This window comes from Cibotium barometz, chromosome 21 (assembly GCF_041138505.1).
Source record: "Cibotium barometz isolate CiBa-2024 chromosome 21, ASM4113850v1, whole genome shotgun sequence".
NCBI classification, from domain to species: domain Eukaryota; kingdom Viridiplantae; phylum Streptophyta; class Polypodiopsida; order Cyatheales; family Cibotiaceae; genus Cibotium; species Cibotium barometz.
Window position 1 is genome coordinate 37,433,085 of NC_141066.1, and position 72,089 is coordinate 37,505,173.

The 72,089-nt window shown below is 39.2% G+C and overlaps 2 protein-coding genes across 2 annotated transcripts; both read left to right on the forward strand.

Annotated features, from left to right (window-relative positions):
• The first annotated feature begins 15,113 nt into the window (after positions 1 to 15,113).
• LOC147627149 (protein LYK5-like) lies at positions 15,114 to 17,516 on the forward strand. The gene has a single exon (XM_086816164.1). The coding sequence runs from the start codon at positions 15,397 to 15,399 to the stop codon at positions 17,365 to 17,367; it is 1,971 nt and encodes a 656-aa protein (XP_086672290.1). The 5' UTR covers positions 15,114 to 15,396; the 3' UTR covers positions 17,368 to 17,516.
• Positions 17,517 to 67,582: 50,066 nt separating this feature from the next.
• LOC147627150 (uncharacterized) lies at positions 67,583 to 69,665 on the forward strand. Its single transcript, XM_086816063.1, has one exon. The coding sequence runs from the start codon at positions 68,967 to 68,969 to the stop codon at positions 69,663 to 69,665; it is 699 nt and encodes a 232-aa protein (XP_086672189.1). The 5' UTR covers positions 67,583 to 68,966.
• Positions 69,666 to 72,089: the final 2,424 nt, after the last annotated feature.

The window sequence follows — 72,089 nt, forward strand, 5'->3', positions numbered from 1 at the left end:
ATCCAACAGCGGTATCGAATGAATCCAAATTTCGCCAAGCAGGTCAAGGAGGAGCTGGATAAGCGATTACGGGTAGGGTTATCAAGCAGGTCAATGAGGTGACTTGGCTGTCTCCCATTGTGGTCGTGCCAAAGAAGAATGGCAAGATCAGGGTGTGTGTGGATTACAGGAAGTTGAATGCTGCCACAATTACTGACCCGTTTTCGTTACCGTTCTGTGATACCCTCCTTGATGCTGGCTGGTCATGAGATGTATAGTTTTTTGGATGGTTTCTCAGGGTATAATCAGATAAGGATGGCACCGGAGGATGTGGATAAGACGGCCTTTATCACTGAGTGGGGAGCATTTGCTTACACGGTGATGAGCTTTGGATTAAAGAATGGCCCACCATCATTTTCATTTGTGGCTCAGAAGGCATTTGAGCCATATCTGTTGGATTTTATGCGAGCCTTTCTTGATGATTTTAGTGTCTTTGGTAAAATGGCTTTGCACTTACAGCACCTGAGGCTCTGTTTGGAGCGCTGTCGGATGTTCCGCATAGCTCTTAATCCCTTCAAATGTGCTATTGCAGTAAGGCGTGGGATTCTCTTGGGCCATGTGGTGTCCCAAGAAGGCATCTTGATTGATGCTAAGAAGATTGAGGCCATTCAGAAGGCTTCCGCACCACGTAATCTTAAGGAGACAAGCAGGTTTTTGGGGCAGGTTAAGTGGCATAGTAGGTTTTTGCGATATCTTTCAGATGTGTGTGCACCCCTTACTCATTTGACCAAGAAGGGAGTGGATTTTGTGTGGTCTCCAGTTCAAGAAAAGGCATTTCAAATTCTGAAGAAGATGTTGGTGGTGGCACCGATAGTGCAACCTCCTGATTGGGGGTTACCGTTTCATGTTTTTGTAGATGCTTCGGACATTGCCATAGGGGCTGTCCTCATGCAGGAGAAGATTAAGGGCTGGTTTCGACCAGTGTACTATGCTAGCAAGATGTTGACAAGTGCTGAAAGGAATTATGCCGTCACGGAGAGGGAAGCTTTGGGGATGGTGTATTCTCTTCACAAGTTTCGGCACTATCTGTTGAGCAATAAGGTGGTTTTCCATGTAGATCATCAGGCCTTATTGTATCTGGTAAAGAAACCACACTTGACGGGTAGGTTAGCTAGGTGGATGCTTCTACTCCAGGAGTTTGACTTTCTGATCATACATACCCCGGGAAAGGAGCATGCTGTAGCGGATTATTTGAGTAGGTTGGAGATTGGGGAAGTAGCTGTAGGGGTGGATGATCACTTACCTGATTCGTTTTTGTTTTCAGCTACTGTGGCGATATTGGATTCTTGGTATGATCAGATGTTGAGTTTCTTGACAGATGGCACCATGCCAGTGGAATTTTCCACTGATCAACGGAGAAAGCTGGTACTCAGGAGTAAACCTTTTTTGGTAGCAGGTGCTCTGTACAAGAGAGGGATAGATCAGATTATCCGTCGCTGTGTCCCAGAATTTGAGCAATCAGCAGTTCTGCAAGAGGCTCATGGTGGAATTGCAGGTGGGCATTTTTCTGGAGACATTACAGGTAAGAAGATTCTTCAATCTGGGCTTTGGTGGCCTACCGTGCTGAAGGATGCACACAATCATGCTAGGAGTTGCTTGGTTTGTCAACAGTTGGGGCAGCCTGGAGCTTCAGACCGCATGGCGGACAATCCGATTCTGCCCTTAGATCCTTTTCAGAAGTGGGGTTTGGATTTTGTTGGGCCCATCAAGCCTAAGTCCAAGCGGACAGGTTGTCGTTATATCTTGGTGGCTACTGATTATTGTACGAAGTGGGTGGAAGCTGTTGCTTTGAAAGATAATACCGCCAACAGTGTGGCTAGGTTTCTCTATCACAACATTATGACTAGGTTTGGGTGCCCAGTAGAATTGGTTAGTGATCGGGGTAGTCATTTTCTCAATGCTGTCATTGCGGAGTTGACCAAGACTCATTTGATTATGCATAAGAAATCTACTGCCTATCATCCTCAAGCCAATGGTCAAGCAGAGAGTTCCAACAAGATCTTGGTGAAGATTTTGAAGAAGATAGTAGCAGAGAATAGGGATGACTGGGATGTGAAGCTTGATTCTGCTCTATGGTCATTCCGTACAGCTTTTAAAGTCACTACAGGTCTGACACCCTTCAAGCTGGTGTATGGCTTGGAGGCGGTGGTTCCAATGGAATATGTAGTTCCTAGTTTGCGGGTGGCTATTGCTGATCGGTTATCACCGGAAGAATCTGTTCAGTTCCGACAGCGGATGCTGTATCAGCTCGAAGAGGATCGGATTGTTAGTGGGTATATCACAGAGGTGATTCAGCAAAGGCGGAAGGCTTGGGTAAGTAGACAGATCAAATTCAAAGTTTTTCAGGTTGGGGATTGGGTTTTGCTGTATAATTCGAAGCTTGGTCCTCATCCGGGTAAATTAAAGTTGCGGTACATAGGGCCGTACAAAATCATGGAGGATTGTGGTCAGGGTACTTTCCGACTTGCTGATATGTTTGGGACTCTGGTCGAGAAACCGATTAATGGTTTCCGACTGAAGAAGTTTGTGGGTCAACCACCAGTGGTGGTCGGGGTATCCGCAGAGGTCGGAGTTTTAGCAGACGGAGGAATATCCGCACCAGTGGGCAAATTAGGTGAAGGTGTAAGTGGGGATGTATTAGAAAATTTGGGAATGTCCGCTAGTGTACAAGTGGAGGATATTGTGGCAAGTCGGGCATGTGTGGTAGATTTGGCCGACTGGGTGACGTTGTGTTTTATATCACCACGTGTGGGGGTTTTTTCATGCACATTTCAATTTTGGCATGCTTTGAGGAGACTTTTTTCATGAATAACGCAGAGTGCTTAGCAAAGCTGAACTCCCTGCGTCAAGGCGCTGGGGCTGAGATGGGGCGTTCGATGCCGCTTAAGGTGGTTCCTGTGGAGCGCTCTTCTCCCCGGCGAGACTGCGTCAGCAACCCGCCGCCAGTAAGGAGCTTTCTGTTCGTGCGTCTGTAGAGGCTGATGAAGATTTCGAGCCTGAGGATGCGCTGTCTGTGCTGAGGTAGGGGGGTTGGAAGCTACTACTTTGCAGGCTTTAATGGATCCTTTCTTGGATTTTTCTGTTCATCTGGATCTGTTAGAGGCGGTGACTACTCAGTGTGGTTGCAGACCATTGGGTTATGGGAGTTTGCATCTTTGCCGTGGGACAGATGGCGGGAGAATGTTTATGCCAAAATGCAGTTGGAGGTGATTCGTAAGAGGAATGGTTACCTCTCTGCGCGACGACTGTGGGTTTGACACCTCAATTGATAGCAGAAGTGTTTCATCTCCATTATGAAGAAACTGTGGCTGTGGCAAAGTGTTTGGATGTGGCCATGAGGAAGGAATTTGGGCTTCCACAGGGGTCTCGAGCCTATTACATGGTGAAGAATGTCGCTGAACCCCGTCGTCAACACTTAAGATGGTACCTTGAGCGAATTTGTCAGGTTATTAAATTGGAATACATGTCAAAAGACAATTTTGCACCTTTGCTGTATGCTGAGAAAGGGGGGAAAGTTAGTTGGGCTTCTTTGGTGCACATTAGAATTCTGCAGGAGGTGGAAATCACTGATAAGAGGAAGTCTCAAGTCACTTCTCGGCTGTCGGCGTTCTTAGCAGCTTTGTTTGAGAAGGTTCCTATGATTTCTGCCAGCAAATTGCCTCTTTGCCGCCTCAACCAGTGCATGGTGGTCCTGAAGAACCGGGTCAGGTTGACGTTGTCCCGGAGGGGGCAGTGGATTCTCCATTGGGGTTTGAGCATCAGCCTGACAAGATGAATGTGTTTCAGGATTTGATGGAAGCAGGCTATACTCGCTCCGAAGCCAAGGAGGTGTTGGTCTCACCAGATGTTCCGAAAGGGTTAGATTTGTTGCATCAGGCCACAGAGTCTGTTGGTACTGATCCATCATTAGTTTCAGTGGGTAAGAAATTCACTTTTAGCAAGAAAAGAAAATTGGATGTGGATTCATCTGCGATCCAAGCTGTGGTAAAGACGATGGACTTTACTCCTGTTAAGTCAAATCAGTGGGATTCTGTTTTAGTCGTAGCCAAGGAAGCAGAACAGAGTGTTCAGAGTGGAGAGTTGCAGGATGTGCTCTGGTCTTTGACTAAGGTCCAAGAGTATGTTCGGAAGCAGGAGAGTCGTATTGCAGATTGGAAACACCAGGTTCGGGTAATCCAGGAGCAGTCGCGATCGGAAGCTACTTATCAGCTTAAAGTCAAGCATCAAGAGGAGGAGTTAGTGAAAACTAAGATGTTGTTAGTTCAGGCTCAGGAGGCAGTGGTTAAAGAGAAAGACCAGGTAGCAGAGTGTCAGAGAAATTTGGTACAGACAAAGATGTCGTTGGGATTGTTTAAAGAATGGACAACTCAATTACAGGAGAAGATGCATATGGAGTTGGCTGTATTGTCTGAGCAAAATGTGGGTTTGCAGGTGGAGAATCAGATGTTAGCCCAACGTATTCAACCATTGTTGGCTATTGAAAGACAGATGTTATCTCAGAGTAATGAAGATGTGGAGGAAGTGTTAGTTTCAGAGTCTGATTTAGCAGTGATTAGGCGGAGCTTAACTGAGGTGGGAGTCAAGCTGTGGCAAGGTATCCGAGATCGGATTGAAGCTTGGGTGATGAAGCCATTTCATACATTAAGTGGAGCTTTCATTTCTGAATCTGAGCAGATATTGTTAGATCAGGTAGCAGGTTTACAGTCTGAAAAGCATGCTTTGATGTTGAAATTGTTGGAGTTTGAGAAGCAAGTTCAAGCCATGTGTTTTATGGAGTTGCCTAATGAGGGACAGTTGGATACAGAGCAGGCTACTGTGGGGGATCATGGACAAACTGTGGAGATTATGTCGGAGGTTGAAAAGGAAGCAGTTGGCCAGGCTGAAGTCATTCAGATGGTGTCACAGGATATAATGCTTGCAGATCAGATTGCTGTTCCAGTCGATCTGGAGCCGGTGGAAGATTCAAAGACTAAAGATGATCCGCCGAAGCTGTTGGAGCCGGTGGTGTTACCTTAGTAATTTATGTGCTTTTTAGTGTTTTAGGATTTCTAGTTTAGTAGGATTTTGCTTTCAGTTTGCAGTTGTGTTTTCTTTTTGAAGCAATGTAAAGACAATGGATGGTTTGATCAGGGATTTATGGGTCCGAGTCGGGTTTTCTTGAAAACCCAACCACCGGGCTGTGCCATGTGTTAGGGGTTAACTTTACCTAAGTTGGAATATCCGAATTCTATGTATGTGAATGATCCTTTTGGGTAGTTGCTTAGGAATTCGTGAGAAGGGAGAGATATGATCCTTTTGGGTAGTTGCTTAGGAATTCGTGAGAAGGGAGAGATATGAAGAGATGTAGTTAGTTGATCATGAAAAAGGCGCATAACGGAGATTCAGAATTGTAGAAAATGAAGAAGCGGAAATGTAATCCCTTACATGATTATGACATGAATGAATTCTGATCATCTGTTCAGGGTTATTGTGTGTAGCGGATTTTCTGTATGATGTTTCGTATTCCGTTTTACTGTTATGATTTTCTGCTAAAGGGAATGTCTTTGTGCTAGTGTTTGTTCTTTTATGAGATTTTCATTACCAAGTATCAGGCATTTAGTGCCCAGATACAGGGACCATTCACATATGGTGCCTTTCTAATAATAAACTATACCTAATCTCATGCATGCGAGGTTAACTCGCCCGACATGGCTCTCATTTCTGCTGAGCCAACTCTGGCCGCCTGACATGGCTTTCATTTCTGATGAGCCAGCTTTAGCTGGCTCATCTGCTGCTGCACATGATCTGGTGGTTTTGCAAATGCACCAGCAAGGAGGTGGCGATTTAGAAGCTTCCTTCGACTCTACCTATATAAATGGAGCAAGGTGAGTGCTTATACACTCACTTAGCCCGTGTCTTGTGGTTGTTTGCTATGTCTCTTGTGCTAGCATCAGCCGTGAGTTCCTCCTCTCAAGTAACTCTTGTGGGTTTACCTCGCATATCCTAGTTATGATTATTGAATCCCTTGATAACTATCGATGGAAACTCTGTGCTTAGTATAGATTTATGGGTTATTGACTGTATGGAAACCCGTATTGTGCTATGTCCATATTACATACGCCTGAGACCGTGTGTTGGAAATTTTTGACTTATATAACGTGATTTGATGATGACCTTTGGGGAATCCTACACATGATGAACATTCGATTTTGGATAATATACATGCTAGTTTTTTGGAAATGGTTTCTCAGTTTAGATGATGACCTTTGGGGAATCATACACATGATGAACATCCGATTTTGGATAATATACATGCTAGTTTTTTGGAAATGGTTTCTCAATTTTTATGCCACAGGTGAGTCTGAGTTATTTTTTTGGAAAAGTTTCTCAGTCTTTATGCAAGGTTGTGCATATCTTTTCCTATGAATATAAGGTCACGATGCTATGTTGGTCTTGTTAAGCATTCTGGTTTTTTTCAAAATTTTTAACTAGGGATCAACACGGATCATAATACGGATTCAATATAACTTATGATATATTTTTGGTTTTTTTGTGTGTGATGATCCTGTAAATCTTTTATGATTAATACCAAATGTTTAAGCAGTAGATGTAGATTAATCTAGGCATATGGAGATATATCTTTAGGCTAATTCGGCCCCAAATCTCATTCACATGGATTGATAGAATACCAAATATGGATGCACATTACTTTTTCCTTAATTTACGATGCCCAATATATTGTTAATAGGCTTGTGTCCGGTCACGCATGGCTAATGGTACTCAATGCTGATTCAATAAACTGATACATTAGCACTATGTGGACTTTGAAAATTTTATTACCTCTTAATATAGGGCAAAGAATTTGCCAATATAACTCACAATTTGAGAACTTAAGCCTCGGTTTAGTTAGATAAGGGGAAGTCATGTGCATATGAGAATGTATATAGCTTCTCTTGTCACAAAACAAGGTCATCGGGAAGCCGCCATTAGAACGTATTTCATAATACTACTAATATGTAGTGATAATGATGATTTTTTTACATATAGGTGGCTTTCTAAATTCATGCAAAAAGGTCTCCTAAGACAAGCTTAACATGACTGCCAATCCTCTGAACAATATGTGGATTGTTGTGATCTTTAGAGATACTCGAGTGCTTATACCTTGATAGGCTGTAATAGAGAAATTTAATTTGTTGTGCTAATATGATTGGAAATATCTACTGGTTCTTTTGGGATTTCTGAGAAGCTAATTGTTTTTTCATATAATAGGAAACAATAGTGGATCTCTTCATCACTAGGTATCCAATTATCTTCCAATTTTTGAATTATCCCTTTACTTGGGATGATACTATATTCCAGACATATCAAGGGAAATGATCCCATCACTACATAAACCACACGCTATTTTGGGTGACATCTATAACACGTGATAAGTCTTTTAACACCTGCAAAGACACACACGAGCTAACTCTTTGTTTGTCTGTTTGGATGGATGTAGGTAACAGGATCTATTCTCTAAAAATATTTTTGTGGTTTATGCTCTATAACAAAAAATTCTTTTTCACTTAATGGAGTCACTAGCTCCACGTACTTGTAACATGATTATTGTACACAAATATACTGTTATATAATCATGTTCAAGGTTTTTACTGGTCAAGTTAGATAAGGTTCTTGGAGTTTTTCTGACTGCTGATGTAGAAGACTGAAAACACACACTATAACTGGAGTATAAAACTGGAGATATATGGAGCCTCTAGTTTCATATTCTTGACCTTAGAAGTCTAGCTCTCCTCACTATCATTATGCTCAATGAGCTGATAGGTTTCAAGTAGGTGGCTTTACTTTTAGGGTGAGATCAGGGCTCACAACAATTTTGCTATGCATGCTGGTTGAAGGTAGTCCCTATCTCATACTTATCTCAAACTCTGAGACCTTCTTTTGATTTTAGATCCTACCACTTCTAAGGGCTATCGAGATTCTGATGGAACATACCCTGTCAAAAGCTTGCCAGCATGTCTTGAAGGATGAAGAGGCTTAGAACAAGATTTTGTCATCTATCAATCCTAAGATGTTCCTTCTTGTTGAAATTTGAGCCGAATGATGAGCTATGGTGGATCAAACACTAGAATCAACATGATTAAGAAAGTGATTAGCAAATGATTAACACGTAATTAGTGAATAATTAGCAGATAGATTAATGTAGGCATGGATACTCAAAAACCAGCAAATTCTCATTAGGGCTATGCCTCAATTTATAGAGTTTACATCAAGCATCAAATCCCATTGATTTCTCCATGATTTACTCCCTGAATATCTCCACCTTTTGCCTGATTCTCTCCACCTCTTCTCTTTTCCCTGAATATCTCCCAGAATATCTCCACACTCCTAAATTCCCTCATGCTACCCATTATTCTCTCCCAGTAGATTCTTCTAACCTTTTCACAGGTTCTTTCACAATTACATCTCCTCTTTTACAGCCTCTATCCAAGAGCTTGTTCCCACACACACCTTTTTCACTTGTATATTTCAACACCTCCCCTCAAGTGAATAATCCTAACACACCTGGACCCTGTATCAAGTTTCCCTCTTACTTGATAGCCCGCGACCAGTGCCTCAAGTCCCTAAACTCCATAGTCCTTGACACTCTCTCTCTCAATGTGTCCAAGGCTACTATAAGTGCCCGCGACCTTGACTAAAGTGCTCACACATACATCTACCACCTGGCCTACATCATCGGTGGCTCAGAGGTGGTTTTACTTTATTGGGGCAGGTTACATTGGGTTGTGGGTTCTCTCTCTCTCTCTCTCAGAAAAGATGATCCGACTCCACTTCTCTTGGAGCCTCCATGAAGTTTGCCGATGTCGTTCCTTCTTCACTGGGTTTGCTGTAGCAGTCTCTCGCCATGTGTCCTGGCTTTCCACATTTGTGGCAAGTGAAGGTCCTCCCTCCTACTCTGCCTCTTCCTCGTCCTCGTCCTCGAGAGAATCCTCCTCGGGTGAAGAATGCTTTTTCCTCTCCTGCTGTTGAGTCGAGCTCTTTCTTCTCTTTGCCTCTGCTCTCTTGCTCCAGTAGAGCTGCTTCTATCTCGTGTATCTTCAGTTCAGGTACATTCTTTAGTGTTGCTACAATGTTTTCATAATCTCCTTTATCCACACTCTTCAAAAGTACAGCTAATGCTTCATCATCTTCTACCTTTTTGCCAATAGCTGCCAGCTGTTGCTTAATGCTTTTATATTTGTTCAAGTGTGTGATTAAGGGTTCACTTTCCTTCATGTCCAATTTGTAAAATTGCATTAATAGATTTATCTTGGAATTTTTTGCTTGTGTACCAAATAATTTATTGAGTTCATCCCATGCATCTTTTGCCCACTGTATCCCTGTGATATGGTGAATGATCTCATCATTTAAACTGAGTGCAATAAGCCCCAATGCTTTTTCATTCCTACTCTTCCACTCATTTTCCCCTCTCTCTGGGCATTCATCTCTCCCTTCAACTAATCCCCACAGATTTTTCCTCATCAGCAAATACATGGTTTTTGTTTGCCATGTATAGAACTGTTCTCCATTAAATTTGGCTATTTCCTGTGCTGAATTCATGGTGAAGTGAAGGGGGTCTTACCTCTTGATCCAAAATCAAGATTCAAGGGCAGTGTCTACCCTTTTACAACTCAATCTGGTGTTTAATAGATGATTACAACAATTTTATCAGCATAAAATCACCAGAAATTACATTAAATTGAGAGTAACCAATTTGTACGGGATGGTTGGAGTATCAAACCAACTCCGATTTGAAATCTGAAGTTATAGGGATCTGTATCAGATACCTAATGGTTAATTTGAACCCTCAATTGCACCAAAGTACAGTGATTAGCACTGATTAATCACTGATTAGCAAATTAATGCTCTGTTTTGTGTGCAGAAAACAGAGTATGCGGGGAGTCCAGATCTGGTGCCTTCCACTTCAAATGAGCTCAAATGCTTTGAAAGGCATCAATAGCAATGAGTCTAGTAGAGGATTAAGCCAAGAAACACAAGATTTGAGCAAATAATGAAAGCTTAATCTCTGTTTTACCAAAGTCACCTGCAGATTTGATGAAGAGCTTTGATCTCTCTGTAGACTTGATGAAATTGATTTCTGTCTTCACCAGCTTGTAGAGCATGCTTGATTACCCTTTGTGCTAAGAGGAATTAGAGAGTTTTGACCTGAGCAAAGAGCAATCTTCATTCTACTTCAGAAAAACGGCGCCTGGAAATCTGTGAAAATCTGATGCTTCCGCCGGCGGTTTGCTGCGTGGATTAGATAGGCTTGAAGCTAAAGACCTTAGCTAGGTTGTGTAAGAATCTTATGCCCTAATTTTGAGTGTGCTAGATGCTAGAGACCCTCCACTGGCTGGGGGTGAAGGGGAAGAGTGAAAACTCACTAAAAACTGATTTTTTTGCTAATTATCTTACTAATCCTGATTAATTCACTAATGGGCTCATAAATCTAGTTGATTCTAGGCATGGCTTTGATACCATGTTGAAATTTGAGCTGAATGATGAGCTATGGTGGATCAAACACTAGAATCAACATAATTAACAAAGTGATTAGCAAGTGATTAAGACGTAATTAGTGAAAAATTAGCACATAGATTAATGTAGGCATGGATACTCAAAAACCAGCAAATTCTCATTAGGGCCATGCCTCAATTTATAGAGTTTACATCAAGCATCAAATCCCATTGATTTCTCCATGATTTACTCCCTGAATATCTCCACCTTTTGCCTGATTCTCTCCACCTCTTCTCTTTTCCCTGAATATCTCCCAGAATATCTCCACACTCCTAAATTCCCTCATGCTACCCATTATTCTCTCCCAGTAGATTCTTCTAACCTTTTCACAGGTTCTTTCACAATTACATCTCCTCTTTTACAGCCTCTATCCAAGAGCTTGTTCCCACACACACCTTTTTCACTTGTATATTTCAACACTTCTTGAATCCATCTTGCAGTTCCTCTCATTCAATGATTGGGTTCGAGTACTTGCAACTCTTGATAAGAATAAGGATGATGGTAACCAAACCATCTTTGACTTATTATCACAAATTCCTATGCTTACTAAAACTTACCATTATGATCTTACCTCATTTGCTGTGGTGGGAGAAGATATCTCAAATTTCTTAAGAAAGTAATGTGATTTGGAACCTTCTTTCTTTTGGCTTCTCCATCTAATCCCAATGTTCCACTAATAGGAAATATATTTAATAGGGATTCAATAGCTCTAGAAGCTATTAAGTCTTTCCAAACAGACATGTGTACTATGACTGATTCTCACCTTTTAGAATAGGAAATATATTTAATAGGGATCCAATAGCTCTAGAAGCTATTAAGTCTTTCCAAAAAGACATGTGTACTATGACTGATTCTCACCTTTTAGAATTGGTGCCAAAGGTGTCCAAAGTTTATCCTTTTTTACCTATTCGGCAGGTGGAGGTAGAATCAATGGGGGTTTCACATCGTCTATGTGCCCTTGCAAATACAGGGTTTCTGGCACCCATCCAAGTAGAAACTTGGATATATATGGCCAATCTACTAGTTCAATGCTTGACGAATGCAAGAACCATGCTATCAAAGGTGTTCAATATCTAGAACGAGGAGAACTACTGGAATCACCTTTTTCTATGAGCTTTTTAGACCCATCTAAGTGCTCATCACCTGTGGTGGGCGTTTATGGGAGAACAAAAGGGACCATGACTTTTTCCAAGGTCAATGCTGACTATTATTATGAAACAATTAAGCATTCTAGTTTTTTTCAGAAATTTTAACTAGGGATGAGCATAGCTCATAATACAGATTCAATATCATTTATGATATATTTCTAGTTTTTTTTTGTGTGTGATGATCCTGTAAATCTTTTATGATTAATACCAACTGTTTAAGCAGTAGATGCGGATTGATCTAGGCATATGGAGATATATCCTTAAGCTAATTCGGCCCCAAATCTCATTCACATGGATTGATAGAACACCAAATATGGATGTGCATTACTTTTTCCTTATTCTACGGTGGCCAGCATATTGTTAATAGGCTCATGTCCGGTCATGCATGGCTGAGATGGTACTCAATGCTGATTCAATAAATTGATACATTAGCACTACACGGACTTTGGAAATTTTATTAGGCCTCAATATAGGCCAAAGAATTTGTCAATATAACTCACAATTTGAGAGCTTAACCCTCCTTTTAGTTAGATAAGGGGAGTTCATGTGCACATGAGAATGTATATAGCTTCTCTTGTCAAAACAGGGTCGCCGAGAAGCCGCCATTAGAACGTATTTCATAATACTACTAATATGTAGTGATAATGATGATTTTTTTAAACATATAGGTAGCTTTCTAAATTCATGCAAAAAGATATCCTAAGACAAGCTTAACATGACTACCAATCCTTTGAACAATATGTGGATTGTTGTGATATTTCGAGGGATTATCTTTAGAGATACCCGAGTGCTTATACCCTGATAGGCTGTAACAGAGAAATTTAATTTGTTGTGCTGATATGATTGGAAATATCTACTGGTTCTTTTGGGATTTCTAAGAAGGTAGTTGTTTTTTCATATAATAGGAAACAATAGTGGATCTCTTCACTAGGTAGCCAATTATCTTCAAATTTTTGAATTATTCCTTTACTTGGGATGATACTATATTCTAGACATATCAAGGGGAATGATCCCATCACTGCATAAACCATAGGCTATTTTGGGTGACATCTATAACACATGATAGGTCCTTTAACACTTGCAAGACACACATGGGCTAACTTCTTTTTCACTTAATGGAGTCACTGGCTCCACGTATTTGTAACATGATTATTGTACACAAATCTATTGTTATATAATCATTTTTAACGTTTTTACTGGTCAAGTTGGATAAGGTTCTTGGAGTTTTTCTGATTGCTGATGTAGAAGATTAAACACACACACACACACACACACACACACACACACACACACACACACACACACACACACACACACACACACACACACACACACACAAAACGCAAGCTTGCATGGTGTTGTTCATCTCTCCTTATTGTCGTGATCAAAATTTTTTTAACAATTTGATTAGAGACATGCTTGTTAGTTGCCTACTTCTGCATTTGTCTTGCTCACACACACATGAATCTGAGGTACTATATTAGAATTTTGTGCCTAGAGAAAGGTATTTCTTGCACATCTAAACATGCCCATCTTTTTGTGGCTAGTTCAAAATTACATGGTAATTCAATGTTCACTAATTACATACCATTCAAAGTTATGTAGCACTTTGCTTGAAAAGCTAGAATCTCCCAAGATGTGTCAACTTGGTATTAATCACGGTTGCAATTTCTCTCAATGATGATGTGCACATTGCTTAACTTACTACCCTTAAAATATAAGCTAAACCTTTAGATTGGAGAAAATGATTTTCTTACTATCAATGTCTGTGAAATGTTAAAAAATGACCTATAGGACCAATTTAAAGAAAAGATAATGAAAGGTACCATCAGGAGATGAATAAACTAAGGTCTATGTGGTGGAGAGAGAGAGAGAGAGAGAGAGAGAGAGAGAGAGAGAGAGAGAGAGAGAGAGAGAGAGAGAGAGAGAGAGCATCGATAAATGTTAATGCAGTTCGCTTCCTTAGTTCATTGAAGGTACTCAAAGTTGACTTTAATTACATGGCTCATTTTATTCTAGTTGTAAATATCACACATAACTCATTTTATTTTAGTTGTAAATATCACATATTCTAGTTGTAAATATTACATACTAGGTAGGGTACATTTCACATTTCAAGTTGTAAATATTACATACTAGGTAGGGTACATTTCACATTTCAAGTGATTGACTCTAGTAAACAAGATTCAATTAAAACAGGATGCGAGCCACTAGATAATAGGGAGAAGAATTCAATGAAATTGATAGAGAGTCCATACAGGGCAATTTCTACCCTCAAGGAGCTATGCTTGAGATAGACTTGGAAGGACACACATGTTTTTGAATGTCGCATTGATTTCTCCACCAACAAAACTTTGCTTGTGCAAGAAATATCGAAATGTTAGATGGAATTGATCACGTACATTGGATTTTTCTACCCAAAAGCAATTATGTTTGACGTAGGCTCATAAAGTACATGCATGTTTGGATGCCCTCCCTATTGATTTCTCTACCAACAAAACCATGCCCTGCTGTGCAAGAAGTACGTACTCTAAGGTCATTGTTATCAAGTGAAGTGGAGCATGTTCGGTACATGATGGAAAGGTCTTAAGAATATTTATAAGATCTTTTTTTGGGAACAATAATTATATATATTAATATTAACAACCCTTTACAAAAGGTCTACATCAGAGACTTAGAAGAGACACCTATTCTCCATACCAGACTCACATCAAAGACTTAGTCCCATTTTCTATTCAGTAGATTACATACTAGGCTCCACATTTTATCCTCCCATACAAAAGAAGAATTTTCCGATGAGAAGTGGTATCCCAATTGCATATAAGCAATAAGAAGCACATTAGAGGTGTATCCCTTGGGGGATTGTTGCTCAAACTCCTTTCCTTTAATCACTTTTGCAAGGTTTCCTTCATGGTTGATCCTTCACATAGGATAACATACTGAGCTTAAAAGAATTCGAAATAAATGTTTTGTTATATTGAAATCTGGAAAAAAATAATTTAGCACATAGTTCTAAAAAGTTCCAAAACAAAAGTTAGCGGAAGAGGATCTTTCAAATCGGCCTAAGGAATATGAGTGTGACCTTTGAAGAAGAAAAAAAAGGTGGCAAGACAAGGTCCACTTTAGAATACAACGATGCCACGTAGATGGTATCACCTCGTGTTGATCGAAATGCTGCCAACTGGTTGTCCCTTTTTGGAGCCATGTAGATGCCCCCAAGGCGCACGGCCGTGCAAGTTGGAGCCACGTCGGTGCCACGCTGCCACACGGCCTTGGGCACCACTCGGTCAAAATGAGCTGTTCACGCAAAGACGTAGGAAAGCATATTTTAGCTTTCTCGTCGTCTTCCTGCGATGGAGAAGACAAAGCTACCGCCATAGCCATCGGCATCAACATGAATAGCATTGTAGTCTCTCTTACTCTCTCTGTCTCTCTCTCTCTCTCTCACACACAGATAGATACAGACTGCTTTTAAATCTCATCAAACTTCATCGCCATAGCTTTTCCATTGACGAATGTTTTGCTCATAAATCTTCATCACCATAGCCATAACTACACAGAGAGGAGCTAATTACACCACAGTCGTAGCCATAGCTTTTCCATAGAGGGAGGTTGTCGCTCATCACCATAGCCATAGCCATATAGCTTTAAAGCGTGCCTGCAGTGTAGAGCTTTCTCTATGTTTTTCGCCACCATGCCGGCCACCTTCTTCTGTCTCCTCCTCTTTCTCTTCTTCTTCCCCCATCTTCTTGCTGCCCAACAATCTTACCCTTCTAGCGAACACACCATGGACTGCAAGAAGTATCACGCAGACAACGCAGGCTATCTCTGTGAGCCCTCCACTCCAAGCTGTGAAACGCTAGCTTATTTCCGTGTTCAGGCCGGTCCTTTTTCTACTTTAAACGCCATAGCCACAATGCTTTTCAACACAACACCATCCTCCATAGCTGAAGCAAGCAGCCTCTCTTCTTCCAACCCAGACCTAAACCCGGATGAGGGCCTCTACATCCCCTTCACATGCACCTGCAATGGAAACTTCTCTTCACATAACGTCACCTACTCAATCAGGCCAGGAGATACCCTTGTACAAGCGGCAAATTCTACCTATGAGGGCTTGACCACATGCCAAGCTATGCAGGATGCAAACCCTAATCACAGTGTCACAAACTTGAATGTGGGAGACCAGCTTGTTTTCCCTATCAGATGTGCTTGCCCTTCTCAAGAGCAGAAGCTCAGAGGCATCCAGTTACTTGTTACATATCCAGTAGGAAGCTTTGCTGAGACAATCTCCTCAGTGATTAACATGTTTGGACTTCTGCAGCAAGAGTTTTTAGCGGCGAACAACCTCTCCAACCCCTCAATAAAGCTCTTCCCTGCCACCACTGTCCTCCTTCCTTTCCTAATGAAACCTACAATGCCTCCTAATGTAAGCTCCATGCATTCTTCTCCCTCTACAAATACATCCACTAGAAGAGCCATAAAAAGAACCCACATTTCCATAGCCATAGCTATTCCAGTTGGTGTTTTACTAATCCTAATCAGCATTGGAGCTTTTTGCTTTGCAAAAAGGATGAAAAAAAGAAGCCCATTTGAAAAGAAACTCTCACACCCCATTGACCCATCTCCATCTAAGCCTGTAATCCCCTTCAAAAACCACAAGCTTGAACAGGATCTCTTTGAAGGTATGAATGACTTTGCAGCCTATGAGAAGCTTGCCACATATGCCCTAGCTGAGATCAAGCAGGCAACACAGGATTTCAACCCCTCTATGAGGATCAAAGGCGCTGTGTACCGAGGAACGATCAAAGGGCGAGCTGTTGCCGTGAAGAGCATGACAAGGAATGTGGCCAAAGAGCTCCAAATCTTGCAGAAGGTCAACCATGCAAATCTTGTCTCTCTCTTGGGGGTTTGCATAGCCTCGCCAGAACAATCATATCTTGTTTATGAGTATGCAGAGAATGGGTCATTGCATGATTGGCTTCATGGGCATGGGTATAGCATGGGCTCAGCAGGAAGCTCATCCAGATTGACATGGAGCAATAGGCTACAAGTAGCATTGGATGTGGCAACAGCTATGGAGTACATACATGATCATACATATCCAAGCTTTGTGCATAAAGATATTAATAGCAACAACATTCTTCTAGACTCAAAATTGAGGGGCAAGATAGCAAATTTCGCGTTGGCGAAACTGATCGAGGATATGGAGCCGGACACAAGGCACATAGTGGGCACCCAAGGGTACATGGCACCTGAGTATGTGACACAAGGGAGGGTATCACCAAAGATGGATGTGTATTCGTTTGGGGTGGTGCTGCTGGAGGTGTTGTCAGGAGAGGAAGCCATGATGAGGGGTAAAGTGGGCAAGGAGATGTTCTTGTCAGAGGCCATTGGGGTTTTGTTAAGTGGCCCTGATGCAAGGGAGAGATTAAAAGCATGGATGGACCCTTCCTTTCATAATGGTTTTCCTATGGACTGTGCTTACAGTTTGGCCATCCTGGCTAGGTCTTGTGTTGCTGATGATCCCTCTGCTCGCCCCAATGCTAGAGAGGTGGCCTTCACCCTCGCCAAATTGCTTGAGATTTGCCTAGAATGGGAACCTGATGGTGTCTTCGAGAACTTTACAGTGAACCCCCTTGAGGCCAGGTGATCAAAAACCCGGCAATATCAATTGTACACAGAAGAAAAAGATCCACCACATAGTCATAAAAAAGTGATTTAATCGTCAGCTAATTGAGGCAGAAAAGCTGGTCAGTTTTGTAACAATATAAGCAAAAAAAACCATCTCATAATTTTATAATTACGTGATTTATTCTTTTTATACCTAGAATGAAAAGTCCACGTGGTAATTCTCTCGTCATAGATTCATAAAAATAGGTTCTCGGAAATTATAGTAGACTCCTTTCTTGGTGTGCATTTAATGCTTTAATTAAGAGAACATTCTTGTGCATGTAAGAAAACCCTCTCTGCATCAGGGGGTCTCCAGCAGTTGAGGAAATAGATCGTTGAGGGGATGATGAAATGGTTAAGTACCATAATTCTCCGTGCAAGTGATAGTTGCTTTCTTTTCCATCTCAGTAGCTTGCTTTCTATTTTCTCCATTACCCATTGCCATCTTTGTTTCAGAGACACCTTGAAGCCCATGGGTATACCGAGAAGCCTGAATATCTCACCATCCTGAATGCTATGACAACCTGTGTCCATGAGCCAAGAGGGAGGGGGTTCAATGAGGGTTTTGATACCTGTTTTGCTGTGATTGATTTTGGATCCTGAGGCATCACAGTAAGTTTGGAGACAGCTCCAGAGTACCTTGATGTTCTCTTCTTCGTTTTCTATAAGACTGTTAGTGTCGTCCGCAAACATCTGAGTGCACATTTGGTCTCCGTTGGGTAGTTTGATACCGACTAGTTCTCCTTTGCTTATCTTGTCCTTTATTAGCCAGTTAAGACCATCTGCAGCTATAGCATATAGCAGGGGAGCTAGAGGGCATCCTTGTCTAATACTTTTTTCCAGAGGGAATGGGTCTGACAGATCACCATTGAAGATAATTTTAGCTTTGGCGTTTCCAAATAGTGTTTTAACCATATGGGAGAACTGGGGTCCCAAGCCCATGTCTTTGAGGGATTGGAGGATGTAGTCCCACTGAATTCTGTCGTATGCTTTCTCAAAGTCAATCTTGATAAACAAGAAGTCCTGGCTGGTTTTTTTTGCGTACTCAAAACCTTCCCATAGGGCGATTATGGAGTCCAAGATGTACCTGCCTTTGATGAACTCTTTTTGTTCCTTTGTTATCCATTGTTTCATGTGTTTATTCAGCTTGTTGGCTAAAGCTTTGGCAAAGATTTTGTAGACACTGTTGAGCATGGTGAGGGGTCTCCAGTTTTCCATGATGTCCTTGGGGTCTTTTTTATGGATCAGCTTGATAAGGCCTTCATTGATTTGTGCTGGCAGTGCTCTATATTTCAGTGATTCTTGCCATACTTTGAGGATGGGACCTGATAGCACATCGCAAAAGGATTGGAAAAACTCAGCAGGCAGTCCATCCTCACCTGGACTCTTATTGGGTTTGAGGGAGAAGATGATCTCTTTGATTTCTTCGTGAGAGATTTCCTGCTCCAGAGTAGCGGCTATGTTGGCTGGGATTGTTCTAGGTCTGACTAGTTTGATTGCATCCATTGCGGCTGCCTTAGATGGGGAGGGGGGCCCTTCTTCCTGGAAAATGCTGCTGAAGTAGTCAGTGATCAGCTTTTTGTTCTCAGCTTGGTTCATAGCTTGGTTTCCCTCCTTGTTTTAAAGCAAGGGGATATGTTCTTACCTTTGTTTGACCTTGAGCATTTTAAACATTTCCTGACATGGCCTGTCTGTTTTTCCTGTCTACCATTCCCTGGTAAAAAGCTTAGTATGTTGTAGAGCTATTTCTTCTTCTCTTTTGATTTTGGCTCTGATCTGATTGGTATTAGTTGGGTAAGAAGAGGACTCTTGTTCTTGCAGTTGCTCTTGGAGTTTTTTGAGTCTGCTGGATCTGTGGGCTGAAACCTCCTTTCTAACCTGCCTGAGTAGGTTTTGGGTAGACTTGACTGCCAGGCTCCAGGCTTTGGCCGGGGAGAGGTTGTTGTTGAAGAAGGATTCCCAGATGTGTTTGACTTCTTCTTGAACTGTGGGCAGTTTAAATAGAGCTGGATCTGTGTGAAACCAGCTTGATTTGTGTCTGAAGTCTTGATGATGGGATAGTGATCTGAGATGCATGTGGTATTGTCTATAGCACATTCACACCTATTGAATTTAGAGTAGATTTCACCACTTGCATATGCTCTATCTAGCCTGGCTTTTCTGGATAGATCTCCTGAAGAGTAGTTTTGCCAAGAGAAGCTTCCTTCGTGACCCAGATCTTGTAGATTGAACTTGTGTTTTATCTTTTCCCATGCTTGTTTCTCTGAACCGTTTGACCCTTGGATTTGAATCTGTCTTTGAGGGTTTCCACCATGTTAAAGTCCCCCATAATCAGCAGAGGTGCTCTTAGCCTTAGCAGGGAGTTCCAAGTTCTAGTCCTCTGTTTCTGAGGACCTCACCAAGCTCTGCAGAAACTACCTTTGGGGAGGTGACCCATGGCACAGAAGCAGACCCAAAGTAAAATGGGACACCTGCACGGTGCCCAAAATCAAGGGAGGGCTCGGGATTAAAGACATTCGCCTGTATGCTGACAGAATGGCCGCTAAATGGATCATCAGAGCTATGGAGAACCCTACAGACATCCCTCAAGTGGCTCAATCTTCCCATCATCACCATAATAGCCTCCAAGCATCCCATAACCCCTAAAGGGAGCCAGCTAGTTACTTCAATATGGAAGGCCTGGTTCAGAATTAAAAGTTTTCTGTCCATCAATCCCAAGGGCAACAAATCAGAAGGAATATTAGCCACGGACTGGTGGTCTATTCTCCCTCATACCCTCCTTGAACCAGAAGAAGAGAAAATAGCCCTTAATCTACACAAGAAAGGTCTAGTAACCTGGTCAGATATGTTCAACCCTCACCATGGTACCTGGCTCACAAGAGCAGAGCTGGTAGCCAAATTCGACTGCAGAACCCCTGAACTAGATCTAATCCAAAGCAGAGCAATCCAATGGAACACTCAAGAAATCTGGAAAATCAGCAGATCCCCCACCTTCAATATCCAAGCCTTTCACTGGTTAAAGAATAAACCACTCCTCCCCATCCCTAATCTTGAAAGATCCCCCCCAATTCATGTCACTCTTAACCGCAGATGGAATATCACCCGGGACGGGAAAAGATGGCACAACAGTCTCAAGGAACTGTGGAGCACACACATTGAACCCAAGAAATCTTGCCTCGCCTGGCTGGTTGCCTACAGAGCCATTTGGTCACAGAGTAAGGCTGCTAAGCTTAGCATTGCCTCAGATCAATGTGCAAGATGCGGCCTACCTGAGGACGATCTCCACATTTTTATACATTGCAAACACATCTCAAATACTTTCAAAGAGCTGCATGCAGCTATTCATAGTTGGGGGAAAGATGTAAATTGGAAGAATACAATGATAGGAGAAAACATAGGATGCTCAACAACTCTATGGAATGTAATAAGATGCGAGTATCTATGGCATGCCTGGCTACAGAGGATTATAGTCACTTTTGACAACCCTGAAATTAAGGGTCCTCCTCTCTCTCTTTGTTTAATTACAACATGCATCAGGTATTGGAACAAACAAACACAAGTCCTATTCAACCTGGAGAAGAGGTTACTGATTAAGTTACAAAAGAGAGCCTCAGATTACACCAGGGAAAAACTGGAAAAAACCAGAGATAAGATTATCCTAATCCTCTCTAAGGACAGAGCATTAATAGAAGCAATATGCAGACTTCAGTAAGCAAACCTATCTCTTCCCCATATAGGAGTAGAAGAGGAACAACATGCATACAGGTACCAGGATCCATTCCAGAGAAGCAGAAAAAGCAGCTAAGGCAAAGTGACCTGTTGTGCTCCATAACTCCAGAATGGTTCCTATCGCCAGACCGACACTGAATCGTGGGAGCTTCCTGCAAGGTCGACAGAGCAGTTCAGTTCTGACCAACGAAAATCATACATACCATCATCCACAGCCCTCTCCAAACTCGATTGCAGGTGCACAACAACAAGAAGATTCCGATAACCTCCACCCGCGTCAGCATCGGATCCTCCTGCAAGGCCGGTGGGAAAGTATCAGAACAGAGAAGCCCTGATTATGGTCAACCTGTACCTCAGAGGTAGCTGATGCTGATCCTCCTCCCGCTGTTTTGGTGGATCAAGAAAGAAGAAGGCTCCTCACCGTTGGAGAGTCCTCCAGCGTCCTTTACGGGGGATCTGCAGAAGGGATGAACTCTTTTAAGCAGGAAAAGACCCACAACTAGGTTAAGATGGAAACTACAGGTACCTTAGAGATTGCCTCCACCACCTGATCGGGCAAGACGCCATGAAGCGGCAGGAAGGCCGAGACGAACGCTGGTCACCGCCGAAAGAGAGTCAAGATGAAGAGAATCAACCATCAGCAATAAGGTACTCCTCACCAAGCCTCCCTCCAACGCTCAGGGCGACGAGCAAGAAGGTGCAGAGATAACCACAAGGTCGGATGATCACAAGAGATGGAAACATGTAGAGAGGACTAGCCGCATGCGTGGAGAAGACCTATAGCCAATAGGAAATTGCTGACACGTGTAGTCACATGAGACTACACATGTAGTCACGTGTAGTCACATGAGACTACACGTTTTCTGTTAATTGCTCTTGCCACATGTCCACTGCATGTGGCACACGTGGCCATTGTATCTAGGATTCTCTCCTTTTTCTCAATTCACCTGCCCTTTTTTGAAACCCCTCTCTCTCTCTCTTTCACTTTCTTCGAAGCTTGATTTAATGAATGGAACCAACAAGTACCAATGCTCCTCAAGTTATAATAAATCTTTGAGAAAGGAGTCCTTTGTAAAGAGTTCGTAAAGAGCATAGTTCGGTTAATGCAAAGGGGATGATTTAAACATGTAAATATAATAATGTAATATTACACACACACACACACACACACACACACACACACACACACATATGTATGTATGTATAAATATGTGTGTGTATGTATATATGTATACATGTACGTATGCGTGTGTGTGTGTATGTGTGTATATATGTGTGTATGTGTATACATGTGTGTATATATGTGTGTGTATGTATGTGTGTGTGTGTATACGTGTGTATATGTATGTGTGTGTGTATATATATACACATATATATACATACATATATGTCTATATTATTAGCACACTACCCTTCATGACCATTGAGAGAGTGTGTAGCTTGATCTACATGATCATTACTTGAGCTATGTTGTTGGACTTGTGAGTCAGTTTATGTAGGCCCCCAAGAGGCTACACTTGGATGTGGCTAGATAGATTCTCAAATACATAAAGTCCACATTTGATTAGGACTTTTCTATGAGTATAGCATATAGATAGAGCTATATTGGTAAATACAGATGCTGATTGGGCTAGTAATACTACAAATAGGAGATCTATCAAAGGCTTTATGTTTTTTAAAAAAGAAGTGTTACTATGAGTTGGAGTAGAAACAAGAAGAAACAACCGGTGGTTGCCTTGTTGAGTATAGAGGTAGAGTGCTACTATGGTAGCCCCTCTATCCGGTAGCTTGGTTTCATGCTACTTGGTGATATGGGTGAGCCCGTGGATAGGGTTGTTGTCATTTATTATATGAGTAGCATATAGTTGTCTAGTTTATCAGCAAGGAAGAAGCACATTGAGATCTATTATCACTTTGTAAGGGCGAAGGCTCTAGTAGGTGATGTGGATTTAGTATTATCAGCATAGAGAATCAGGTGACGTCTTTAAGAAGGCATTGGTATAGAGAAGCTCTATAGATTTACGAGCTTACTTCGAGTGCAGTGTGTAGAGTTGAGCTCAAGGGGGAGTGTTGAGATATTGAGCTCAACTAGCGCTACGGACATCGATGACCTGCCTTGGTGATAGCTTTTGCACTCATGCCACTAGCAGGGTTTGGTGAGATTATGGTTGATATGCTGCCAATGGATGATAGGCTATGTGACAGTCACAGTTGGATTATTAGAGTATGGCATAGTTATAGCACCAACGAGTATAGTTGGATTCACAGTATGGACCAACCTTGTATGTTTTAGTAGGATAGTGCTTTCCCTTATATCACTCGCATGGTTGGTTAGATTATGGTTTGGGCTTGAATCCACATCACAATAAAAGGTTAAAATTACATTAACGAGTACAAAGTACAATCACAAAAGAGGTTAAAGACCTAGGTATCAGTATGCAATGAATGCTACGAGGACAACCAAGATTTCCTTGTAGCACCTTAGGGAGTAGATGTAATCTTAGGTATGCCTTGGCATCAGCGGTATAATCCACAAATAGATTATGATCCTCATGAGATGTGGATTCAAAAAGATGGTTAGTCCATATGTCTTAGAAGCCAAAAGGAAAGATAATTATTTCCTTTACTTAGCCACACGCAAGCAAAGAGAGCTTTGAGAAGTCAAGAAAAGGCCTATTTGATGCTTTACTGCTTTAGAGGCATCACCAACTAACCCTTCTCACCATCCATTTATTTCCAAGTTTTCAGATTATTTCTTAGATGAACCACCACCTAGACTACCTAACTCTAGACCTAATGATCTCCCACAAATCAAAGGTCATGTGAGACTGTGTTCACACCATGTGCAAAGTTGAGCTTGTATCATTTTGATTACCATGTACACTTCAATTTTAACCTCTATTATAGAAACATTTAGATAATCTTGTATCATTTTGATTACCTCTTCACTTCTAACCTCTACTATAGGAACATTTAGATACGCTCGCATCATATTGATACTTCACTTCTAGCCTCTATTCTAGGAAGATTTAGACGAGGGTCAAGTTTAGGCACTGAGGTTTTTAATTATTTCAAGGGCTAATAGCTTCTATGTATACTTCACTTCTAACCTCTATTATTATAGGAACATTTAGATAAGCTTGTATCATATTTATCACACCATGTACACTTCACTTCTAACATCTATTATAAGAACATTTAGATAAGCTTGTAGCATATTGATTACCATGTACACTTCACTTCTAACCTCTATTATAAGAACATTTAGATAAGCTTGCATCATATTAATTACCATGTACACTTCACTTCTAACCATGTACACTTCACTTCTAACCATGTATACTTCACTTCTAACCTCCATTCTAACTTTTGGTCCAAAAGTGGAAGAGGTTTTAAAGATTGTGTTTGATTAAGCGCATCCTCTTACTGGGGCTTCTTCCTAAAGTTTTAAAGAAAGGTGGTTTAGAATAATTCAAGAGATAAATTATTCTTTAGATCTTGCCTCCATTAGTTTAGATGAGAAATATTTTATTTCACAATTATCCTCATTGATTGCTTCTTTGCAACATTGATCAAAAGAATCTAGATTTGAGAGTATGATCAGGTTGTGCAAAGTGTTAATCTTAAATCCCATGAGGAAACATCTTTTCATGTGTGTCATTGATTTTATTCCAGTGCTCATATCATAAGTTCACGATTTTCTTACATAAATGTGATCTCTTACAGTTTCTTCCTTTGGTTTTCACTCTATGTAGAGTTATGTTGGGCCTTGTCTAGAAAATCCATAGATGAAGGCTATCTTTAGAGTTCTAAAATTTACCTTAATTTTAGGTTTCAAAGTGTTGAACCACTGATTAGCCTTTTCTAATTAAGCAAATATTGAATTAATATAACTTGGTGGGGTAATTTGGATTTCTAACAGCTTCACATTGTTGCTTAAACAATAACATGAATTAAATGGGACCGATAGATCCATCATATTTGTCCACCATGAGCTTGGAGATATTTGTGGCCATAGTTCTTGATGACTTGCTTGTGCCATGTACAACTCCTCTTGATTTTAGAGCATCGTCCATTCCTTGTGAATCTCCCCTTCCTAGATTGATGATTAGTGCTAATGTTTGAGTATCTAGGGGATAAAAATGTTGTTAAGTGTTGAGTCTAAGTAACTACGAGAGAATGGGACCTGTTATGGTTGGTATATTTATTAGGAAAATCATAGTCACCAAGGGTGTGAAAACTAGATGATGATGGGTCCATTGCATAAGATGTAAGGTAGGGACCTCAAAGGTTGGTAGATTTCGGATTTTGGATTGAGATCCATCAAGGGTATTTAATCCCCCTAAGTTGGCCATGGATTTCACATTGAGATATTGAGCTCAATTAGTTCTATGTACTACCTCGGAGATACCTTCCGCACTTACAACATTGGCTAGGTTGGTGAGATTGTGGGCAATATGCCACCAGTGGTTGTGTGACACCAACTTTGGTATACTAGTTATGGCATAGTTATAGTACGAGCTCATGCAGTCGGCACACTATGGATCAAATTTTGCAAGTTTTAGAAAATTTAGCCATCCATCTCTCTTGTGTGCTTGTATACTCGTGTGTGTGTGTTTGCTTGCAAGGGGCTCAAGGTCATCCTCTATTATTGGAACATTTAGATAAGCTTGTATCATTTGTGTTACCACTTCACTTTTAACCTCTACTGTAGGAACATTTAGATAAGCTTGTATCATATTTATACTTCACTTCTAGCCTCTATTCTAGGAAGATTTAAATGAGGGTAAAGTTTAGGCACTGAGGTTTTTAAATATTTCAAGGGCTTATAACCTCTATGTGTCCTTCACTTCTAACCTCTATTATTATAGGAACATTTAGATAAGCTTGTATCATATTGATCAGACCATGTACACTTCACTTCTAACCTCTATTAGAGGAACATTTAGATAATCTTGTAGCATATGTATTACCATGCACACTTCACTTCTAACCTCTATTAGAAGAACATTTAGATAAGCTTGCATCATATTAATTACCATGTACACTTCACTTCTAACCTCTAGTCTAACTTATGGTCTAGAAGTGGAAGAGGTTTTAAAGATTGTGTTTGATTGTTGAGCGCATCCTCTTATTGGGGATTCTTCTAAAAATTTTCAAGCAAGGTGGTTTAGAATCATTGGAGAGATCAATTTCTCTTTAGAGCTTGCCTTCATTAGTTTAGACGAGAAATATTTTACTTCACGATTATCATCACTGATTGCTTCTTTGCAACATTGATCAAAAGAATCTAGATTTGAGAGTATGACCAGGTTGTGTAAAGTGTTACTCTTAAATACCATGAGGAAACATCTTTTCATGTGTGTCATTGAATTTATCCTAGTGCTCACATCATAAGTTCACAATTTTCTTACACAAATGTAATCTCTTACAGTTTCCTCCTTTGGTTTTCACTCTATGTAGAGTTGTGTTGGGCCTTGTCTAGAAAATCCATAGATGAAGGCTATATTTAGAGTTCTAAAATTTACCTTAATTGTAGGTTTCAAAGTGCTAAATCACTAATTGACCTTAATTGTAGGTTTCAAAGTGCTAAATCACTAATTGACCTTTTCTAATTAAGAAAAGATTGAATGCATATAACGTGGTGAGGTAATTTGGATTTCCAAAAGCTTCACATCATTGCTTAAACAATTACATGAATTAAACGGGATCCTTAGATCCATCATATTTACCCATGAGCTTGGGGATATTTTTGGCCATAGTTCTTGATGACTTGCTTGTGCCATGTACAACTCCTCTTGAGTTTAGAGCATTGTCCATTCCTTGTGAAAATCCCCTTCCTAGATTGATAAGTGGTGCTAAAGTTTGAGTATCTAGGGGATAAAAATGTTGTTGTGTTGAGTCCAAGCAACTACTGGAGATTGGGACCTATTATGTTTGGTACAGTCATTGGGGAAATCATATTTACCAAGGGTGTGAAAACTAGATGATGATGGGTCCAATGCATAGAAGATGTAAGGCATGGACCTCAAGAGTTGGTAGATTTTGGATGTTGGATTCAGCTCCATCAAGGGTAGATTTTGGATGTTGTATTCAGCTCCATCAAGGGTACATTTAATCCCCCTAAGTTGGCCATGGTTTGCACCTTGAGATATTGAGCTCAATTATTTCTTTGTACTACCTGGGTGATAGCTTTCACACTTACAACACTGGCAGGGCTGGTGAGATTGTGGGCGATATGCCACCAGTGGTTGTGTGACACCAACTTTGGTATACTAGTTATGGCATAGTTATAGCACGAGCTCATGTAGTCGGCACACTTTGGATCAAATTTTACAAATTTTAGTAGGAGAGAACTTTCCCATAAATTATGTACTCTTATTTCTTTATGTAATGGTAGTAGAGAAGAGAATAGAAGAAAATTCAGCCATCCATCTCTCTTGTGTGTCTGTGTGTGTTTTCTTGCAAGGAGCTCAAGGTCATCCTTTCCACCAAAGTCTTCTCATGGTATTAGAGTGCCAGTTCATGTGAAGAACTCAAGAGGTAAGCAAAGGAAGTAATACACCCTTAAGGGTAATTCTAGATTCTCTTTCCCTCTTGATTTTTGAGCAACACTTCTGGGTAGCTATGAGAGCTACACGTAAACAGAGAAGCACTGTCTCAGATTGAGGCATCCTCCTAGGTCAAGGAAGAAGACCTTGTTGTGTGCAGCAGTTCACTTTATCAACTTCAAAGTCTTATGCATTTCAGGATGATTAGGGTGTATTTGGAGGCCTGGTTTTATTTTTTGCAAATAGGCAATCTATAAAAGTGTTGATTTTGCCTTTGTATGTTTAATTTTTAGTTTAGTGCAAAGTTATGGAAAAAATTTGGTTGTATTTCAGAGAATCTATTATTTGTAGGTTGGTGGATATATGTGTGTGTGACTATTCCATGTACAGTTCAGTGTAACAAGTGTATGGTACCACTGTGTTAAGGATTGCAGGTTTCCTATAGGTATAAAACTTTTTTGCAAGCACTATTTGGTAAGTTTTTGTAGATAAAGATGTCTAATAGCTTGTTATAAATTGTGAGCGAGAAGCTAGACAAGAATAATTACCAGGCTTAGAAATTGAAGTTGTTATAAATTATGAGCGAGAAGCTAGAGAAGAATAATTTCCAGTCTTAGAAATTCAAGATAAGCAATTTTCTCATGGGAAGAGGATATTAGGAGTTTATCTCATAGGCGATGAACTCCTTTTCATGATAGATAATGAATTCCTTTAATTTCATCATGTGATGAAAAGGAGTTAGAAACTATTGAAGAAAATCCCACCCCACCATAGGTGCAACCATATAAAGCATACATTGAAAGAGCAAAAAAGGTTCTTATTACTGGTTGTTTGTTAGTGTGACGACTCCATGATTTTGCATATACATGATGCACAAATGCCTAAAGAGGCTGAGACACCTTCGTGAAGATGTACAGTACAAACACTCAAGCTCGAAAGATGCATCTAAAAAGTATAGGCACAAAGTTGGAATTTAAGACAATTTGTCTCTCTTTGTTTCTACCTATGAAGAGGGATCCTAGGTGCACATGTGTGTGCTATGAATTAGGCTTGTGTGGCTAAATAGCTCAGTTTTCCTTAACAACTCCAAATTTTGCATATAGCCAAAATGTATAAAACTATGTGGAGACAAAAGATCTCAAGAGGTCCGGCCATCCTAGTTATGTTCTTGAACAAGCACCCTTAATCTTGGAGTTTCTAAAAATGGTGTAACTTCAAAATGTAGAGGTTTTCTTGTGAATACTTAAAAAAAAAGAAGATACATCCTTCCACTTTTTTGAGAAGAAATATTTTTGCATGAAAGTCTATGGTTATGTTTCCTATACAATGATACCCAATTCACATAACATACAACTTAGTTTTCATCTCTTGACTCTACTAAGCATGAAAATCAATGGATTAGTGGAAATTATCTTAAATCAAATGTTTCTTTTGATTTTTAATGCTTTTTTTTTTGTTTGAATGGTCTTTCCTAATACCCTGCTAACCTACTATCTACTCTATTACAAGAAAAATAAAAAAAATCAAACAAAAAAATAGATCTAAGCTCTAGGCTTATCCTAAATCCTTTCTGTAAAAATATAAAAATCACTTTAAAGCTATTGCATGCCAAGTATAAATTTTAAATGTATCTAGCTAGTTCCTAGCATACCCTAAGAACAAAAAATAGCTAAATAAATAAATTCACAATAGATCTAAGATAAAAAATAAAAAAATAAGAAATATTATTTATTTATTTATTTTCTTCTTTACTCACCTTTTCAACTGTATATGTGGGAAGTGAACATATCACTCACCATGGAGAACAAATCAAGAAGCAAGACTATAGAAGTACAATGCCCTTGACAAAGGTGCCAAAAATGTTATTGCCCACTCCAGCTCTCTAGAACTCTCTACACTCTCTCATTCACAAAGAAAACAAGAACGAGACTCAACATGTCATCATGGAAAAGTTACCAATGTGCTACAATGAATACAACCCTCTCTTCTTTTAGAGATCTCTATATTGTTGTACTCCTCTTGATCTGTTGTCACATTGACTCCAGTATTGTCCACTAGGAGTACCCACACACTCCTCTTTCACACACCTATGGGGTAGATACACATGCATAAGGATCGAGTAGAGAAGCAAGAGAAATACTCAATTATACAATGGGAGAGTGTGTATAAGAATAAAGTAGAGAAGTAAGAACAAGACTCAATTGCACAATGGGAGAGTGTGTTGTATCATGAGAGAAAATGACTTATATATAAGGCCATAATTGTGTTGTATCATGAAACCACTAGGATCATAGGGAGACACACCATCCAACCAAATACCACCTGGTTCATCACTTCAATCATATTACCATAATCAAAAAAATAATAAATAATCATAAAAGCATAGCATAGCATGAAAACACAAAAGAGAATCATTGGGTGCAATCTATCCCCCCTCAAGAAGTGTCAGCTTCCTTCCCTTCTTGAGTATTTATGCTTTATTAATAAAAATAGCCTATAAGCTAAAAATAGATACACGCTTATGCATGGGCTTGCCCTTTACAAAAATGGGGGTTGCTTTTAACACAAGCTATCCACGACAACACATAAGTAATAAATCCAACACTTAGTTCCAGCTATCCCTAATTTCATATGTCCTACACATGGAATATTCAAAATCACCCAAGTGCCATGCTACAAACATAGTGGTAATTAGGCGTTCCCAATTAACCACAGAAGGATGGATGGACAAACCGTGACATCCCTGCTGCCCGCCGGGATAGAAATTATTCTCAGTTGCATCATATCAATCGGCGCATGTTTGAAAGTAAGATTGGATGATGTCGGGATAGGCGTGGAAAAACTGCTCAGGCATCCATTTAGCATTTTTGCGAGGATGATTTTTGAAGATCAAAAGATATCTATTATATATAGTACATGTGCGAGTAGTAGTGGTCTCATGGTCAATAATATTCTCAGGTTGAAGTTCTTCTACTTGGTCAACAAGACTAGGTGCTTCCTCATACAGAGGGATGTGTAGGAACTGGTCCCCTATAAGGTCTCAAAACACTAATATGAAAAGAATTATGAATTCTCCAATGAGAAGGAAGTGAAAGCCTATATGGTAGGTCATTAATCTTATGAGTAATTTTAAAAGGACCATAAAAAATAGGAGCTAACTTAACATGGTTAGTCTCAACACTTTTAAGACATCTCTTTTTAATACGAAGCAAAACATATTGACCTTCTTGAAAAACCATGTGCTTTCTTTTCTTATTAGCTTGTTTAGTGTATTTCTCCCTGTCCATTAGAAATAGCTTTACGAACATGATCATGAATGGAAGTGAAATCAATGGTGAATTGATTTGCAGCTTTAATAGCGTGTGACAAACGAGTGATAGGAGTAGGTAAAACGTTTCCATACACAATTGCAAAAGGTGCTTTTCTAGTGATGAATGCGGTGTGTTGTTATATGCAAATTGCAAAATATGGATATACTTATCCCATTATTTAGGTTGTGATGAAACATATGCACGAAGTAAATCCAATATTGTGCTATTTGTCACTTCTGTTTGACTATTATTTTCAAGATGAAATGCAGTGGAAAAATCCAATTTAGTGCCTAGATTATCAAACAATGTAGTCCAAAAATCACTGCAAAACTTAGAATCTCTATCAGAAACAATCACTTGTGGTGGTAAACCATGATGTGTGAAAATGTGTTTAACAAACAAATGTGCAGCTTGATGTGTAGTAAGAATCTTTTTACAAGGAAGGAAATATGCTTGTTTGTTAAATTCAAGTTTTCATTTTATTAAAATCAAGATTGTTAGAATTGCTAGTCATTCATATTTATATTTATATTTAAACTTTTAATGTATTGAAAAGCCATTTATATCTATTGTTTATTTATAATCTCACACCCTCTCAAATAACTTTTCAACAATCAAGGTTAGTATCTATTATCTTGTATCCATAATTAATTTATCTTTCATTGTTTATGATGTTAAGTTTCTCACGAATTATGTTCAAGAACTTTATATTGCTTATTCATAGAAACCATAACGATTCACGTCTCCTTGGAGTGTTAAATTGTTTTGATAGATAATTTCAATCATACCAAATGATGGAGGTATGTATTGACTTAATTTAACCAACCATTCACATTTTCACCAAAGTCATTTAAATTTTCTTTCATTTTAAGATAAGCATTCTCTTCAAAAACATTTATACTCTATTTGTTAATTCTTGAATGGATACTTGAGCGGTTTTTCCGCACCTATCCCAACCTCACCCAATCTTACTCAAACATGGGCTAGTTAATATGATGCAACTGAGTAGAGTTGCTATCCCAGGCAGGAGGGATGTCATGGTTTGTCCGTCCATCCTTCTGTGGTTAATTGGGGACACTTAATTATCACTATGTTCAAAGCATGGCACTTGGGTGATTCCAAATATTCCATGTGTAGGACATATGAAATTAGGGATGGTTGGAACTAAGTGTTAGATTTAATTCTTATGTGCTTTCATGTAACTTTAGCATGTGTTGCTAATGTGAATGTGTTTGAATGGACAACCTTATGTAGGTTGGTGAGATTGATAGGCTTTGTGCTCATAAGCCGGAATGGCTGGGATGTGATGGTGGTGATATGGAGAAGGGTTTTCTCAGGATGACAGTTGTTTTCTTGGAAAAGAGGCACTGATTTGGTGTGTTTGATTACCCTCTGGGGTCATTGGGGATGCCCATGGCTTAGAGAAAATTGGACTTGAGTGTATGGGTTAGTACTCATGATTGTTGTCGGTGTTAGTAGTTGTGAGCTGCTAACATTGTATGATGGTGGACAACTTGTATAGTTGGAGAGAGTGTGAGCATGTGTTGTTCATTATCCAGGGTGAATATGGCATGAATATAAGACAATGGATCGAGATGGTTAATATCTTAAAACAACAATATCGGGCTTTGGTATGATGGGTATGCTTCTTACCAATGTTATTATTTTTTTGAAGCATATATTTTGATAGGACTTGCCAAGCATACCTTATTGGTAATGTATGATCTAATGTACCATGTGCATAACCCTGCTGGTTTGTTGGACTTTCTTTTGTCAAATTTCTAGACCAGGTTTTGCAAGCTATGCAATTGAGGACAGTTGCTTTCTTAACCGAGAAGAGGACTATTATGTTGTGAGTGAACTTTCTTGAGAATTTAATTATATTTATTCAATAAAAATTATAGTACTTAGATATGAGAGTATATGAATATCTCTAAACAATTAGAGAAATATAAAGAAAATAAATTTATGATAAAGATCTCCAAAAAGTAGGTCGATTTTTGCATACGGTTGAATTTTGCAAAACGGTCCACGCTGAGTTGTAGACTAGCCTATTCCCATAATTTTAAGTATCAACTCAACTATATTCTGACAAAAAACTAGAGAGATACAGTGGCTGCAAGTTGCAGGCCTGTACTTGTATACATGGAGCCAAGACAAGCTGAGACAGGCAAATGTCTACAGGGAGTATTAGTTCTCTTATTGTTTTCCTTATATGGTTTAAGTATTTCATGAGTGAGAGAGAGATTAAACATGGTTTGTAAGTAGGTTCCTTAGATGAATCTCTCTTTTCTTTCTATCTTCTCTTTTCTCCTCTGATGATGAGAAGATGTATGATTGTATCAAATTACCTCATACCTTAATAAATAATTGAAATACTCATATGTGAGACGACCGTGGGTCTTACATATGGGGGGGCAGATTGGACCCAATACTTTTGTCTTGTGTTCGTAAATATTTTTTCATTTAAGTTTTTTGTTTAATTCTTCTTCTAAGGTTGATGTATTAACTTGTAGTTAACTTATTTAAAGTAATTTGTAAAATTTGTTAAAATCTTGTACTTGGAGAAAAGGTCCTATAATATATCATGAGAGAAATTTACTTGTATAGAAGGCCATAATTGTTTACACACACTTAAACTGTGGGTTGGCCGTTGTGATCGATTGGGCACCCAAGGCTCTTAAGTGTTCTATTGCTGATATAATGCTTAATCTCATAATACATGCATGAAGTATATTCACATGAAATTCATCGTAGCTTGCTATGACACACTCTCTTGGAGTGAGAATCGATAAGTATTCTATCTACATACCATTATTGGCGCTTGTCCAAGTTATAGATTTTGGACACAGTTGCTTCATAACTTGATTGTACATCCTTTTAGTGTGCCCATGTTTGCTCTTTGATGTAGAATATTAGTGGTGGCAGGTGTTAATCCTAGAATGGGTCAAGACTAGTCTTTTTGCTAGCTTTATGTATATACGCAATAATGCTCTTGTATTAAATTCATTTTGCTAGCTTTACCTATACTAAAATAATGCTTTTGTATCAAGTAAGGGACTCCAAAGCTTGCCTCTTTTTTCTTTTTTGGGTTGATTACAATCATTTCCATCGTCATTCAATTGTTCTTTCTTGAGCTAAGAACTTCAATGATGTATAGACAAATACAATAGAGACATTACAAACATAGTTAACATAGTTTGGTGTGATTGTGATGAAAATTAAATTCACACAAATGTAGATTGAAGCATACCTAACATAGCATAAGAAGAAAAAACCAAGTTCTCTTTGATTTTAAGTTGATTTACAGATGTTTTCATCCTCATTCGCTTGAGACGAGAACTTGAATATCATAAAGAATAAAAAAAGGAATATACGACCTTCATATAGAGCCTTGAGTGGCCTAGTCGGTACATGAGCTAAGCTCCAAAAAGGTAGGGTGAATCCATATAAGTAGCTTTAACCATTGATATTCCTAATAGACTATCTTTGATGCTGGCTATTTTGACCCTATCTGGAATTCCAAAATGGCCTTAAAAACACATAAATAAGATGTCTAAGATTGCATTCCTTCAGTATTTCCCGTGCTAGGTTTTTTCAGATGACCCTCATGGAGAGGATTGGGTGTTGGGCTCATTTTGATCTCATCATGATCCTATATAATGTAGGATTATTTCAACTAACTTTTTTTAAATGCATTGGAAATGTGGATTCATTTTGGTTATTGAGGTAATTATTATGATTTTTTAAATAAAGATAAACTAATAAAGTGGTCATCATGTTTTTTTTTCAAATGTAAGGGAAACTAATAAATATGATTTCAATCTATATAGTTAGTTACTATGAAGATTTGTAGTGACATATTTGAAGTAAATAGAAGTGTTTAGGATAGGTGATTGAATATTAAGAAGTATTAAAATTTGGTGAGATTGTTATGGGTGATGCTTGTGATGTTCGGTTGGACTAGACTAAACACTTAGCTAGTTGACCCTACCACCATCTAGGTGGTAGGGAAAATATGTAAATTTGCATTGCTAATCAAAATAGTGAAGGAAACTCAATAGAGCTATACAACTTTTTAACATTGTTTGCTCAAAGCTAGCCTCGCTCAGAAAAGTCATACTCGAAAAACGTCCTTGCTTACCATGGAGATGCTAAGTTCAAAGTTTGAAACGATAGACCTTGGGATTATGAATTTTTGTTTATTAAGGTATCGCTGGTGGATTGCATCTTCAATCCTCACTAGAAGTATGTAGGAAAAAGGCATTTGGTAAGGTCGAGTTGGCACCCCTATGGAGGTTGATGTGAAGTTGTCTACAAAAAATATACTTCTCCACTAGTGGATATGAAGGAGTACAGGAAGTTGGTTGGGTGTTTTATCTTCTTATGTAATACATGGTTAAACATCAGCATGGTGTACTAAGGAGATGCTCAAATCAGCCCTAAGAGAACCATTGGAAGGCACCAATGCGAGTGTTGAAATATATCCGAGATACTTGAGTATAGCATCATCTATACATACCTAAACTGATATTGTGACTTAGACTGGGTTTCCATGGATCTATCTAGATCAGTAAGAAATAGCCTTCAGAGGCCCTTTCTTCTACTACAAAGCAAGACATTATAGCTAAGGAGAATTTTCGGGGACATGGGAGCTACTCATGAGAGTAGCTCACTCAATTGTGCAACAATCAAAGTTGTGTGGCATTTGCAAAGAACCCGATGTTTCAAAGCATATTGAGATACAATATCGCTTTGTGCATGAGCACATCTTGGATGGAGAGGTCAAGTAGTGTACTTCCCAAAAAGGAGAATTGTGTGGATATCTTTACAATTGTAGGATCCCTGTCCCCACCACGCAACATGAATTTAGGGGTGCTAGCAGCGGAAGTAGCACTTCTTTTGCGGGGCAGGGTCTCACAATCGGAGCCTCGCCCACCATGGATATCCGGACAAGAAACTAATCCATCGATTCATCCAAAACCGATCGTGGAAAAAAACTTTCCTTGCCTGAAAAGCACGGGCGATTCCTCTAGGATAACTTTTCTCTAACGCAGTCAAAAGCCTTATCTAACAGAACTGATCTGACCAAACCCATAAGTCCCATAGTCAGATCAGGGAAAAGATTGCACTTGGATCATAGAGACCAACGCTTTTTTCCTCATTGAGAGGCACAGCCATTGAGATTTACTTCATCTATCGTACCATAACAAAATTGAGTCTCAATTTAGGGATCCATCAGTCCAGCCTACAGTGCCATGGGTTAGCCAACCGCCCAACCACTGTAGTGATGGGATCCAATTAAGAATTTGGTTAGGTTTTGTCCCGGGTACCAGGGAAAAGAGTTCCCAGGCCCCTAGCCAGATATTCATGCAAACTTAAAACTAGTCACACCACTTACACACCCAATATGAAATTGCCTTTTTCTCAGCATCATCTATCTTTAAAAACAATCATTTAATGAAACCATTGTCTTTTTCTCATCTATCTTTAAAAACAATCATTTAATGAAACCATTGTCTTTTTCTCATCTATCTTTAAAAACAATCATTTAATGAAACCATTGTCTCACTAATCATAATCCTCAAAATCTCCAGTTGAATCCTTATTTCTAATCATTCCTTCATCGGTGTATCTATGGCATCATTGGCAACCAGAATGCTTACCACCTGGCCACTCAGGGGCCTTTTCGATAGTTCCTAGCTCATAGTAACCGGCAATATATTCACATAACAAAATGGAAACTCCGTTGAAGATCATCAAGATCAACCAACGGATCCATATAAAAGGGCCATGGACTCATTCGTTGAGGACCAGCAAGGTCAATCAACCAGATCCATGCCCGAATTCAGAAAACAACTCTTACTCCTTGTTCCAATATCTTCCACGACGCACGTGTGGGTATCGTCGGGCGACCTAGAGCCCGAGCATCGTATAGTCAGCAGCCTCTAGGATCCTTCGCAGGTCAGTGCTTCATTCATAGGCCGCTTCCTTGGTCCCTCATCCACCGTACCGGAAGCTCACCATTTTAATCAAACCGAGGCTGGTCAAGACCTCGGCCGACCTTGCTATGTGAGACGTCCTCCATTGACTCTCCGTCAGCTGTTGCAACTTTATCAGCTAGGTCTCCACGACCTTAATCACAAGACGGTCAAAACGCTTTCCCAGCATTCTTGACATAAAATAGTCATTTAAAAACAGGCCATAAATATAGTTTCTATAAACGAACTCTTGTCTTTCCACAATAATCAACGTTACTTAATCCACATTCATTTCATATAAATTCCCATTCTCATTCAACCGCAACATTTTCCATCTCATCACTTCTTTCCTCAAATATCCTTATCAAATCTCATCCACTCGCATTCACCCATATCCACATCTCATCACATCATTTTCATTCACATCTCATCCATTCATATTTACCCGATTCGCATCACATCACATCACATTCATCACATCTTGATTCACATGACATCATATCCATTCTCATCCCATATCATTCATTCACATCCCGATTCACATGACATCTCATCCATTCACATCCCATATACATGACATCACATCCATTCACATCTCATATCATTCATTCACATCCCGATTCACATGACATCACTTCCATTCACATCCCATATCATTCATTCACAACCCAATTCACATGACATCACATCCATTCACATCTCATATCATTCATTCACATCCCGATTCACATGACCTCACTTCCATTCACATCCCGATTCACATGACATCACATCCATTCACATCTATCCATTTTACATCACATCACCTCCATCCATTCACATCTATCACATCACATTCAATTCATATCCATCACATTCACATCCACATATATTCTTTCACATACACATCTATATCCGTTCTTTCACATACATCCACATCCATTCTTTCACATACTCATTCACATCCATTCTTCACATACACATTCACATTCATTCTTCTCATACACATCCTTATCCATTCTTTCACATACTTATTCACATCCATTCTTCACACATATACATTCACATCCATTTTTCTTATACACATCCTTATCCATTCTTTCACATACTCATTCACATCCAGTCTTCTCATACACATTCAAAGAAAATTTTACCATAACCTCCTTTGTATGGCTAACCATTTCTCAAATTTAACATTCAATTTATGACTTGAATTAATCCAATTTGAGTTCTAATATCTCTAATATACTCCATTTTCTAAAAATCAAGAGAGTAAACAATGAAAAGAGTTTAATCAATATTTTAATTAAACTTTCTAGGATTAAGAAGGGTTGAATTGTAAAGAAGAGAAGGGGGTGGCCTTTCCATCAAGACATAGCATCAGATTTTAATTCAAACATTTACAATGCATAAAATTTAAGAAAACCATAGATTTAAAATTCACAATAAGTAAGAATTAAGCTTACATGGAACTTGTAAGCTTTCCTTTGGCTTGAGGGATTGAGGGTTCTACTCTTGTTTGTAACAAGAGTGGCCACCACTTCTTTTGGAGAGGATTTAGTCAATTATCAATAGGGAGGAGTAGAGTAACAGTGCATAAACACTATTAACCTTTTACAAAGGAAAAGGCTTCTATTTATAGGAAAAAATGAGCCTCTGACCAAGCAAACTGATTCTAGAATTTTCTAGATGAGTTTGGTTAATTTTTGACCATTTTTGGGTCAATTTAGCTCACTTTTTGGATCTAGTTGAAATAGGAGAGATGAAAATATCTCATTATTTGTGAGTTTAAAACTCATCCACACATGTGAAATAGGCACCTCCTTCATGAGGGAAATTCCCCACACTGAGGTGTCAAAAATGCATCATTTCCTCTAAATATCTCTTCTTTTTTAACTAATAAACCTTGTCCTTATTCAACTCTTCATCTTATGTGAGTATTTACTCATTTTTGGGGGATTTTTCTTTTGTTCTTCAATTTATCTCCTCCCTACATTTGGATTAATCTTATTGGTCCATAGGAACCTTAATCCAAAATTTTTAGAAAATCTGGACCCTCGGCTAAGGTCCTTTTTACCTATTTTCAATTTATTCCAATTGCACACTGGAAAGTTCTTTTTGAATTTATGTTTCAGGGGAAATCATTTTAATAAGAAGGGATATTTTTCCATCCAAAGATATCTAGAAACTGAATTACCTCTCTCTAATTTTCCCTCTCTAGGCCAAAACAGACAGAAAAAGAAGATCTATTATTATTCTGAAAAGGGGATTTATTACAGGGAGAGAAACTGGACATCTTGAGGGGCTGGGGAAGGAATCTTACATTGATGATGTCCACTTGAATGCTCCACTTTTATATAGTGACACCTAGGTAGACTTTGGACTGAGGACGATGTCATGCACAACAAGGTACACTACTAGAGTGATGATATATATCAATAACTCCAAGATATGATATGAATGAGAGGATCCACCTCTAGACTATATATAGTCTCCTAATGGCAGCAATGATCAATCGACCACCCACCACGATTGGGTCCAACAATTCAAGATAGACCATAACCACTAATGGCGGCAGCAATGATCAGCCGACCACTCACAATTGGGTCCAACAAGTTGAGATAGACCATAACCCCAATTGGATACATGGATACATGAACTAACCCCACAACTCAAGGTGTCCTAGGTCCCAATTCTCCATCTACCAAGAGTGTAGCCAATCGGCTCACTTACATGCATTCTACTTGGCATGGTGTCAAGTCTACACCTACTAGTGCCTAAATTATTGTAACTTTTATTTATAATAGTAATCAACATCAATTTTGTAACTTTTGTTTATAACATTAATTTAGTGTTATTCACCATCTCTTTTGCCTTAAGTACTTTTGCCTTATGATCTTCGATGGAGTTTCATTTTCTTACACGAGGAAATTAGAAGATTTATGTGAATGATGATATATAAGTTCTTAGGGATTGTAAAAATAAGTATAATTTGAAATGGAAGCTCATGAAATATATATATAATGATAGCTTTCTCTCTCTCACACACGCACGCATGCATGCACGCACGCGCGCGCGTGCGCGCGCGCACACACACACACACATGCATGCGCGTGCATGCACACACGCACACACACACCTCAACTGGTGTTACTATTATAACCATATTGTGTGTTGTTGTGAATATTTCTCAAAATTGAAATTGTGTTATTCTTAGCACTTAGGTATATAAGGAATGTGTAGATTGAATGTGGGTAGTGAATATTTCTCAAAATTGGAATTGTGTTATTCTTAGCACTTAGGTTTATAAGGAACGTGTAGATTCAATTCTATCCATTAAAAGATTCTCCTAGCATGGGTGTGCCTCTTTTCTCTCTTACACTTATCCAATTATGAATATGTTGATCTTGTTACATTGCTAAGAGGATATTAAATCATGTGTGTTAGTATCAAATGCAAGCGCCTTGAATAAAATCAAGACAATATTTTTTATGGATGATGACCAACATTTGAATGTCAGTGTGAAGACAATTCCAACGTGATGTTAAAGATGATAGCGTTGATAAAGATAATGTCAATGTTGCCCCAGTCAATGATGATGATATGATGATGTTAATGATAATGTCAATGATGATGATAATGATGGTGTTGACAACAAGAAAGAAAATATGTTGATTGTGTAATCATAGAGTGCACCCAAAAGTATGAGTTTGACTCGGCCAAGTGATTTTTCTTTTTTGTAACAAAGAAGATTTCAAGATAAAAACAATAGTCCCAAGTTATGATCTTCTAAACAATCGAAAGCTCTTTTCTTCATGTCCCAATGTGAAGGCTTTTACACAAGGACGAGAGGTTCTCCTAGCACAGGTTTGTGTCTACTCTTCTCTCACTAGTTGAGACGTGGTTATTCAAGTGTGTGTGCTCTTCTCCCTTTGCCAAAAGGATATGAAACATTGTTTGGTAGTTGAAAAAGATTATCTTCAATGAAATAAAAACAAGACTTTTTGTTTACGATGACCAATATATTTTGTGGATGGAGCCAAATGCCAACGAATATCAATGACATTGAAGATGATAGTGTTGATGTTGGCCAAGAGGCTGGCAATAATGATGTTGTTGATGACAATGATGGTGTTGTGACGACGATAGCAAAAAAATATAGGTTGATGGGGTCATTGTAGATTACACCCAAAAGGCTAATGGTTGACTAGGGGAAGTGCTTTTTCCTTTGTAATGTGAAGAAGATTTCAAGGTTGAAAAAGTAGGCCCAAGTGGTGGAGTTTTGAACAACGCATAGACGCCATAAGAAGCATCTCTTAAAGAGCTATGTGTGCCCTATTTTTAAAAACTTAGAAAATAAAGTCTCTTTTGTATTCGGGTGACTTGGTCATTGGTCGGCACATAGCCATGTGGCAAGAGCTATGGCAGCCCTATGATGCTGAGTAGCGCAGGGAGGTGAAGCGTTGTGCATCACTGTTGCCTAAATATTCAAGGTTAATGTAATCTCAGGAATTCCCCCTTTTAAATCTTTATGCTCCTTTCTCTCCTCTCCTCTCTCTCTACTAAAATGAAGAAGACCTCTCTCTCTCTCTCTCTCTCTCTCAAGGAAGATCCGTTTTATGAGGATTTTCTCCTCTTTATAATTGAAGAAAAAAAACCCTTTCAATGTGCACCCTCCCCCCCCCTCTCTCTCTCTCTAAATGGATCTTATATGTTCATTCAGTTATGCCAATCGTGCGTTAGTGTAGTGGTAAAGGAGGAATTAGAGGGTCCCTAGGTGATGGGTTCAAATTCCCCCCTGTGCAACCGATGGCATCTAGTGTGTGTGAGTAGAGTACTTTTAAATTTCCAGCCAAGCCCAAAAAAAGTCCATTTGGTCAGTTATAACATTACAGCTACTCCTCCTCCTCTCTCTAAAATCACTTCTCTCTCTCTTATCAAAAGAGTCTCTCTTTATCTCTAATGACTTTCTTTCTCCTCTCTTATAATAAGTAAAATTACATTTAACCACGAGGAACTATATAAGATTGCCTAATTAAACATATTTTTTTGGTGTTTTTCTCATAATCTCTTTTGAAGTGAAGAATAACAAATTCTCCTTTAAATCTTAATGGAAAGTCGATTTCATCTATGATCACAACAACCACCAAAATTGGGATCATTTATCATTGAAGAGAATGCTACATTGAGAGATGAAATTGTTGAACTTAATGAATAAGTGCTTTATGGAGGAGTCTTATGGACTCAAGTACTATTGTTCTTTGTGTTGTGTGTCTTTCCTCTAGGAGTTTGCCTTCAATAAAGGTTTCACCCTAGATGGGACCTATCTTTGACACTAATAAAAGAATAAATGGAATCCATGGATAATCAAATGAACAAATTTTTGGAGAAATTATAGTCAAAGAGTGTGTTCTAGTGTGTACTAGGAACTAGTTTATGAGTCTCTGAGTGAGAGAGTGCCACATGTCACTTTGGGAGTTATCCCATTAGCATATGGTACTTGAGTGTGTGTGTTCACTCTATAAGAGTGATGTACTTTCTTGTGTGTCACATCAATCAAATCAAGCTATCTTGGTCGACATGTAATTACTTGTTCAGTGCTTTCATTTCCTTTCATTTCCATTTCATTATGTTTGTTATCTTTCCTTTTTGCACCTAGAGTTAGCTTGCTCTCCTGCTCCAACATTGCTCTCCTTCTCCAACATTGTATTAGCGCCATGCTTCTCCATGGGCAACCCTTGGGAGTGAAGGCTGACCCACAAATGGAAGTTGGTCTTCCTCCTTTTGGTTGTCCATCTCCCATAGCTTCATCCGTAGCTTCCGCTGTTGCTGAGCGTAGGTGAAGCGCCACATCCATCGCCACCATCTTTGGCTTTTGTAGTAAAAGAAGATGCTGCCTAGCTAAGCAATACCTATCACTACATTCTCATTGGTGGCGAAAGCCTCTGCGAGAAGAAGGTTTTGAACACAGCCCCCCACAGCCTACATGGTGCCTCCATAGAGAGGAAGTCGTTGCAAATCTGTAGTTCTCTAACAACACAGTCTTCTCCAACAGCGCAGTCTTCTCCAGTTGCATGAAGTCATCGCAAGTCAACTTCACTGAACGCAACCCATACAGTCTTCTCCAACAGCGCAGCCTTCTCCGATTGCATGGAGTCGTCTCGCAAGTCAATTTCTGCTGAACGCAACCCCCACAGTCTTCTTCAACACAGTCTTTTCCATTGCAGAGCCCAACACTCTTAGCTGCTTACGTTAATCTCATCGCAGTAGCCCAACATAATCTTCTCCATCACAGCACAAGATGAGGCATAGCTCTTCCATTCATTGGGATAAAGTTCTCATTCCTTCTTATTTCTTTGGCTTCACACTTCACCACAAGTAGGGGGGCTTTCACATGAAGCTAAAAACTCCCTATCCATTCGCTGCACCTTCAAGATTTCGAGCTAAAGTTTTCAGTTCAAATTTGAGTCATGACTTCGCTATCTTCTAGTACATTGTTCATGGATAAGTTCAAGGGGGAAGGCTTTTTCACATGGCAAACCAAGATGTAGCTGCTACTTATGCATGAAGGAGTTTGGGAAGTTGTTGAGAATGACACATTTGATGCACTTGATCAGCCCACAAAGAAAAATTTGGAAGCAGCAAAATGCAAAAGCCATTTCCCTCATTGGTCTCTACCTGGCGGACTCTCTCATTCATCACGTCTTCTTTACATCCACGGCTAAGGAGATCTGGCATCGAGTGGAGAGAATCTTTGGTAAAAATGTCACTAATTCCAAAGTTTTTTTGAAATTGAAGTTTTATGAGTTGAAAATGCAAGACGATGATCATCTCTCCAAATTTAATTCTCTTATTCAACAATTATCAAGTTTGAAGTATTCTCCAAATGATGAGGACAAGATATTAGTACTAATCAAAAGCATGCAAGGCATTTCTCGCTTTGAGCAGACCATTGAAGTATTATGCCCGCTACTACATATGATGACTTGGTTGGTCTTCTCATTGAGAAAGACCGCCGGAATAAGGAAACCACTTCTACATCCTTGACCTCAAGCACTGAAGAGGCTCTTATCTCCGTCCAGCAGATGGAAAACCAACAAGAACATTATATGCAATTACTATAAGCGAAAAGGTCATATTGAAGCCAAAAGAACAAGAACTACACCATGCTAATCTTGATGAACCACTAGACGAGCTTCACGAAGATCATGCACTTTCTGCCCATATCACCCTCGATGAGGATGACAAAGATTATTGTTTTTGATTTCTTCTGTGTGTATGGGTGCTCTACCCTTTAATTATGCATAAAATGAATGAAATAAACGATGTGATGTATGAGGGTCAATAAGGGTCCTTTGCCCTCGATTGTGCCTCCAAAAATGTGTATTGTTTTTACTTTGATATGATGTATTGACACCGAATTCAGAGTAAGAGGGGGATGACGAGTGATGGTTCTCATTGCCAGTCGCAAGCTGACTGAGTAGTCACTGACACATGGGAGGTGTTGGTTAGTTGGACTATTGGCTCTTTGCAGTATTGCGGTGGAGGGGGTATCGGTTTACTCCTTGCGTATTGGGTCTCACACTCTTTTCTTTTTTGAGGGGGGATGTTGGAGAAATCATAGTCAAAGAGTGTGTTCTAGTGTGTACTAGGAACTACTTTATGAGTCTTTGTGTGAGAGAGTGCCACGTGTCACTTCGGGAGTTATCCCATAAGCATATGGTACTTGAGTGTGTGTGTTCACTCTATAAGAGTGATGTACTTTCTTGTGTGTCACATCAATCAAATCGAGCTATCTTGGTCTACATGTAAGTTTTTGTTCATTGCTTTCATTTCCATTTCATTATGTTTGCTATCTTTCCTTTCTGCACCTAGAGTTAGCTTTCTCTCTTGCTCCAACACAAATGACTAATTATGAAGGTAATATCACTCATATAAGGAAGATGCAAGTATAAGGTTTTAGGTTACACATTAAGAGTGTAGCTTAGACATTATTGGTGATGTAATAACACATATAATCTATACTATATATAAAGGAGATTGAAGTCTCTTTTGACACGTGTCACATTAAAGAAAGCAAAGTGTGGGGGGGTGGATAGAGAGTAGGGGAGAGAGATAGGGGGAGGGTTGAAAAGAGAGAGAGAGAGAGAGAGGTGTCAACCCCATAAGAGATGGGTAAAAGGTGACTTGTAGCCACAAGGCTCATTGCATATATATACAAATGAAGAGGAGGTGGAATAAAAGTGCTTATAAAGTAGAGTGGATTGGAAGCACCTTCAATTTTGTCAAGGAGGTGGAATGGAAGTACCTGGAATTTTGTAAAGTAGGCACCACACCATGCCAAGCCAAGTAAATCATATGCATCATTATATTTTGAAAAGTATACATAAAAAGATCAAATTTTAGCAGGATATGATAGGTGGGTGGTGTAACAAATTACAAATTTATCTAGTGAAGTGTGCTAATTCTAAAGTCCACTTGCTATTACTCTCTAAAGTTTTCAACCTTTGATTCAAATCCTAACCCACTAGGAATAAATTTCACAAATTATAATTAATATTTGAATAGATTTGGCCTCTAACAAAATTTGAGTATTCTCTCTAACAAACTATAATTAATCTTTGAATAGATTTGACTCTCAAACAAAATTTGATTAGGGCATATAACTTGCTTCAAAAAAAGAAAAATAATGTTGAGAAGATTATCTTTTAAATTTTTAAATAAACAAAATAATTTTAAAATTGAACCCTAATGACATAGAAGTATTGAAGGTTTGTACAAGCTTTGAAGCCAACATACCAAGGAAACACATAAGCAAAATATGGTGACCTGATGCCCTAACCTTCTAATGACCCTTCTAATGATCTCAAAAACCACCTCATGAGTTTTACAAGTGGAAGAAAAAATTCCATATAATAAACAACTTATAACAATCCTTTGTTTAACCCAAATAGTAAAACGATTAATCTCTACTTAACTCATCAAACATTAACCTCCCCATAAAGTAGTGCACTATTATGAACTCAAAAAAATGATCCTAGCTTGTGACCCACAAAATTGTAAGCTTTGAAGGCGTGGGAGCAGAGTTATACACCATGGAAGTTGGCTCTCATGAGAAGAAACATGAAGCTCAAGGTGATAAATAATAATAATTCAAATGATCACTATGTCAAGATGTGTATATATATACAAAAGTTAGTCACAATTGGCTTGACTCAAGATAGCCTAACCTCTATAATTCGTAACTTCTATACTTTTTCTAGCACACTACATGAACCTAAGCTAGAACCTTAGCTACATGCTTATAAACTTTTACAATGATTCTAAACTTATTATCCAACAATAAATGTATAATATTGGACTATGGTTATAGCTATAAAATATTTAGTTTATCCAACAATACCCTCTCAATTGGATGTTGGATAAACTATACAATACCCATATTGTATAGTTTATCCAACATTCAATTGAGAGGGGGTTGCATATTGTATAGTTTAAACCATAATGGTTTAAACTATACAATATGCAACCCCCTCTCAATTGAATGTATTTTACAATAACATCTTGATAAAATCTCGAGATTCATGGAAAGCGCTCCACGACATGTGAACCTTGGGCTCAACCACACACAAGGACCCCTTCCATGACCCTAGGTAAGCAACTAAAATATCTTGGATTTCTAGGGTTATAGGAAGCTATGGTGGATCAAGCAGATCCATGGTGTGTGTATTGAGAGAGAGAGAGAGAGAGAGAGAGAGATGTGACCAAGCTCAAAGAGAGATACAGAGTTGCACGAAGATTAGATTTAGATGGTTACAATCTCTTCATAGTACATTGATTTTATAGGCAAGCCCCTTATCTTTTCACACATCATCACTTATGTCATGCATGGGTCATTGGGCGGCTATAAGCCCCTTTTTGCATGCACATAACACACACATATACAAATGGTCACACAAACAGTGGTACACATGTCAAGACACTCACACATATAGCTCTGATTCCCAACAAGCCCCCCCTTTGGAGAAAAGTTGGGAATGTGATAAGTTACCTTCATTAGTCAAGAATATGCATGCTTCATCTTTGGTCTAAACTTGGCATGTTCTAGTTGCAGGCTTCCAGGCTCATGAAACTTGGCTTAGAGGTTGGTGAGCCTAGCCTTAATAGGATCAAGGGCTCAACACTAGCATGCTTATCGTGCTTGGCTTAGAGGGTCACAGTGTAGCTTGTCTCCAACTTAAACTCTATGGCCAAGGTAGCACTAGGAGTTAGTGGTTCATGGCCTACGTTGTTAGATCCCCCCTCCCCGGGGCTTCGGCGGGTGGCGAAAGCAGCGTTGGCTTCCCACACAGGGCGGGGATCCACACTTAGGGCCTCGCCCACAGATGTCCGGACGAGAGGCTAGCCCGGCGGTTCCTCCGAAACCGAGCCCAAAAAAACTCCCCTCGCTTGGAAGGCACAGGCGATTCCACCATGGGAAAATCTTCTATAATGAGGGAATTAATCTAACGAGTCAAAGTCTTAACTAGTTAAACTGATCTGACCAAACCTGAAGTCACATGGTCAGATCAAGAAGAGACTTGCACTTGGTCCGTGAAATCACCGCTTTTTTCCTCCTTTAACGAGGCACATCCGCTGATCCCCTCCCACAGAACAAGGTCTTATCAGGACTTAATCTAACTAATGTAACTAATCGCATCTTAATTGTTTCGCAGGAATCCTCCGATCCAGTCTACTGGCCCATGGGTTAGCGAACCACCCGACTACAATATTGGTGGGATTTCTTTATAAAGATTTGATTGTGTTTTGCCCGGGTACCGAGGAAAAGAGTTCCCAGGTCATGCAAAAATTAAGGTAGGAATACCACGTACACACCCAATATGAAATTGCCATTTATAACAGATTCAGCTGCCTTTAAAAAACAATCCTTTAATAGAAATCATAATATTACTGATCATCATCCTCCAAAATTCTGAGTCCATTGTATTACAAAATGTATCCTCTTGACTCTCCGTTGAAGACCAGCTGGCCAACCAACGAGATCCAGTATCAAAATTTGATTCACAAAAATCTTTCCTTTTAGTCCATCTGAATCTTCCTTGATGCACGCATGGGTGTCTTAGCAACCGCGAGCCCATGCATCACCTGGTCAGAATCCTCTAGGATCCTCCTTAGGTGTCCTAGCACTTCACTTAGGGACCGCTTCGTCGGTCCTCGCCCATCGTACTGAAAGTGCACCATTTTATCCATACCAAGGCTGGTCAAGGCCTCGGCAGGCTTTGTCGCGAGCGATGTCCCTCGACGACTCCCCGCCAGCTATTGCAATGAACCTCCTCTTAGTAAAACACATGCCAAATGCTTCCTCCAGCATTCTGGCGTAAAACAGTCCTTTAAATGAAAAACAGAGGTTCCAATGCAAGTAAAATTCCCAGGTTGAGATTGGTTCCACAAAACCCCTTTTTCCAAAATTCCCAGTTTGAGATTGGTTCCACAAAACCCCTTTTTCCATAATTCCCAATTTTATAATGAGAATCCTTGATCTCTCATCAGGGTAATCTACCCATCACTTGACTGACTGTCGAACTAGATTCTTGGTGAGTTCGGTCAAAGGAAAACTAGTTTAGTTCAACGGTAGTCTATTCTTTGTATTTAGGAACTAGAATTGCTCACGAAGTTTTTGCTTGATTCAGATCGAGAGATGGACAAGTAGGTTTACTGTCCATCCCTCTCCTAGTCTAACCAAATTCTTTCGGTTTAGTTCTAACAAGGATTCCCTTCAGATAAATATCTATTTTTGGGTAAATACCAATTTAGTGATTTAACCAAATAAAATATCCAAAGATATTCTTTCTATTACTTAATTTCTCGACCTCAATTCCCTAGGTAGAATTATGGTGGAAATTCATCTTTTGACACTAAAAGTTAATTCAAATCATTCTTTTTCTCATTTAATGAGTGCAATCCAATTATCATGGTAATTCCTCTTTTATCATAAATTCTATCTAAAATTCCTCTTTAAATTAATAAAAAAATTCAATATCCCAATATACCAAGAATTCTTCTTTTTCCATTTAAATGATTGAATTCCAAATATATGGAAATTCCTCTTTCATCATTTAAATCTATTCATGGATAAAATAATTTTAACTAAAATTTCTCTTAAAAATTACATAAAAATATCCATTAATCCTAATATGACAAGAATTTCACTTTTTTCATTTAAATGATTGAATTCCAAATATGATGGGATTTTCTCTTTTATCATTTAAATTTTTCCTATGCATAAAAATAAATTTAACTAATTTTTCTCTTAAAATTGAACAAAAATGTCCATTAATCCAAATATGACAAAAATTCCACTTTTTCCATTTACATGATTGAATTCCAGTTATGGTGGGAATTCCTCTTTTATCATTTAAATATTTCATGCATAAAAATAAATTTAACTAAATTTTCTCTTAAAAATTAGATAAAAATATCCATTAATTTCATTATACTAAGAATTCCACTTTTCTCATTTAAATGTTTGAATTCCAAATATGGTGGAAATTCTTCTTTCATCATTTAAATTTATTTATGCATAAAAATAAATTTAACTAAAATTCTTCTTTAAATTTAAATAAAATATCCATTATTTTAGTATTCCAATTTTTTTCTTTCTCCATTGGAATAAATTTATTTCCATTGTCATGGAAATTTCTCTTTAATCATCAAAATGAAATTACTAGAAATTTCTCTTTTTCTCTAATTAACTATTTATGCATAAACATTAAAAATTAAAATTTTCATGGATATGATGAGAATTATTCATTTAACCTAGGATGACCAATCCTAGAATATGGTAGGAAGTCCTCTTTTCATATTATGCATGAAAATGATTTATGTGTTAATTTTTTAAAAATTTTATGATAGCTCCGCTACTATTACTGATAATTTTCAATAAATTTGAAAAGCATAAGGTTTAGTAATACAATATGATAGAATAACTATCATTTAGATCAATATCCAATTTATGGATTTAATCCCTAAGTTTATCATAATTTAAGTTTAATAACATTAAAAGCATTAAAAAGCCATTTCTTTGGCCTCTGAATTGACTAGCATAGAGTTTACTTTTAAGATTAAGAATTACTCCATGAGAAGCATCATTTGAATATAAAATTGGTCATAGGAATGACCATTCTTTGGGGGAGACAGAGATATGCTTAAAAGACATTTTAATTTAAGCATAAATGTAAACTTTATGTGATTAATCATTAAAATTCATTAGAGAGCTTCATTTGCATTGAAGAACCATTCAATTGAATACTTTTCAAGCTTGAGAGGGGGTGAGAAGTGAAAAACATTTAGAAGATTAAGAAAAAAAAATCATAAAGTCACACTTTACCTCTTGTTTTGCTTGATTCTTTAGTCTTAGGAGAGGCCCCCAACCAATCAATTGGTTAGTATGTTGAGGAAATCTCCAAAGAAGGTTGAAGAGAGAGAGAGAAGCTCCAATCTCTCCAAATTGTAGAGGATTTTTAGAGGATAATAGAAAATATGCTTATTTTAGAGTAATACTAGCATGGTCTAGTTCATAGATGAGAATACAAAAGAATTAGGGTCTATTTATAGGTGAGGGAGGCCACTAACTGAGTCCAACTAAGTTCTAGAACTTTCTAGCTTCAGTTTGGCTGAATTTGGACAAGATTTGGACCAGTTTGGCTCCCTTTTTGATTTGGTTTGATCCAGGAGAGAGGAGAGATAAAAATATCTTAATATTTTTTAGTTTAAAACTCCTTCACATGTGTGAAATAGGCACCTCCTTGAAGGCTCCCCCTTTCCTTACCAAGGTGTCAAAATGGTATGATTACTCTAAAATGTCTCATTTTTTAAGTAATATTTCATAATTTTTAACTAATAAATCTTGTACTCAGCCAACTCTTCATCTTATGTGGGCATTTACTCATTTTTGGGTATTTTCTTTTATTCATTGGATTTATCTCATCCCAACACTTGGATTAATCTTATTGGTCCATAGGAGCCTTAATTGGACCATAATCTAAAAATTTTAGAAAATCTTGACCCTTAGGCTAAGGTCTTTTACATAATTTTTAATTAATTCCAATTGCACCTTGGAAACATATTAATTCCAATTGCACCTTGGAAAATTTATTTTGATTTTCTGTTTCAAGGAAACATATTTTTTATATTTGTAGAATTTATATATCCAAAAATATCTCAATATTGAATTACCACTCTCTAGAAATTTTCATCTCACTAGGCAAAAACAAGGAAAATTAATATTTTCTTGTATTCAAAAATAGGGAATGATTACAAGGTATTGAGGTAAAGGCTTATTTATTATTCAGGCTAAGGAGGAATATTACATATGCTGGTTTCATACACAATAATCCTCCTTTGCTTTAATAAGGGATAAAGTGGAATAAAGGAGCATTACAAATATATAAGAGAAAAACACACACAAGGATTATTTAATTTAGATTTTAGGGGACATCCCAAGAAGAGAACCCTTGACACATATAAAAATAGTAAAAACTATTATGGAAGTTTAACAACTTCCTGAGCATTGATGAAAAGTGATTCTCTTTTATCGACATTCCTATGTACGAAGACATAATGCATATTAAAGGCACCAATGAAAAACATGATGAGGATAATGCTGATGGTGCCAATAAGAAAAAGATCGAAGACAACAATGAAGCCCACTCTTCCTGAGTTTTACATGGAGATCTCATCTCTTGAACAAGCCCTTATTTGGGGCACTTAGGTTTAATAACCTAAGTGCCCCATTAAGGTATTAACCCTTAAGTTTTCACCCTAGTGGTGATTGGATGTCCAGAGGTTCTAAGAGCACATGGAATGTTGTTGATGACACCCTTATAATGATTTAGGGGGGATTTTTTTTTGCGAGCTTTTTTTGCCGAGCTTTTTGGAGCAATGAACAAGTAGTCCGAGCTTTGCAAAGGACCAAGAACTTACTATGAGCTTTGTAAAGGACCAAGAACTTACTTACATATAAATAACAAGCTTTGAAAGATCAACAATATAAATTTCAGTCTTTTAAAGATCTAGTCCATAAAAATATTAATTATAAAGTATTTTGATCCACATCATACTTATTGATATAATTACATATATACATATACCTATCTAAATTCATGCACCTCATACATATACACATACAAAATATACATATACATACATACATGCAAGAGCTACATACATACTAACATATATACATACATACATATATACATACTTTCTTACTTACTTAAATATAAAAAACAATCCTTTAAAGATAAAAAATGTATATACCGAACTTTAAAGTTTCAAACCATGAAAATCTCGATTACAAAGTCTTTTGATCCACATCATACTTATTGATATAATTATATATATACATATATCTACCTAAATTCATACACCTCGTACATATACATATACATACATACATACAAGAGCTACCTACGCACTAACATATATACATACATTACATACATATTTTCTTACTTACTTAAATATAAAACACAATCTTTTAAAGATAAAAAATGTATATATCGATCTTTAAACTTCCAAACCATGACAATCTCAATTACAAAGTCTTTTGATCCACAAATTATAGCATTCTTCTACGTGTCATCCCAACATAATGAGAAATCTCCTAGACATGCTTTGGCTACCTCCATGTCATTCTCTATCCCTATATAGTGCCTTTTTAACTCTTGGCATGCATGTCCCAAGCCTCCACATCCCACAAAAACGTCCAAGACACCATCTTCTTCACTTGAGAAGGTCTCCACTAGCCACCTACAATGAAATGCAATCATAAACGTGCATCTAAGTATTTTGAAAAAGTAACTATGAAAATTAACAGAATGAAAATTGTCTCACCTAAAGAACATAGGAGATCTTTCTGCACCACCTCGAATGTAGCGCTCCAAGACCATCGTGCGTTGGAATGGATGCTTCTTATTCTTCTCAAAAATGAAATTTCGTTGAGCATTGAATAACTTCTTTGAAACATTTTGCCCAGCCTCGCGATCAATAATAGGGACATGGCAATTTACTCTATAGAACATACTAAGCACCAATGTATCCACCTACCATAACGAGAAAACATTATGTTTGAATATCCATACCACATAACATGTATACATAAAGGGAAATATTTGAGAGATTATGACTTACCCGTTCTCCATTCTCATACAAGTAACTTGATTCCACATGAACAGACATTGTTCGATGCATGACCAATCCAACTTTATTTCCCATGGAATATATTTTAGGAAGTTGATCCATTAGACTCAAACACACAAACCAACCCTCATCAGCACAAACAAACCAAAAAAACTGAGTGTGGCACGTATCAATGATGAAGAAACTTGATTCCGTGAGGGACACCCATCCGTATCTACATCAACCTGTAAACCTGTAGGAAAGTCAGCCCATGTACAAGGCGAGCCACTGTATCTGAGGGAGCACCTCTATGAGATAGAGCCTTGGGAATCCTCATCAAGAATTCTTCCACACTACATAAAAGATTTATGATTTTTGGTTTTGTTAAGTATAACTTGAAAAACTAATTATGTGGTGAAATTATTCTTTTTACCTATCTCAGCCCTCCGAAAGAGTGTGGACGTCTACCAGCAATATGTGTGAAGAACATCTCTCACCTGTAAAAGTAAACAAGATAAAAAATGAGATGCATTTCGAAAGCACACACTTCTCCAAATAAACTTGCGATGGAAAGTACTCTTACTAGTCATGTCCATGATGTCACGTTGTCCTGACACCTCCCCCTCTTGAAGATGCTCTGGAGGGTCTCTCTCTTGATCTTCATTTGTGGGGTCTCCCTCTTGAACATCATGCATAATGTCAAGATGTCTCTTTGTTCGCCTCTCATGTTGCACTTGAGACGATGTAGATGTATGCTCTTGGTGTGATTGTGGCACTCGTGATAGTGGTGTGGATGGTTTTGGGGCCATGCGCGAGGATCCAACTACTGGAGACTGGGTCAAGTTTGTTGGGTGCGGGGAAGGTATTCTAGAGTCTTCTTGAGTTGGGGGCTCTCTTTCAAGCTCAGATTGGTAATTCTTAAATTCTTCAAGAAATAGATCAAGAAAATTTAGTAAAAAGGTAGAAATCCCCAGACCTTTTTGTATATGTATATGTATGTAGGTTTATATGCATGTATATATATATGTATGTATATGTGTATATGTATGTATATATATATATATGTATGTATATGTGTATATGTGTATATATGTATGTATGTGTATATATATATATATATATATATATATATATATATATAACATATGTATATGTATCTATGTATATGTATATGTATATGTACATGTATGTGTATGTGTATATGCATATATATATGTATATGTACATAGGTATGTATCTATGTATATGCATGTGTATGTATATGTATGTAGGTATATGTATCTATTTATATGTATATGTATGTAGGTATGTATATATCAAAACTTAACAACATTTCTTTAAAATCTGATATGCCAAACCTTAAATGTAACATGAACTATGTATGTACGTATACAAATTTGCAGCAAAAAATTTGGACAGAATCTCCTTTGCATTTTCTAAAAAATCCCAAAATAAACTTCAAAACTTAACAATGTTTCTTTAAAATCTAACATGCCAAATCTTAAATGTAACATAAACTTTGTATGTATGTAGGAATTTAGTATATAATTTAGTGTATGTATGTAGGTATGTATTTATGTATGCATATGTATATGTACATATATATGTTTACATATGTATTTGTATATGTATATATATGTATACATATGTATTTGTATATATATATATATGTTTACATTTGTATTTATATATATATGTTTACATATGTATTTATATATGTATTTATATGTATATATATGTATGTATATGTATGTAATATGTATATGCATATGGATAGTTTATATATATTTATATGTATGTATAGGTATGTATTTCTATAGGTAGGAGGGTTTACATATACATATACATATACATTTACATGCATATAATTCAGTAGAAAGCAAAAAAGTACCTTTGTCTAGGAGCTCCTCACTTGGAGGCACATGATTTAGAGGATAGTCCAACCACCAAGGACATCTCTTATATTCCCAATCAAAAACCCCTCTCTCAACCCATTCCTTCGGGTACATTGTTTTCGAGGAATTTGGATCTGCCCATTCTTTGATTGCTTCCATCTCTTCGTCCATTAGACCTTGGCCAATGAGTAGCTAGACCCACCTACATATCCAAAATAAAACAAATAGCACTAAAATATTTTTTTTTAAATGCGCATATGTATTTTCTGCAAAAATAGAATGGCATTAGAAGAGATATACCTGTAGACAACCCTCTTTGTGGCATTCTCCACCTCAGGTTGCTTTTGGCCTTCCTTCACTTTTCCAATCTTTGCCCACACCTCATGGAAGACCCATGGTATGTGTTTCGATTGCTCCTCTTGCACCCATTGCATAAATGGTGGGATGTAGATAACATCATCATATACCAATAAACCCTCCAAAATAGAGTCCGCCTCCCCTGTTAGCTCTTCCCAATAAAACTCTTTCTTCATATGCAGCAACATCTTTTTGTTATCCCCAAACATCTCCGAAATTACCTTGTCCTTCGCCCTCCCGGTCACATAAGCATTTGAAGCAATTCCGTCTTCCTATTTCAGCATCATACCAAAGCCATAAGAGATTAGATGTTAAGGTTAGTTATGTTAAGGGAGGTTTATTGACATGTGACATACCTTTGAGTTGAAATCCGAGATATGGCGACTGTGTAGAGATTTTCTTTGGTCAAAGCAACCAATCCCTTATTAGACCAATCATAGTTATACACGAGTTGAAAGAATGCATCACCATTGGATGGGTTTGCAATTATGAGCATCTTGTATGCTCTATCTTGAAATGTTTGCTCTATACCACGTCTGGCTTTCTCACATTTTGTCTCATATTCTTGCAACCCCATGGCATGTCTATCAATGCATGATATAGCTTGCTTCACTGCATTTTCAAACGATGTCTACGTATAATGAAAAGGACTCATTATCACTCACACGATTAAAAAACATTGATAATCCGTTTATTAATAAAAGATGGGAAATGCAAACACTACCTTCCACACAAGATGTGCTAAGATTGTAGTTGGAGCATTGTACCATTGCTCTCCACTTCGTTGCTCCAAACTAAGCTCCATTAAATCCCACCTCCTTACATCTTCACCAAGGTAGTCCACTATGGATGATTTGTCTGCCATTCCAAATCGTTGAAACATGAAGATCTCATGTGACAATGTGGGTGTCACACTAGTACACACCAATGTGTTGTAAAGAGTCACAATGAGCCAAGAACTTCACAATGACTTCACACAATGTCCGTAATTAAGTAGAGAGAGATCACTTACTCATTTTGAGATCGCAAAGCCAATAGCAATTCTCCTTCTTGCTTATTGTCCACAACCAAAAATTGACATTTGACCCAGACATGGCATGAGGGGCTATGAGACTAAGCTAGAGAAAACAAAATAAAGATATTATAATATATTACTTTTAATGTGGCATAAAATCACTCTATGGCATTCAAAAGAACAAACCTTCGTGCACTCGAGACATCTATGCCTTCACATGATGATTGCCATCCCAAACAAGAAACTTCTTACCACACTGAGATCCTCCCACTCAATTCCTCTGATTTCATCCTCAAATATGTCATGTTGTACCACCCAGTATGGTCCCCATTCTTGCAAGTCTATTTGTGTGACCGCAAAATACATAGAGCTTCCAGGACGTGTAAGTGAAACTAAAAAAGGAGGAGATGCTTCGACATAGCCATGGCAGTCAAAGGAATCACGAAACACCTCAAGTTGGCTAGAAACTGTACGGCTGGCTTCATTTGGAATTAGCCTCCTGCATAAAGGGACCAATGGGGTAGAGGAATTGCATTGCACAAAAAACTTAGTGAATACATCACCAAGCAATCCCAATTCAATAGATTTTCCAAGAAGCCTTCTATGGGTCTCCCCTTGACCAGTACTAGATTCAGGCATCTCCGTGTGAGAGTTGGAGGAGGTGAGCTCATTGAGCCAATTTCGTTCTCTAACACAAGCGCTTCTTCCTCATGAACAAGAGAATTATGCGCTTCTGTTTCCTCTCTAATAGGAGATACATGTGAGGATACAGGTGTCCGTGATTGAGCTTCCTCACTAAGAGTCAAACAAACACGCCCAGATCTAAGTGAGTATCCCCTTTTGTCTGTAAGACAGACACACCAAGCCCAAGTAAGTATATCTAAAAACATAAAAACACAATCTTAGTAGAATCTTGGCTATTCACATCATATACCTTTCTTAGTCTTTGCCTGTTATTTTCTTGCTTTTCTTGGAGCCATCTCTTTCTCTCTCTCTCTTTTGCCTCGAATATGAGTAGCAAACAGTTTAAACTGAATGACAGATAGGAGACGAAAGGTCATGAATCTTACTCTACTACTATTGCACAGACAGTGACTCCTCCCATCCTGCACAGACAGTGACTCCTTGACCCCGTTGCTCCGGCCAGTCCAAGCACCTGGGAGAGCCGGGAAATGGCTCTATCGGGTGCCTGGACTGGCCAGTGCAACGGGGGGCAAGCAGTGCAACGGAGAGCAAGGGGGGAGATCACACCTACCTGGACCTCCACCTCCACCTCCACATCCACCTCCACCTCCACCTCCACCTCCACCTCCACCTCCACCTCCATCTCCATCCACCTCGCCCTCCACCTCCATCTCTGCCTCCAATTCCGCCACCTCCTCCCCCTCACAAACAGAGTGTAGAGTCGAATTAGTGGGGACTATTGCTGATTTTTATACTTGCCGTTCCATTTTCTAGTTATTTTTTCAGTTAGAAACTGGAGGCATGTCCCTGTATGATACTCAGAGCTCCATCTCCATCCTCCATCCTCCATCTCCATCTCCATCTCCATCTCCATCTCCATCTCCATCTCCATCTCCATCCTGCACATCCCCCCCTTCCCCCCCGTTGCTCTGGCCACTCCAGGCACCCGGCAGAGCCGGGGGATGGTCTACGCAAACCATCCCCCGGCTCTGCTGGGTGCCTGGAGTGGCTGGAGCAACAGGGGACAAGGGGGGAGATCATGACTGCCTAGACTGCCTCCACCTCCACCTCCATCTCCACCTCCACCACCTCCATCTCCATCCACCTCACCTCCATCTCCGCCTCCAGCACCACCGCCTCCTCCGCCTCCAGCACCGCTGTCGGCCCTCAAATCATTGTGAACGTTGCTGTGAATGCCTCATCTCCACTGCACATCTCCCCCCTTGCCTCCCGTTGCTCCGGCCACTCCAGGCACCCGGCAGAGTGCCGGGTGCCTGGAGTGGCCGGAGCAACGAGGGGCAAGGGGGGAGATCATGACCGCCTAGACCGCCTCCACCTCCACCTCCATCTCCATCTCCATCCACCTCTCCATCTTCGCCTCCAATGCCACCACCTCCTCCGCCTCCAGCGCCACCGCCGGCCCTCAAATCACTGTGAACGTTGCTGTGAACGCCTCATCTCCACTGCACATCTCCCCCCTTGGCCCCCGTTGCTTCGGCCACTCCAGGCACCCGGCAGAGCCGGGGGATGGTCTGCGCGCAGACCATCCCTTGGCTCTGCCGACGGGTGCCTGGAGTGGCCAGAGCAACGGGGGGCAAGGGGGGAGATCATGACTGCCTCCACCTCCACCTCCACCTCTGCCTTGCCCTCTCCCTCACCATTGCCGCCGCCCTCCACCTCCATCTCTATCCACATCGCCCTCTCCCTCACACCATCGCCATCGCCCGCCCCCATCTCTAAGCGCCCGGGCCATCTTCTCCACCGCGGCCACCTCCACCACCGCTGCCAGCCCTCAAATTTTCAGAAAGAGAACAGCAAAGGAACACCAAGAAATTTTTAGAAAAGAGTACCTTACCTGTTCAAAGTTCACGGATGCGTTCGCCAGCTGAGTTGAGAGTATCCACACCACCTGTTTTCCTTCACAGTAATCTTGAGATTGTAACAAAAGATGTTTCTTTACCCATTTCATTCAAGGTGGTTGGGTATTGTTTGGTGTTTCTTCTTTATCGAGAGGTTTAGCACTAGTCCATGAGGCTTAGCACACTAGTTCTATTTGTGGTTGAGATGGTTGGGTCTTTGACTTGGAAGGTTGTTTCCTTTGTGGGTACATATGTAGATACATATATAGGAGATAAATATAGGAACTCGAACTATAAACCTTGATGTCAATAATAATAATCATCTACTATTTAAATAGGGCCTATAGACAGTTACATATTATTTTCATTTTAAAGGTTACTTACATATAAAAAACTAATATAAAAAGATACATATAATACTTAGAACCAATAAATGTATATATTTGTATTTTTTTTATATATTTGTAGATACATATATATTTGTATATTTTTCGTGATTGCTTCACCTTGTTTTATCATTTCAGCCGCCTTACCTTACAGTGATTGATTCGGCCTAGATACCTAATCTTCTATTTTTGTTTAATAAAGTCCACATGTTCCTTCGTTTTTATATTTTCATTTCACATTTTCGTCTCTCCTATCCTTTCTGCATCTTCGTATTGCCTTCCCTATGGAGCACACTATCACCTTTGATGAGTGGGAGCTTGATGGTCGCAGCAAAAAATCTCAAACTTTAATACTCCTCCACCAGACCATGCTTGTCAGTCATGGATATCTTCTGCCTTCATCACACGCCCTTTTTGGAGTGAAAGCTACTAGGACCAATGGAAGCCTATAGGAAATCATCGCTCATTATGACATGGAGGGCAATAAAAACTAGATATTACTCAAAGTAAAACATATATGCTACAATGTAGTCCTCTCTGTGCTGCTGATAGTCTTGATTCTAGTGCTAATGACATTGCCCAAGATGTCCGACATTTGGAGAAAGAATTAGGGACACAAAACACCCTCGAGCTCCTCCTCTGAGAGTGACTTGAATGGCTCAATAACTGTTTTGCAGCCAAAAGGTTCGAAGCACAATATCTCTGAAGATGAATGTATTGCTTCAGAGAGTATACTTTCAGTTCTTCGTAAGAAGGAGCAGCCTCCACATGGAGATAAGGAGACTATTCAACGGAAGAGGGTGAGGATAGCGGAAGTAGACCAATGCTCACATCGTCCAAGTCATGCAGAGTAGACATTGTCAAAACTGGGGAACAGCAAGAAGAGTAAGTTTTGGAGATGGATCTAGAACAAACAGTGCAGTAAGTCACGCTTCAAGGGGAGGACCAAAAAGTCCAATGACTGGAGGAAACAAAGATGTCGGCGGACATGAAGAGCCTAAATAACATTATGGCACAATGAGCGGAGGACAAATGCATGTAAAGGAAGAGGTCGTTGGACGCACATCGTTGGACGCACAATGTGGGCCATTAGACAAATCCCATTGAACTCAAAAGTCAAATGTTTGGGAGGTATTGATGGAAGACTTAAGTGCAACTCATACATATACAGGGAAGCTCTATTGGAGTTGTTGCCCCTAGCTTCTACTCAGAGTGACGACATCCTGGTCTGGGAGGGCCAAAGGCTCAAATGATGTGGTTTTGTCCTTCAGATGTTTCACACACATGGCATGTAGATCCAAACATAATATACAAGCCATCATACCCAGATATGTGGAAAGTGGATGTTGGGACCAACATAACCAGCCAAGAGGTAGAGAAATTAGTAAAGGCAGGGTTCAAGTTAGATGTTAGTCATAAAGAACCTTTTGTGTCAGGGGTGGGAGAAACGTCCACACAAGCAGCGGGCAACAAAGAAAGTGACAAGAGGCCACATGATGCTACACAGAATACAAAGAGATCAACCAAGTGGCGGATTGGATTTCCAAAGAAGCAGAAAAGAGGATTGGTAGTGCCGAGCCATGACAGCAGTCCTTAATGAGAGTGCAATGCAGCCATCCCCCTACTCTTCTTTTCATTTGGCATGTGAGAGTGGAGAGGACTATTTTATACACATCAAGGTACAACCTTGGTGTACATGTCCTGATTTCATGCAAAGAGAATCTAGAGGAAAGTATTACGTTGCATGTAAGCATATCTATTTTGTCTTCTTGCGAGTTTTGGGATTACATAAGAATGAGGATATGGTAATGCATCAACCAACATTATCACCAGAGGATGTGGGAAATATACTATCACGCCTCGAAGCAAGGATGTTTGTGCCTATACTTAAGCTTTAATCAAGCCTCTCATGTTTATGCTTACTTAAGCTTGTAAGGAAATGTGAAGTCAATCTTTTTGTAAGAAAATTTGTCTTGCTTTGGGATGGAGTATACTATCACGTACTCTAAAGTCTTATTGTAGGTAGCTTGCGATGCTATGGTAAAGGAGTTACCAACCATATATCTTCTTGTAAGGAAATGTGAACTCAATCTTTTTGTAAGAAAATATGAACCGGGTATACTTGTTTTTACTTGTGTTGTTATAAATATTGGTCTTTTCTTTGAGTATGCATGAAAAGTTGAAGTATCCTTGTCATAAATTGTATGTATTGGAAGAAAGGTACATAGATAGGTATGTTTGTGCCTATATTTAAGTTTCTTTGACATAAAATGTGTGTTTATATGTAGGAAGGTAGGTAGGTAGGTATGTATGCATGCATGTATATGTTTGGGAGTATGCATGCATGCATGTATGTATGTATTGTACAAATGTGTGTATATATGTATGTATATATGTAGGAAGGTAGGTAGGTAGGTAGGTGTGTTTGAGAATATGCATGTATATATGTATATATGTATATGAATGTATTTTTTTCTCTTTCATAAATACTTACTATGTAAAAGCTCACCAAAATGTATCATTTTTCTTACAAGCTTGCATAAAACTATCTTATCTCCAAAAAGCTCGCCAACAAATAAAGCTCGCAAAAAATCAAACCCATGATTTAGTAGAGAAACCATTCGGTGTTGGTGAGGTGGCAACAACAAGAATGCCTAAAGAGTTGGATGGAATGGTGTTACTAGTGGGAGTGGCTCTCAGAGACTTGGATAGTGGTGGAAATGGGATAATAGGCTATAGATGATGCTAGTCGACCACCACCACTAGTCATCTCATTAGGCAAGCTTAAGCACAAAGATGCTCGCACACAGATAAAGGAGGAGGAGATGAGGGAGTTAGCTAGGTTGTTGGTGTCGATGAGGGGTAATGATGATGAAGACTCTACAGGGTACTAGGACAAAAGTGTTATATACACATTATGTGTGCATATATTAGGAGACTAACCCACATTAGGCTTGTGAGAATGGGAGCATGGAAACAAGCTCTAGTGGAGCATGGGCTAGGACTAACCTTAAGGGTTAAGGTTAGGGTCAGGCATCCAAGGGTCACACATGGAAAATGGAGAGTCAAGAGTCACTTGAGGGCCCTTCTATATAATAGGGGCATGGGACACACTCAAAGGAGGCTTAGGCTATGGTCTCTTGTATAGAGGATCATATCTACTCACCTACCATTTCACACTATAGCTACATGCTAGCATTGGATTGGAGTTATACCTCTTGATGGTATGGGACATCAAGGTGAAGGTATGATGTATTTCATTATTATTCATGTGTGCATCCCTTGGGCTCAGGGATGGTCGGGTGGACGAGTTTATGCCTGATTTATGCATGTTCATGCATAATAACTATCTAGAGAGATCTTAGGGTTTTAACAGTGGTATCAAAGCAATCTCTAGTTAATTATTGTTGATTTTTTCTTATTGCAAATTTTAGCATTTTTTGAAATAAATATTTACTAATAAAAATATCATTTTGTTGATTTGTGTTGATGATTTGCACGTGGATCGTTGATATGGTCATTGAAATGCGTGTTACTACTATTCAATGGATGAATCGATGCTGCAGGGGAATTCCGTGAGTTTAATACATTTTTCCTATTTTCTGTGGCTTAAAATAAGCATTAATGGGAATTTTTACAAAAATACCACATATTTTATTGTGGATATTTTTGGTAGAATGGATTCTCTAAATTTCTAGAATTTTTAAGATTTTTTTTCTATTTTTTAAAGATTTTTTTAGAGCATTTTTATAGTTAAAATATATTTTTTATACATTTTTGTGAGTTTTTCCGCGGGTATGCGATCAAATTTCTATCTATTTTCTACTGAAATGCAGTAGGGGACAGCATGTTGATGCATGAAATGCTCTCCCGTGTGCATGGGACCCTCTCCGCCTCTCAATTCTGATTTTCCCGTGTGAATTTCTCTTAAAAGGGATTTTTTTAAAATTAAATATTATCATAATTAATATTAATTATGATTAAGTAAAATTTAATTAAAAACTTTAATCAAAAGATTAAAGTTAACCACTCTGTTAAGAGAGAGAGAGAGAGAGATGGAGGAGAAATTGAGTGGAGAAGATGGAGGAGAGAAGGAGTGGAGATGGAGAGGAGATAATATCCCTCTCTCTCTCTCAGCTTTCGGCGCACGCGAGAGGGGAAGCGGCAATCGCTGTGCAGGCGGCCGGCGAGAATCGCCACTCCCCCCAAAAAAATTCCAAAAAAGGAAATTTCAAAAAATCTTGGAAAAAAAGCCTAAAAAAGAGAGGAAAATCCGAATTTTGAGAAAAAAAAATCTCTGAAAATTTCTAGAATTTATTTTCTTGAAAACTCTTGGCTTTCCGCTTTCCTGAAACCTTTGGGCTTTCCGAATTCCAAAAAAACTTTTAACCTTCCATATTCCGAAAACTTTTAACCTTTCACATTCCGATTTTTTTTGTCTTTTCATTTTCCTGAAACTTTTGGCTTTCCGTATTCTGAGAAAACCATTGGAATTCCGAAATTTTTTGACCGTTCGTATTCTAAATGCGTTCAGGGTTACTTAAAATTTTCGAAAAATTCCTTAAAAATAATGAAAAATTAGACAAACATTATTTGAAATTTTAACCCAAAAATTTTAAAAATCCATTAAAATTAGAAATTTTCATTGGATTTGAGAATTGTCAGACAGAATTGAAAATTTTGTGAACAATGGGATTCTCAAGAAAAATAAGGAATATTCTAGAAATTATTTTTAAAACTCCTAAAATTTAGTATTTATAAAATATCAATGGTATTTTGATAAATTAAATTGCCATTTTTTTAAAAAAAATATAAGTTTGGAATGGCATAAGATAGGTTTGGTGAAATTCAAAATTATCATATTTTGAGGTCGTATAAAATTAGAAAAAATTTAAAAAAAATCATGATAATTCTTTTTCTCGAGAATTTAATATTTTTGAGGGTTATGTAATGTTGAAGTACGTTTTCTCGTGTTGACATTAGATAGATGCGGGTTATTCGCATATTATTAATATGATTATACCTCGTATTAGTAGATATTTCTGTTTGGATTTATTCTAAATGATGTTTTCATGGTATTTTTACCATTGTTTAGTCATTCTTTTTGGACATGTTCCTTAATTTCTTTTAATGGCTATAATTTGCGTTCAAAGTGTGTTTCACCTTTGAAACTTGTTCATGATAATTTATTTTACACTTGTTTAAGTGTGGTTTGTGCTTAATTTCTTAAGCCTAAGACGACTCATCAGGAAATGCCCCTAGATCACTTGTGTCTAGGGATTTTTTAATGAGTGTTACACACATGTGTTTCACTTGCTTACTTTAGAGTTTTGCTTGAACGACACCATGTTCATATACTCCGGATTGATGAGTTGGCCACCACTAATTTTAATGCTTCTTTTGGCATGATTAATGACTAGATGGTATGCATTGATTTTTATGATCAACTATGGTTTGTATGGATTCGAGGAGCTTCTATGCTTTTACCAATGGTTTTATAACGATCTTTTGATCTTTTGGATAATTTCATGTGCTTTGAAGGTAGCATTTGTCTTCGTTTTTTGCACGTAATTTTGGACTATGTTCCTTGTACTCTTGTACATATTCCAACTTGGATACGTAGTTGTTTATGTATCTAGGTGAGTTATTTTTCTACCCTAACTTTATTGAGTTTATTGGGTAGTTATCATTAGAAAGGCGCCAATAATCCATCAAATCTCCACATATGAATGGCATCTCTTGTGCAAGAAAGGATATGGGAGATTAACTCATTTACTTGGAGTTGGACATGGGTAAAGATCACCATTTAAGCTTGTGTTGTAGGAGGGTTGTGGTCCTCATGCAATACAAATCAACCTTTGATCTAGAACCCTTATTGTTTCTTCTTTTCTAATTTACATGCTCCTACTTCTGGTCCTCTACTCATACCTTGCCCTCAAATGGTACCATGAATTTCAACACCCCCCCTTGGTGTCATGATGTATAGGCTATTGCAAGGTGGTTGGATGATGTGAATTACAAAAGGTCAATCACTTACCTTTGTGCAACATGCTACTCAAGGTGATCAAGTGTGGTATTATTATAAGATTTCATCACCCCCCTTGGGTTCATAAATTTCTACTCTCAGGTGGTCAAGTGTCATAAGAAAACACAATACAAAGGACTAGGTCTACTCATTTGGTGAACTTCACAACATTTGGTGAACTTTACAACATTTCATATATTTAAAAAAACATAAGCTTGGGTAGTGAGTTTTTGTTGATGTAGTTTATAGAAGATTTTATCGTTGGAGATGTCCTCTTTGCTTGATGAATCAATCTATGCTACTACACTCGATGAAGGTTGTATTGCGGAAGAATTTGTGTAGATATGGAATCTCATTGTGTAGATAGAGATGTGTGCTATGTTGATCATGTGAATTGTCTCTTAGGGAGGGCCCTTTTCACCGAAGGTATAATAAACCTTATCTTTGCAGGAGGCGTTTTGTGGAGGTGATCATGCTATGTGCGACAAGTGAAGGGGTGGGAATCCTAGTTTTCTCTTTATGCTCTCACAAGATGGTAGAACCCTAGCTTTGCATCTCTACACCCCCTTGGTCCCCTTTCAATACCATGTGGACTATTAGCTACTGCTACTACAACTGGCTTCTTCTATCTGGCTTGCATTTCCTTTTGAGCTATCTACTTCTTGTTGCGAGCTATTACATAAGGGTGATTTATCTTGGCTTCCATGGTCGTTTTTTGCACTCTGTTGATTAAGAACCTGAGATTCCCCTAAGCAGAGTTGAGAGGGCATGGCATCTGAGATTAAGGGCTATGGTGATTGTTCAACAGATAAGCTATGTAAAGCCAGAGACACCCACAAACAAGGACCAACGGCTACTACTATATCTTGCAAGCATAGACTTATATTGGATAAAGTTCTTGTACAACAAGCACTTGCTCAGCATAGCATCCATGAGAAATCCCTCATGATTGCTAAGGTCAAGCGTAGGCCAACTTGCTCTGTTGGGCCTAATGGCCAGACATGTATAGACTATGTTGATCAAGGGAACCTCTTTTTCTTATTTACCATATCTTGCTACATCTAAGGCAATAGTTGCTTTCTTCACACACAAAAAAATCGCCCAACAAAGAGGAGGAGGAATGAAGACATGATTTCCAAAACCTACTCACTCCCTAATGAAGATACTAATAACCTTTTAATGTCTAAGCATAACCATGGCTCTGATACCATGATGAAATTCATGGATCTAGTGCCAAGGCTACGGAGGGTCAAAATTAATCATCTCCATAATTAGATAATTAACAAGAAGAAAACACTAATAAGGACGCTAATCAATAGACAAGTACTTAAAGCAAGTTCTCAAAATCACATAATCTCATTACATTATCTTGATCCAAATATATCATTATATAGCTCTCATGGAGATCCATCCCACAAGATATGTGCACCCTTGTGCCACCCATGTGTCATAAATGCTTACACTACAGTGACTACAGTGCCTCCATGCACTTTCCATGTGCTACCTTTTTGACCATTGACTTCACCTTTTATAAGTGACCATACAAATCAACCTTTGATCTAGAACCCTTAATGTTTCTTCTTTTCTAATTTGCATGCTCCTAATTTTGGTCCTCTTCTCATACCTTGCCCTCAATGGCACCACAAATTTTAACATGGCAGACTCTAGGGGATGCGTCATTGGTATCAAAGGGTTGATAGTCTCTCTCCTTGTTTCTTGCTCATGGACATGTGAAGCACCTCCAAGGGAGGATAAGGTTCTTCTTCCATTCAAATTTTCCATAGCTTTTCTCTCTTTTTTTTGAAAAAATGCTTGTGGATAAGGTTGACAAGCAAGTGAAGATAAAGGTGGAGCTTTCTCCTTTGAAAGGTGAGCTTCCAAACCCAGATGGAAGCTCTCCCTCTAGGGTAATGGAGCCAATAAAATGACGGGGCCCAATAGCATTACATATTTTGGGCACTAGCGAGTGCCAAAAAAAAACAGACTACCCATATTAATGCCAAATTAGCTGTTCCATATTTACACATAAATCTATAAATAGAAAAATGATTGGGCTGCACACACTTCACGACTGGAGCCACCCCTGCATATCTTCCGATCCCACCTGCAACAAAATACATGTGCCAAGTTGTTAGCATTCAACCTCCTTAACCACCCTACTTACCCCACACACACACAACAACCATTCTGATACTTCAAATATTCTCTCATTTAATAACGACAGTCCAAACATGCTTCAGGAAACCAATCGAATTACAGAAGTTGGATTTACAAAAATCAATGGTGCAAGCACACTTACATACTTTCTACCATCAAATTTAGAGTATGCAATTTCCAATACAACTTACTATTTAGGATTCCCTCTATTGTTTGCAGAGAATAGCTTTCCCTATATCCCCACTTTAGATTAATGTCCTACACCAAGCCCCCCTGTGAGTGCAAAAGATGTCTATCTAAGAGACACCCAAAGATTTCTGACATTCTCTATGCAAATGTACTACTTCATAAGAATGGAGATTGTGTGTGCTGTTGTGGGGGAGTGCATGTAAGACCTACCTTCTTGTGTAAGGCCCTAAAGCAAAAGCCTCTCCTGCCACAACTCCACTTTCCAATGAAAACAAACCATGATTTTCTCCACCCCCAATCTCATACAAAGCCTCCCTTGCTATACAACCCCTAAGATGGCTTCTTCAGAACTGCAGCTGTGCGCTAAACATCGTGCACCTTCACAGGATGAGAATGTTCCACCTCCAAAAAGCAAGTTCTCAGTGAAGCAATACGAGAATCTCCTGCAACAATATTAGTAGAGCAAGCAAGCATACACCTCAGGTGATGTATTAATGTTAAATATACTTCATTGTTTATGTTTTATATGTATCTTATAAATCAAATGACCTTACAATGTTAATAGTAGTCCATTGATGTATGCATGATTAGGATGACAAAGAAAGCAACTAAATCATCTAGGTAGTCAAAAGGCAGATTCAATCCAGTACAGCACTGCCAAGCATTGGCCCCACCCTCTCCTACATTACCATCAAGAGCTGGTACCAACTAATCAACACCTCAACAAGCAACAACAAAGCCTCCATCTAAACAACCAAGGCCCCAAAAGAGGAGCAAACAGTGGGGGGAAGACTTGGCCAAAGCCCTTGCAGCACATTAAGCTGGACTATCCTTAAGGAAGTGTTCCTTCTTGCAATTTGGAATGAATACAATAGCCATAAGCAACTGGGAAGTAGGTAGAACTTGCAAGAAAAAGAAAGGCCCACCCACAATGCTGACTGCAGAGGAGGAGGATGCTCTACTTGAATGGCGCTTCAAAAAAGCTAATGTAGGTCAAGGACTGTTAGTGATAGATGTCAAGCTAAAAGTGGCAAAACTTTGCCAAACTAGGCACACACTATTCACCAAAGGCATACCAGGGAAGAGCTGGTGGGATGGGTTTCATAAAAGGCACCTCGAGCTTGTCTTCCTAGTGAGTGAGCCCTTAGAACATTCTAGGGTAGTCAATTTTCAACCTGAAATTGTGGCAAGCTTGTATGAGATATAAGAAGATCATCATTATCCCCCAATCAACATTTGGAATGCAGATGAAACTGGATTTCAAGGATCAAGGGATAAGGGCATGAGGGTCTTGGCAAGTAAAGGATCCAAGGTAGTTTATGGATTGACAACCGAATCCCAAGAATGGATGATAGTTCTATGTCGTGTCAATACAAAGGGTCAGTCCATCCCAGGATACTATATATTCAAGGGTCAAAGACTTGGGGGAAACTACATGCAAGATTGTGAAGAAGGTGCTGTGATGGCCATGCAGAAGAAGGCATGGATGACTGGTCAGTTATTTCATGCATGGCTTGATCATTTTCATGATGTTATTGAAGGCACTATAGGCTTTGCAAATAGGCACTTACTCATCTTGGATGGCCATGGAAGTCATGTATCAGTAGCCGAGGTTGACATATTAACTTTGCCAGCTCATACACCCCATAAGCTACAACATCTAGTTGTTACAGTCTTGAAGTCATTGAAGACACATTTCCACAAAGAAAGGGCAAGATGTCAACATAGGACCAAGAGTACCCAAGCAAGCAAGAATGACTTGGCTTCAATAGCAGCGAAGGCTTTCAAGTTGTCATGCATCGAGGAGAACATTAGAGTTGGTTTCAGTGCCACAGGGATACGACCTCTCAACTCGCAAGCGGTGCAGTTTAATGGTGCAATTTGCAATCACCTTAACATTGTGCATCCATTGGCAGACAGCCTCGAAGATGACTTCTCTCAAGTGCCAAGTGTCAGGTTTTTTTCTGTAAAGCTGTTTTGAGTCAGTGTACATATGGTGTGGATGGTGTGCAATAAAACTTTGCCCTGAATGCCCTAGCAAATGTACAGGTTGAGGGGTTTTACAGTACTGGTGTGTTGTGTTTTTTTCCCGGAGTGGACGCGAAAGATCTGGAGATGAATTTGGATGCAAGGAGCACACTCCATTTTTAGCATGTAGGTGCAGATGGTTGTTTGGAGCATAGCACCGACTGTGATGGTAGGTGATGATGTTGATAATCATGGCAGTGGATAGATCTTGCATTGTTTTGGAAGTTGTGGGTGTTGCATGACAAAGTTAAGCAAGGTGATGTAGGATGTATGGCCATCATTTTGAGGCTAAAGAATGATATAAAATATAACCATGGTGGCTATAAATATTATAGTATGGCCATTTTTAAGCTTGTAAAAGAATATATATATGTATATATAGAATCCACATGGCCATGGTTTTAAGGGGCCACATGGAAGGCGTAGGTGGCCGCCAACTTGATATCTAGAAGGGCGACGGCGTGAAGAAGGTGGTGGAAGGTGCCAACCGACAGAAAAAAGGGGGCCGGTACAGAGGCGAAGGGGGAGAGGAAAAAAGGCGCCCGGGAGGTTCACGAGGGAGAAGCAGAGGAAAAGAGCTTGCGACTGTAGCTGCTTCGATGGAGTAGATGAGCAAGGGCCGCCGGGAATATAAGTGGAGTCATCGCCTTTGCGAGTGGGCTGCAACGAAGAGCGGGGTCGCCTTGTTTTGAGAGTGCAGGCGAAGGTACTGCAGAGAGCCAGCGGTGATCGTCGCTTGCTGAAGCGGGGATGCCTGAAGTGAAGATGAGCTGCTGCCTTGTGGTGTAGGCCGGCGTAGGCTCGGATGCGTGAGACGCTACAGGTGACTTGAAAGAGGTGAACGAGGCTGGCGAGGGTGGCCTGCAGTGAGACTACGCAAGCCTGGGAGCCGGTGGCTAGTAGACTCGTCGCCCTGCTCAGAGGTTGAGAAGTGGGAAAGAGAGGTGTGAAAGCCGCCTTGGTCGCCAGAGTAGCCAAAGGTGAGTCGGCAGTTAGCAAAAAGGAGAGGTAGGCAAAAAGGAGAAGGTCACCGTGTGCTGCAGAGAGAGCCGAGAGCTGGTGGCCAGTGCGAGTTGAAGAGGGAAGTGAAGAGGCGAGTTGACAAGAGAAGAGAAGTTCCCGGCCAGCAGCAGCAAATGAAGGTGTAAGTGAAAGTGGTTGCAGAAAAGGGAGAGTCATCCAGAGGTGGTCGCAGCCCGAAAGTCATTTGCAGAAAAGAGAGGGTCGTCAAAAGCCAGAAGGTGGTCGAACCGCTGCAGGTGTGGAAGCAGAGACCAGAACTCGTGTTTGACAGCCAGAGAAGCTGCTTGCGTCAAAGAGCTGGCGACAGAGAGTGGACGCCCTCCCTCAGGCACTGCAGACATAAAGGAGAGGCCGACTTGTGTGTTCTGAGGCTGCCTTGTTTTGAGAATTCTGGTGTGAGGACTGAGAGAGGCTTGGGCAGTGTGTGTGTGAGTTTTTGCTGTGAGTGTGTGATATAAAGGAGAGAGTGAGGATGAGTGATTGAAGCTTGTCATTTGATAAAAAATATGGTGATGGATCACCCCTTGTAAATGGACAAACAGGGTTTGATGATATGTGAGTAGCTTAGCCTTGCTGACCAGATAAAAGGCTTTGATAATGAAATATGTGAGCTGTTAAAACTGCCTTTTCTTTGGATATCTCTGGGTGGTAGAGAGAGAGAGAGAGAGATTTCCTTTCCAGCTAGAGAAGCTGGTGGTGCCCCTTGTGCTTGTGAGTGTTCTGAAGGTGGTGAGTCGGCGAGCTATAGTGGCCTTCCTGTGTTCTTGAGCCGCCTCACATCTTTCTGGTGCCCCCACTGAGGAGTGGCTCTTTCCAGACATTATTTCACTGAGGATTGCACTGTTATTTCCTTCTGTTATCAGGGTGTGTGTCCTAGGGTTGAGAATTTCAGAGAAGGTGCTTTCTTGGGATCTGAGGTGAAGTTTGGGGGTTAAGATGATGTCTTATCCAGAGTTTTATGGTAGCCCAAATGAGGATGTGGCAGATTTTTTGGAGAGGATGGAGGTTGCATGCATAAGCAACCATATTAATGAGTCGGTACAGGTGTTGCGGCTTCTGAGCATCTGTTTGAAAGGGGATGCAAGGACCTGGTACAGGACTTATGAGGAGTCATTGAGGGTTGCTGTTCCACATCTTGACATGACTGAAAATGGATTAAAGACAGCACTTAGCAACAGGTTCAAGAAGATAGAAGACCCTGACAAGGTTTGGCATGAGGTGCAAGCTCTGACACAAGGTGAGTTTGAATCATTAGATGATTATATGAAGAAATTTTCTTTGTTATGGGAAACTCTATGCAGGGCTTTAGGGGAAGACCAGGTGCCGCCTGATATGATGAAGAAGAACAAGTTTG

Coding starts and splice junctions, on each gene's coding strand:
- LOC147627150 (XM_086816063.1), top strand. CDS start 68,967: ATGAGGGTCTTGGCAAGTAAAGGATCCAAGGTAGTTTATGGATTGACA.
- LOC147627149 (XM_086816164.1), top strand. CDS start 15,397: ATGTTTTTCGCCACCATGCCGGCCACCTTCTTCTGTCTCCTCCTCTTT.